Below are 72,089 nucleotides of genomic sequence, written 5' to 3'. Positions count from 1 at the left end.
GCTGTTTCTGCTGGCCATTTTCTGCGAAATAATCCGAAGATAACTAAACTTTTGCAAAACAGTACCTCGAACACGGCCCCGTGCTTAGTGAGCACGGCCCCGTGTTCAGCTATCTGCAGGATTTTTGTCTAGCGACTCCAGGTTTTTAAATTATTTTAATACACTTTTATTGTGTTTTAAGCTTAGATAATTTAAAACAAAGTTATAGAACTAACTTTACACAAGAATCCGTAGCAAAAACTCCTACAAACCTTTCATAGAAGGTTGGAATCATGGGTTTCCAAGCTTCCATGGAGGTAAGGTTTGAAAAATTTTTGGAAGAAGGAAAAATGAACAAAAGTGGAAAAGACAAGATGGTCCTTAGGAACCTTCTTTTAGCACTTACCTAGGATGGTATATGTGAAGATCCCAGGAATCTCTGCTTGGTGAAGTGGTCAAAAATGAGAAGGATTCAGGCTGCATTTAAAGAAAACGACAGCACACTGGACACGGCCCCGTGCCCGCTGGACACGGCCCCGTGTGCAGAGAAAATCCTGACACATTTTGTCCGTATTCTGACAGAATCAGCAGAGAATCTTCTGAGTGAACACGGGGGCGTGTTGACCGGGCACGGCCCCGTGTCGGCAGGCTGTCTTATGGAGTTTTGTTTCTTACTAAGGAGCTAACCTATATCGGGTGGCTCTTGACTTGTTGGAACAACCCCAAAGTGCCTAAGATACCTTAATTGTCCTATACTAAGGCGAGAACGCAAGAGGTTGTCGGTGAGGGTAATTCCTATTTTCATTCTAGGTGGACAAGTCCAACCCTTTCCCGGGCTCTCGTTAAAGAAGGTGTATGCCGAATCGCTCAGGTCTATGTATGCATCGAACGAAGTCGATGGGGAGTCCTTCACGGCACAATCGGCACAGGGACGACTATCGTCCGCGTCTTTTCTAGGTAAGAAGGTATTTTTGGGAGCAACAAGGTTGTCGGAATGCGGTTCCAACATTTCCTCATGGTCATCATCTTGGGAAGGATCTAAAAAATCCTTCCTGAGTTCTTTTGACCAATTGAGAAGTAGTTCTTCTAGTTGAAATAGCTCGTCAAGGAGCATTTCTCCTAGAATATCTGGCTGGGCGCATTCGAGGGAGAAATAGTGCTTATTTTTACTTTCGCCCCTCTTAAGGTTACAAGGAATCGGTGGGTCTATATAGTGGGGCCTATAAGTGAGGAAAAAACATTTTAATTCCTCATGTTCGCCTCCACATATTCGACACCACAAACCATAAGAGTGCCGAAAGTAAAAAGAATTACTATCACTCATGTTCGTGTCAGAAATTACCAACCGCCGGGATCTAACGGTTCTGTTTTCAGCAACTGAATCTTGGGCACGGGGGCGTGTTGAGTAGACACGGCCCGTGTTCAGCCTACTGTCTGACTTAAAACAGGATTGCCAGTTTCAATGATTGAGCACGGGGCGTGTTCAGCGGGCACGGCCCCGTGTTGAGCTCTGCAGAAGCTGAAAATCTAAAAAAAAATCCTAAAAAATTAAAGAAAAATAAAAATATGATTAGGCCGTTGATTCCTAACTTTCCTAAAATCCTTGTGTCCCCGGCAACGGCGCCAAAAACTTGATGCGTGTGTAGTGTAATATTATTTTGATGAGTATTTAAGCCCCTTTTTACACTTTTAGCCAAGTTTTAAATTTATAAAACACGATATTCACTAACACTAAACACACATATGGACAAGTGCACCCATCGTGGACGTAGTATAGTGTTGGTAAGATACCGAGGTCGTCCAAGGACACAAGAGCTTTTATTACCGGTTTATCCTCAACGTCTAACCAAATCAAAAAGTTAGAAAAATGTTTTAAACTAAGAAAAATAAAAACTAACTAAATGCTGAAAAATAAAATAAAATAAAAACAGATAGACAAGATGAATCACTTGGATCCGACACGTGTATTAGTATAACCTTTGATTATTTTCGCACTTTTGCACTTGTTTAAGAGATTATCTTAGTTATTGTAGTAGGCCCCTCTTTTGAAGGCGACGTTACCCTCAACCCAGTAGTTTGAGTCAGCAAGGATACAATCCTAAAGGGTCGGATTATTGAAAGATAATGAATTAAGTTATTAATGCAAATTATGGTAGGCCCCGCTTTTGGCGGTGACGTTACCCTCGGCTAAGTAGTCTGAGTCAGCAGGGATACAGTCCTAAATAGCCGGGTTACAGTATTAATAGTAGTTAACTTATGAGGGGGTCAAAGAGTTTGGATCCCCGCCATCCAATACCTATGGGCATTGAAGGAGATCCTACTAAATTTGACCCAGGTCCCAAGCAGGACCTCTAAACGCTGAACAAGGGCAAGACCCTTACCAAACCGTTCCCTTAACCCCCGACCAGGTAGCCAACATACCTCCATATAGACCGTGGAGATATGAATGGTGAAAATCTTTTATTTTATATAGACAGTAAAATAATGCCAAGACACCACGGACAAACGATAAGGAAAGATCACCTTCAACATAAGTAACTAGTTATTAAAGTCATTAATACAAAACCAAATAAAAAGTGCAAAAGATTAAAAATAAAAAGTATTATACTAAACACTTGTCTTCACCAAGTGATGTAAGAGACTTAGGCAAACATGGCCTTGATTGTCAAGAACTCTTACGATCAATCTTGGATCCCGAGACGACTCACACACTCTACGATGGAAAATGGATGATGGTGGTGGATGATGGTGTTATGGTGGTGGTGGGTGGTGGATGAAGTGTGAGAGAGGTGGTGTGCCAAGGGATGAGAGAGAATGAAGCCAAGCTCCTCTATTTATAGGCTGAACAGAAGGCTGGACACGGCCCCGTGTCCGCTGGACACGGCCCCGTGCCCGTCTGACATTCTCTCACTTCATTAATTGTAATTGCGAATTACAATTAATGCGCCTGCTGTACTTTCACCACGCCCCCATGCTCGCTGGACACGGCCCCGTGGTGGGCAATGGAAGCTTCTACTGGTTTGTCTTTTCTGCTGCTTCCTGGGCACGCCCCCGTGTTCGCTGGACACGGGGCGTGTTCAGACTCTGTTTCTTCTCCTTTGCCTTGGGAGGTGCCGTTGAGGGTCTGGGCAATCCACTTTTGTTCCTTTTTCTTGTATTTATGGTAGAATTAGTTGTCTTTTTGCTTCTTTTGTGATTTTGAGCTCATTTCATCCTGAAAATACAAAAGGAAGACAAAAACACTCTTTTTCCAACATTAGTACTAAAAAAGGGTTAGTTTTATGCCTTAATTGATGTGATTTATATGTTGCATTTTACACACATCATTGACCGTCTAATGATTGTGACCAGTTTGTTTCATCGTAGTGTTAATATGTAGTGTTAATACGTTTGTGATCAATTTGTTTCATTATAGTGTTAATACGTTTGTTCAGTATGTTTTAATCAGTGTGTGTATCTGTTAAATATGAATTACAAAAGGGAGATTGTGGTTGGCTTAGGTGGGCTGATACTCCCATTTGTCCAAGATGTGAAAACGGTAGTTCCAGCTTTGGTAGAAACTATCAAGATGAAAGACGAAATGGTCAAAACAAAGTCAGTGCAAGTCATAAAATGGAATACTGCTTTAGGAATTAGTTGGTTGTTGTTTGTTGTGTTTGTTTTCATCTTTTGAATGTAATTCAATAACCATTTGAAACCTTGAAATGGTCAAAAACTTTTAATGGATCATCTATGTTTATGTTATTACGTTGATTATCTTGATTACTATGTTCATTAATATGTTGATAATCTTGATTAATATGTTGATTATCTTAATAGCATTGTTGTAACTGATGTGAGTAAAATGCAACATATAAAACACATCAATTAAGGCATAAAACTAACCCTTTTTAAGTACTAATGTTGGAAAAAGAGTGTTTTTGTCTTCCTTTTGTATTTTCAGGATGAAATGAGCTCAAAATCACAAAAGAAGCAAAAAGACCACTAATTCTACCATAAATACAAGAAAAGGAACAAAAGTGGACTGCCCGGACCCTCAACGGCACCTCCCAAGGCAAAAAGAAGGAAACAGAGTTTGAACACGCCCCGTGTCCAGCGAACACGGGGGCGTGCCCAGGAAGCAGCAGAAAAGACAAACCAGTAGAAGCTTCCATTGCCCACCATGGGGCCGTGTCCAGCGAGCACGGGGGCGTGGTGAAAGTACAGCAGGCGCATTAATTGTAATTCGCAATTACAATTAATGAAGAGAGAGAGTGTCAGGCGGGCACGGGGCCGTGTCCAGCGGACACGGGGCCGTGTCCAGCCTTCTGTTCAGCCTATAAATAGAGGAGCTTGGCTTCATTCTCTCTCATCCCTTGGCACACCACCTCTCTCACACTTCATCCACCACCCACCACCACCATAACACCATCATCCACCACCATCATCCATTGTCCATCGTAGAGTGTGTGAGTCGTCTCGGGATCCAAGATTGATCGTAAGAGTTCTTGACAATCAAGGCCATGTTTGCCTAAGTCTCTTACATTACTTGGTGAAGACCCACCGATTATAGGCCCCACAATATAGACCCACCGATTCCTTGTAACCTTAAGAGGGGCGAAAGTAAAAATAAGCACTATTTCTCTCTCGAATGCGCCCAGCCAGATATTCTAGGAGAAATGCTCCTTGACGAGCTATTTCAACTAGAAGAACTACTTCTTAATTGGTCAAAAGAACTTAGGAAGGATTTTTTAGATCCATCCCAAGATGATGACCATGAGGAAGTGTTGGAACCGCATTCCGACAACCTCGTTGCTCCCGAAAATACCTTTTTACCTAGACAAGACGCGGACGATAGTCGTCCCTGTGCCGATTGTGCCGTGAAGGACTCCCCATCGACTTCGTTCGGTGCATACATAGACCTGAGCGATTCGGCATACACCTTCTTTAACGAGAGCCCGGGAAAGGGTTGGACTTGTCCACCTAGAATGAAAATAGGAATTACCCTCACCGACAACCTCTTGCGTTCTCGCCTTAGTATAGGACAATTAAGGTATCTTAGGCACTATGGGGTTGTTCCAACAAGTCAAGAGCCACCCGATATAGATTAACTCCTTAGTAAGAAACAAAACTCCATAAAACAGCCTACCAACACGGGGCCGTGCCCGGTCAACACGCCCCCGTGTTCACTCAGAAGATTCTCTGCTGATTCTGTCAGAATACGGACAAAATGTGTCAGGATTTTCTCTGCACACGGGGCCGTATCCAGCGGACACGGGGCCGTGTCCAGCGGACACGGGGCCGTGTCCAGTGTACTGTCGTTTTCTTTAAATGCAGCCTGAATTCTGCTCATTTTTGACCACTTCACCAAGCAGAGATTCCTGGGATCTTCACATATACCATCCTAGGTAAGTGCTAAAAGAAGGTTCCTAAGGACCACCTTGTCTTTTCCACTTTTGTTCATTTCTCCTTCTTCCAAAAATTTTTCAAACCTTACCTCCATGGAAGCTTGGAAACCCATGATTCCAACCTTCTATGAAAGGTTTGTAGGAATTTTTGCCACGGATTCTTGTCTAAAGTTAGTTCTATAACTTTGTTTTAAATTATCTAAGCTTAAAACGCAGTAAAAGTATATTAAAATAATTTAAAAACCTGGAGTCGTTAGGCAAAAACCCTGCAGATAGCTGAACACGGGGCCGTGCTCACTGAGCACGGGGCCGTGTTCGAGGTACTGTTTTGCAAAAGTTTAGTTATCTTCGGATTATTTCGCAGAAAATGGCCAGCAGAAACAGCGGAACATTTTCAAGAAATAACCGAAATGGAAGGAGGTCGTCTACGGCAGAGGATTCCCTAGTAAACTACGTTTACGCTTTGAGGGAAGCCATAGACGAGATGACGGGAGTAGAAGAAGCTTTGGTGGATCGTATTAATCATCTGACGGTAGGTTTGGAGGGTTGCCTACGGGAAGTAAATCTCCTGCACCAGAGATTAAACCTTCTCGCTTCCCCGCCTTTGGTCCCGGTGATAACCCAAAGGGCGTGGAATGTAGTACCCGAGGTTATCATTCCAGCAGAATGGCACGCCATGCACCAAGTACCTCAACCGAGGGTGGTGCAAGGAATCCCGGTGAGCGTTCCTCCTCGAGACACCGAAGAGAATGAGGCTACCTTTTACCTCCCTAGGGAGATAGAAGAATGGCTTTGAATGACAACCAAGGAGCCATCGGCTAAAGAGAGTTAATACATCGGGAAACTATTCCCGAAATTTTCTTAAATAAGTAGAACTCTTATGATAACCTTATGTATCCCCTAGTATTTAGCTAACTTAGTGTAATGTCTCTCTATGATTTGCAATGTTATGATGGTTTTTATGATTGATGGTTGTTCTGAGAATAAAACACACTCATGGTGGTAATGGATGAAAAAGGGAACGAGAAAAATGGAACCATGCATGAAGAACAGAGCAACCCGACAAAAATCTCCATCACAGAAGGCTCAACACGGGCCGTGCCCAACCAACACGGCCCCGTGCTGAGCCCCTGCAGAAAAATCACCCAGTTCAGGTAACTGGACACGGGCCGTGTTCAGCGGACACGCCCCCGTGTCCAGGCTTCTGTTTCAATTCTAAAATTTTTGTTACTGGCACTTGACCACGGGGCCGTGCCCGGTAAACACGGGGCCGTGTCCAGAGTGCCAGTAACATAAATATTTGCTTTTTAACACACTTTTATACATTTTAATCACCCAAAAATATTGTTTTTGGACACATTGAGGACAATGTGTAATTTAAGTGTGGGGGGGATGCTAAAACCTTGAAATTTTGCAAAATCCTAAACACAAGCCTTACACAAAACTCTATTGGAACCGCTAAACACCCCAAATTTTTTCAAAAACTTTTTCATTTTTTTTTATTTACTTGTCTTAGTTTAAGTTGGGAAGAACAAGTCTAAAAAGGTTATATTTTTACAAGTTTACAACCGATAGCGTCGTGATAAAAAAAAGGAACCAACATAAGAAAATTATGAAACGGCATAACAAATCTAGTTTAAAATTCGATTATATATGCTTGGTCACATTAAAAACCCATTCCCACAAAAGTGAGTTTTGAGCCTTTATTGAGCATAAAAATACACATATTTAGATTAAATGCTCATTTTTCGTTTCTTGTGTGAATAGCCGCTCGGTCCTTACAAATCTAGAACTTGCCACGACGATACATTCCCGGTCCTTACCAACTTAAACCCAAGTAAGTAAATGATGGAGGCATTAGGACTAACCATTTTTCTTTCAAAACCATTATTTTTCATTTTTTTTACCTACCCAAAATCCCCCTAGATAGCCCCTTTGAGCCTAAACCTTTCATTTCATTACCCCAAAAACCATTTTTACCCACCAAAAACCTTTTTCATTTTTTTTCCCTTTATTTTAGTAACAAGCTCGGTTTTTCGTCAACTTGCCCTTTCAAGTGACATCAAAAAAAAAAAAAAGAAAAAAAAAAGAAAAAGAAAACTAGATGATGAAGTCAAAAACAAACAAAAGCTACAAAAGCTTGTTTGAAGAAATACTTCAAAAAATAATAAGTCACTAAAAACAAGGTATTCTACGAAAACCGACACTTGTTACGATTTTCGCCCTTTTTACTAACCACTAACCAACCACCCTCCTTTAAACCCAAGCCTTCACCCCAAAAGTCCTCTTGATATTTACAAAGGTAAAAAGTTAAAAAGGAGGAGGATTGATTGCTTGGCAAGCCTATGGAAGACGTAAGTTCCGTGCCGCCCTCGAGTGATTCACTAAAATATACACCTTCGGCCGAGTGTTGAGTGATCTCCCGTGAGGTATGTGAACTTGTATATAAATGGAATTTTAATAAGGCATGTTATACCCAACTAAGTAGTTTATCTTATGAAAAGTTCAAAATAAATCATAACGAATAGGATTGTAAATAACTAAAAATAAAACCTATAAAAACCTTGGATTCCCGACACTCTAGGACAAGCTAAAAAAACTTCTCTTCTACCTATTCCATTTGGGAGTGTAAGCCACATTTAAAGAGTTTTGCTTGAGGACAAGCAAAAATTCAAGTGTGGGGGTATTTGATGTGAGTAAAATGCAACATATAAAACACATCAATTAAGGCATAAAACTAACCATTTTTAAGTACTAATGTTGGAAAAAGAGTGTTTTTGTCTTCCTTTTGTATTTTCAGGATGAAATGAGCTCAAAATCACAAAAGAAGCAAAAAGACCACTAATTCTACCATAAATATAAGAAAAGGAACAAAAGTGGACTGCCCGGACCCTCAACGGCACCTCCCAAGGCAAAAAGAAGGAAACAGAGTCTGAACACGCCCCGTGTCCAGCGAACACGGGGGCGTGCCCAGGAAGCAGCAGAAAAGACAAACCAGTAGAAGCTTCCATTGCCCACCATGGGGCCGTGTCCAGCGAGCACGGGGGCGTGGTGAAAGTACAGCAGGCGCATTAATTGTAATTCGCAATTACAATTAATGAAGAGAGAGAGTGTCAGGCGGGCACGGGGCCGTGTCCAGCGGACACGGGGCCGTGTCCAGCCTTCTGTTCAGCCTATAAATAGAGGAGCTTGGCTTCATTCTCTCTCATCCCTTGGCACACCACCTCTCTCACACTTCATCCACCACCCACCACCACCATAACACCATCATCCACCACCATCATCCATTGTCCATCATAGAGTGTGTGAGTCGTCTCGGGATCCAAGATTGATCGTAAGAGTTCTTGACAATCAAGGCCATGTTTGCCTAAGTCTCTTACATTACTTGGTGAAGACAAGTGTTTAGTATAATACTTTTTATTTTTAATCTTTTGCACTTTTTATTTGGTTTTGTATTAATGACTTTAATAACTAGTTACTTATGTTGAAGGTGATCTTTCCTTATCGTTTGTCCGTGGTGTCTTGGCGTTATTTTACTGTCTATATAAAATAAAAGATTTTCACCATTCATATCTCCACGGTCTATATGGAGGTATGTTGGCTACCTGGTCGGGGGTTAAGGGAACGGTTTGGTAAGGGTCTTGCCCTTGTTCAGCGTTTAGAGGTCCTGCTTGGGACCTGGGTCAAATTTAGTAGGATCTCCTTCAATGCCCATAGGTATTGGATGGCGGGGATCCAAACTCTTTGACCCCCTCATAAGTCAACTACTATTAATACTATAACCCGGCTATTTAGGACTGTATCCCTGCTGACTCAGACTACTTAGCCGAGGGTAACGTCACCGCCAAAAGCGGGGCCTACCATAATTTGCATTAATAACTTAATTCATTATCTTTCAATAATCCGACCCTTTAGGATTGTATCCTTGCTGACTCAAACTACTGGGTTGAGGGTAACGTCGCCTTCAAAAGAGGGGCCTACTACAATAACTAAGATAATCTCTTAAACAAGTGCAAAAGTGCGAAAATAATCAAAGGTTATACTAATACACGTGTCGGAACCAAGTGATTCATCTTGTCTATCTGTTTTTATTTTATTTTTATTTTCAGCATTTAGTTAGTTTTTATTTTTCTTAGTTTAAAACATTTTTCTAACCTTTTTGATTTGATTAGACGTTGAGGATAAACCGGTATTAAAAGCTCTTGTGTCCTTGGACGACCTCGGTATCTTACCAACACTATACTACGTCCACGATGGGTGCACTTGCCCATATGTGTGCTTAGTGTTAGTAAATATCGTGTTTTATAAATTTAAAACTTGGCTAAAAGTGTAAAAAGGGCTTAAATATATATCTAAAAACATATATACACTAACACGCATCAGTAACCATACTAAATCTGATGAGGTTGAAAAAGAACTTGAACATGCGGAAGATAAAAAAAGTGGTTAAAGGTAACTTTTGTAAGGAATACAACATGCCCGAAGAAGAGTTGCAGCTAAGATATGCAAGGGATTACCATAGTTTTGTCGAAGAGTTGGAAAAACCAGTTGAAAAGGATCCGAAGATGGATTATAACAGTGAGGTTTTGAAAGAGGCATATGACTACGAAACCAAGGAAGAAGATAATGAGGGCTACTGGTATCATGATTCGTATGAAGGAGAGCCTGAATCAGATTCCGAATGGTCAAACGATGATTGTCATTGGAAATGAATTGTGTTACTTGTCATGTTTGTATTTTGAATTGTATTATGTAATGGTCGGATTATGACTTGTCTTATTTATCTTATATAATAGTCAGATTATGTAATGTTTGAATTTATTAATGAAAAATCTTTGTGCTCATGAACCATATTCATCATACAAACCAGTTTGACTAAGTCAGACTACACAACAATATGACCCATTAGCCTTGTAGCAATCCAGTTTGACTTTTACCAGTCAAATTGCAAATCAATATGAACCATATGCATTATACTAGGTTTGACTTTTACAAGTCAAACTGCATAACAATATGACCCAATTGCCTATTAGAATCCAGTTTGAACCATATAGAATGCTATAACCAGGTTTGACTTGTAAAAGTCAAACTGCATAACAACCGTCCAAACTAAGAATTTCTTTACCGCAAATCTTAAAACCACTCTTCAAGGCACCAAAACATATGTAAAGCCTTTTGAATTGCCTAGTATCCAAACTAGGGTTACAACACAGCTCCATATCTATTTTGATGGTGCTACATGGATTGACCCTTAACTATTCTTCACAATAACTTCTTAGCAAACAATGTTGATCTCTATACAATTTTTTGGTAACAATAGGTTTGGCTCTAAAAAGTTTCATCACTGAAACATTTACCCAGTGCTTTTTCTTGACAAAATCTTGTAGAGTAGGAATGGGTATTGTAGGGTTGCTTTCAACGATCGGTACAATATCTTTGGCTATTCCACTCATAGTGTAGAGACCAACTTCTCTAGTTTGGAGCTAGTTGCATTCAATGTGGTTGATGGTCTAGATATATGAGTAGCCCAAGGGCAAGTGGTTTGGTTTTCCTTTTGGGTTTTTCCTTTTTCCCCTACTATTTTTAGAACTTTCACATTCTTACCCTTCAGCACCTACTAATCTTGGATGTGTACCCTTGCAAACTACCTTATACCTTAGCTTCTATTAACCGGCCAATATACCATGGATTGTATGGGTCAAAACCTCTTGATTTTCTTGATTTTTCTTTCACCTTTCTAATTCTTCTTGCAACCTGATTTAAGACTGGCACATCATCATCATATCAAAATCAACTAGAATATCTTCATCTAAATAATACTAAAGATGAGGCTTATCATCAAGATCTTCTTTTACATCTTAATCAACCCAATCCTTAAAATGGCTCATGTCCACTTCAAAATCCCTCCTAGTATTGTCATCTACTTCCATATAATCTGGATTATCCTCCTTATCCTCCCCATCATGCTCATCCTTCTCGCTATCCTTTTCTAATCCATGATCACTACTTTCAAGCCCTATAACGTCTTTGTTTCGTCAATATAAGGTGCAGGTGTACTACTTTCAGTCTGAACTAATGGACCAGCTCTAGCATTAACAAAATTTATGGAGTTTAAAAAGATACGAGAACTTCAATGTTCAACATAAATTTCAATTAACTTTACTCCATCTAGTTAGTGCTTAAATATATTATCAAAATCAGTATCAACAACCGAAGACATTAAACCTATATCCAAGCTCAAAGTGGGAACTTTATGATGGAAGTAAAAACACATATCACCATGATAACCTATAGACTTAACCGTTTCTTCCAAAACCTCCATTCCTAAGTCATCTACATCGGCACTATCTATGAATGTTATCTGACCATGCATATATCTCATACAGGGTGGTTCAGTGAATATATCTCTATGAAATATCTTAAATGAAAATAGGTTGGGTTTGCCATCGGTAGCAAAAATTACCAAAATTTTCAACTATTTCATGATTAATACATGGAAAAAATTCATGATCAACATAAAAAATCAAAGGACAATTCAAAGGACTTACTGTATTGAGTATGGATCGATTTCCTCATAATTTGCTCGAAGTTGTGTTCTACGTGGGTCTACTGAATCAAACGCAGAACAACGAATGCATATGGTCACCAAATGAAACGTGAGCGATTTGGGGGAGGGTAGAGAGGGTCTGAGATGGTTGAGTGTTGAGATTACAATTATAACCTTCATGCTACATGGAAAGTAAATGGAAACTCACCACATGGGGTCAAATTGCAATGAAAGGGCAATTCATGTGTGCAACACAAAAAGTCATTCTAAGTGGGAGGCAAATTGAAAAGTGCCCCAACCATGGGGAGGGGGGCAAATTGTAATTAACTCTTTAATATATTGTGTGATATCTTTTATATAACTAGGTAAAGAGTAGTTGAGGTGACTTAATTAAAAGTAATTTTATTTATTTATTAATTTTGAAAAAGGCAGTTTATTCAATAAAACTCAAGCAAACTACTCAAGATTAAGTACAAGTACAGGAATCAAAACATTACACATTCACCACTTCTGTTATAGCATAAAGGGGTTACTAAGCCACCTTAAGTTCCATCTAATCCTTCCATCCCAAATTAAAAGATCCCACCCGAGAGCTTATCAAAAGAAATGAGAGAGCCTTGATTTTCGCGATCAACTTTGATGTTTGATATGGTTTTGATGCTTGGTTTAAAATCCTTAGATTCTTGTATGTAAATTTGTGTTTTTATGCAAATTTAACGTTTCGCATTTCTGTACTTTCCATATTTAGAAATTTTGTATTCCCTTTTTTTACTTTTAGAAACCTTATAGTTTGTATTTCATTTTCACATTTGTAATCCGAGGTTTTGATCATAATGGAAATATATTTTTATACACACTTGTTTATTCATACACATACGATGTTAATCAATCACAACTATGCATTTCATCGAATCAAACTTGGTGTTTTAGAACGTTTGTATTCACTTTCTACTTTTAGAAACCTTGTAGTTCGTATTTCATTTTCACATTTGTAATCCGAGGCTTTGATCATAATGGAAATATAATTTTATCAACACTTGTTTATTCATACACATACGATGTTAATCAATCACAACTATGCATTTCATCGAATCAAACTTGGTGTTTTATATATGAGCCCGAGTCACACTTGGTGTGTGTGTTTATATATATATATATATATATATTACACTCGGGATATTATTCATACATATCAAACATACATCATGCTCGTCACTTGACCATTCATACCCTAAAAATGCCTAAAAACACTTAACACCTTAAATAAATTGCATAATTGAACAAGTGACCAAGCAACAAGGACCAAACACCAAAAAATGGGTTTTCAAGAGGCTTATGGACCATCCACCCTCTTACGGTCCGTAAGGACCTCTGGGCGGGCAGAACTTTGGCCAGCTTGTGAATATGGCCTTTAACTCACATTCCCAACCACCTAAATGCCCAACTAACCCAATTAAAGCCTAAAACCTAATACCACACTATAAATACATGTCCTACACACTTTCCCAACCCTTTACACTCTCTTAATTCAATCTTAAGATCCCACAAAACCTCCAAACTCCCAAGTATTGGCAAATTGTGAACTAGTCCAAAACAGTGAGTTTTGGATCTTGTTCTTCATTTTTCTTCTTGTTTTATTTCTTCAATCTACTTGGATGACCTTCAAGGATGTTACCCAAGGTCCACCAAGGTGTGACAATGTGGTACATCACTTGTATAAGGCTCCAAAGTCATATTCAAATTCTGTTTTATAAAACTTTTACAAACTTATCTTTGTTCATACTTATCTTGTGGAATTCTTGCACCACACTTGGTCCCAACTAAACTCATTTACGGGGCTTGTGTTATGGTGAATTTCCAGAATATAAGAGGTTCAAAACCTCACTTAGTTGCTGCCCTAAAGGTTCCAAACAACCTACAAAGTGACGGAACCATCCAAGCTTTCAACCTTCAATGTTGAAAGGCTTGTGTTTTGGTTAGGTATGAACAATGGAAGCCTTGGCTTTCCAACTATGATTCCACCACCTCACTTAGTTAGTTAATATGTTTTCTTTACCCTAAGTCATCAAGTAAACATTCTTGCAACAAAGAGTCCAAACTACACCAAGTTTCCAAACATTTTCTATGATTGGAATGCACTAGTCTAGTTTTAGTTTCACTTGGTTACTTGATGATTTAGATGATTAGTTACTTGTTCATTCTTTATTTTATTCATGACCAATTCATGGATAGATGTCATGGGTTACGGTTATAATATCTTGGATTAAACTCCTCCTATTTGGACTTCCAACGGGCGAACTTGTGCCTATGAAAAACACCTAATCATGATGTCTAAATTTGGATGTTTTGTCAACATAGTTTTTATGTATTTTCCTACTAAGTAACCATCTTGCATTTGCATTCCGATTCCTTAATCCGTCGAACTCATACGCCTCGTTTATCCTTGTAGGATAACCTGACGGTTCCCATAAACACTCAACACATCAACTCACGTATGTGGGATTTACTACTCAAACCGTGAGTATACTCGATCCCACTTTCCTTTTTACACAATTTGGGTGCAACATGTATACATTATTACAAATCAAATACTCACGATTAAACTTGTTAGTATAAACACTTTATCCGTTAGAATGATACTTGTTATTTTCTTGTTATTACATGCTATAGTTATACTTGTGTTCTATATGCTCATTAACTTTGCAAGCCCATCTTAACAATTATAGCGCTATATGATTAACGCACCACCCGTATTCTTATGGTATTGTTAAGTAAACCATTTTACGACCTGGTCGTTTCAGCGACAAGGATATGCACAATTGCGGTATACTTTGGTTTGACTTATAGTTAAAACATGCTAGTATGTTAATAAACAATGTATGCAATTTACCATGTTGGATATGAGACAACTTTTAGACATGATTATGCTATGTATTCAAACTTGTATACTCGCCAACTTTTGTTGATTTTATTTTAATACATGTTGCAGGAAACTAGTTGATGACGATGGAAGAAGGATATTTAGGGTGGACTAGAAACACACCTAAACTTTAATTTATGTTTTGTATTATGTCGTTATGTTATCTGCAATATGTCGTACTTTCCTTTCCAAAACAAAACAATGTATTCCTCTCTTAGTTATGAATGAAATTCGAATTATTTAATTATTGTCACAAATAGCAGGTTATGATGTCTCGAGCAATCATGTTTTCACCATCGGTTGGAGTGTGACATGATCAACCGACTCATAACCGAATTAACCGAAAAAACCAAACCAAATCAAAAAGCGGTTGGTTAGTTAATGGTTTTTTCTAAAAACCGAAAGTAGCTGGTCGGTTATGGTTATCAATATTTCCATACCCACCATAACTGAACCGAACCGACATGTAGTAAAATTTGCGTCGGATTTAGGACTTATCACCTTTTTTTTTAATATTTGATGTTATTATTAAACTTTTTATGTAGACAGTATAGATTGATGATTGGGATAGTGAGAATGATGAGCATGAAGGAGATTATATTTGCAAAAACAAAACTGACTCAAATGTTTTGAAAAATTCTAATAAAAATGGTGTTTTTAAAACATGTGTTGCAAATGATGATGAGAAAAATGTTTGTAAAATTGTTTTGCTAAAGCTTATTGTGAATGGTAAGTGTGATATATATGATTTTAATCATTTAGGTAATGAAGAGTAATTCAGGTAATGAAGAATATAAGGTAAATGGGAACAACAACAAGGTTTCAAAACCTAAGTTTGTTGTTCGAAAAACATGTGTGTCGCCTAAGAATTTTACTAAAGGTGAATTTTATACAGATAACGATCATCATCACAAGAGGTTTGAACAAAACCATGCTCAGGAGTAAGGTAGTGCAAGAAAACCGAATTAACCGACCCATAACCGAACCGAAAAAAACCGAGCAAATAAAAAACCGGTTGGTCGGTTAATGGTTTTTCTGAAAACCGAAAATAGCGGGTCGGTTATGGTTATCAATGTTTCCATAGCCACCATAATCGAAACGAACCGACATGTAGTAAAATCTTTGTCGGATTTAGGACTTCCCCATTTTAATATTTGATGTTTTTTATTGAACTTTTTTAGTAGTTATGGGTTATTTCATATCCTTTTGGGTGAATATTATAGATTATATGTATTTTTCATATTATGTAATATACTAATATATAGGAAACTTCATTCACCATCCTTATGTTCCACCGATCTTCTAAGTTTGTGATGGTTTCAGTACCTACGAAAATGAAGAATGTGAATCCCAAGATTAAATCATCTGATGGTGATTGGAATGTTGCCAATAACAAATATAAGGTTGTTCAAGAACAAAAATTTGTTTCTAAAACCAAGAAAGCTTAAACAACTAAAGTTGCTCAACTAAAAGTAACTAACACAACCAAAACAAGTTTGGAAAGCAAAACCAAAAGAAGCATCATCTCCCATTTTTGAAAATGACAAGGACATGTGTTTGCAGGACATGTCTTATATTGATGCTTCCGAAATGCCAAGGACCATTATGGCTTGGGTACACATGTCTAACTAATCTCATTATTCGTGCAAGAACAACTAAGAAGGATTATCAACAACATTTGGCATGTTGATAATGGTTGTTCCAAGTAGATGACGGGTGGCATTTCTCTGTTACATAACGTTGAACATTCTAACAGATGATATATTTCCTTTGAAGGAAATAAGGGAGGTAAGATCAGCATGAAAGGTACTTTTATAATTTGGTACATTAATTTTAAAAATAATTGGTTTTAAATTTGAGGATGGTTAAACAAAAATATTTTTCTTAGTTTTAAATTTATACATAAGCGTCTTAGGTAAAAAAAAAATTATTTATGCACATCAGAAAAAAAAAGAACACAAATTTGTAGGCTCTGTTTTGACTTGAAAATAAGATGCTTGTGATAAATTGAATATAATGTATGACTAGTGGGGAACATCACTTGGAATTAGTACAACTTCTATTTGTATGCTTGTGTAATGTCCGGATACACACTGTGTTCTCAAGTCTGAAATCGAATCTGAAAAACTTTTGGTATTTCTTTGTTTTGTGAAAACAAGGACCTAGAGATGCTTAACACATAAGCTTTTGTTTCGTGAAAACAAAGACTTAGTTGTTTGTTGTTCATGGCCAGTGTGCTTTTAGATCAATCAAAACGCCAAAAGAGACCAAATGTGTCTAATAAGATGCCAATGTGCACAACAAAAACGACCCTCTAGTGTTCAAATCCACAAAACCTTTGTCATTTGAGAAATCATTTGATCTCTATATTATACCCAACTCTATATATGATCTATTTTATTCTTTTCTAACCTACTCTCTGACAAGATTTCAGGTTCTTGGGTAAGGAACAAGGAAGTTGCTACGGTGGTCGCCACGTCTTCCAGTGGTATTCAGCAGTGGCGGAACTACAAGAGGTCCGCGGGGTGCGTTGACCCTTCGGCCAACCAAAGCATATCTTAATCAGGTACTCGCTCATTGGAGGCACGTTATTGAAGTTTGACCCTTCAAAATGGCTCTTATAGTGCAATTAAAGTGAACAAGAAAAGACAAATGGTGAAAATAGCAACATCATCATGCTTATTTCTTGCCCGCAACTAAACAAGAAACTTCTGAAAGCTCATAACATCGTGTGTGAGGCCATGATGGTAGATAAGGGGCATGGATGATGGAGATTTAGTAATTGAAATTGCAAAATAAGGGATGTGGATGATTGCGACGTGGACATGGGCACGCATCATGAACGATCTAGTTACGTAAGACCAAAACATGTAAAACTTGGGATTTTCTGAATAGCATCTCAACCACGAGTAAACATTTCCTCCCATATACCCCTACTCTGCAACGTCTTTAAAAAGGATTCATTCTCGGTAAGTTCTAAACCACTATACACACAATATACAAAACAAGCGATTATGCTCAATTGTCATCGTTTCTGTCCAGGAAACTCAATACAAATCCACTAACGATACGTCTAGCAACAGGATTAGGAATAGACCGGCACAACCTACCATCTACGTAAGCCACTATACCTGCAAACACAAACCGCCCAACGCCCCATTTCCAAACAGATACCCTAGTCTCCTGTTTTGTAATGGCTTTTTTAGCACCAACCTTAAACTTATCATCCCATTTGATTTTAGAACTCAAATCACCCGCCTGCTTTCTCAACCACCCGATTGCAAAATTTACAAAGAGGTGCTCACATAAAGTCAAAACCGTTGGAACAATTCTCCATTCCTGCAGCCAAGAGCCAGTAAACCATCAGATCGGATGTAAAAATAATAATAAATAGAGTTTATGTATGTAGACTTGCATTTTGTACTCGAAGGTGGCGTAATGAATAGGATGACGTCTCTCCTGTCAATAGTCCTTTGCTCACAAGGAAGCCCTTAACGTGGTCCATAATTTCATCTATAAGCACACTGTTTGGTGGCATATTCTTCAGTACAACCTGCAAAGATTGTTAAATTAGATAACAGAATTCACCTAAGATATGAATAATAATAATGTAAAACAGGTGGCATTGGTACGAATCTACCTGATCATCAATCACTCTCACTCTGAGATATTCGTGCTTATACATTGTATCCAACATAGCTTGCAAATATCCTTCTATATATAACTGTAAGAAAACAATATCGAGGTAAAAGAATAGCATATAGATACAGAAAACATTGTTGACATATAATTATATAAATTACCTCATCAACACCCGGATTACGATCGAGTTTAATTTTTCTATCGGGCCCACCTTCTGTGAAAGCACTCCCCAGTACAGATGGCTCCATTGCCAATTTCAGTATTCCTTGTTGAAACCCATTAAACTGGATGAAATTGAAAATTCAGATGGTATTATTTTTAACAACTAAAAATATCAAAATGAAAAAGTTTTACCATTCCATTAAACCCATTGGTTTCTGCTCCCTTCAGCACTGCATCTGAAACCTCAGTGACAGCAGCGAAAAGTATATTTGATCCAGCGTTTTTTAGCTGCATGATCAACAACGAGTTCATAACACTTACTTGACAAAGAAAAGAAAATCGGAAAAAGCACTTACGGTTTTCCCTAAATCACCCAAGTAACGCTTGGTCCCTGAGAAGCCTTTACCATCAATGCATTTACTCAGGAGCTTAAACGTACCTGCACATAATACAATGTTTATTTTAAAATTAATTAATTAATTCTTAAAGAGAGGAATATATGTTGAGAAAATCATGACATTAGCCATTTTTCTGAGTATAGCCATGATATACGCGAATCTTTGGTTGTGGATCTGCTTTTACTCACCTAAACCTAAATATTTCTATTCTATAAACAATTAAACACACATGATATGACATTTGTTCATTTAAGTCATTATTGATGGCAAGACTGTCTGAGTGTCTTCGTGATTTCTCATATTCATAATACCTTAAAACAAAATGTCAAAAGTGACCCTCTAACTTTGTAAATATCACTTTGACACCGTCAAGTTTCTAATTTCGCGTTTACCCTAAAATTAATTTCTTACGTTTTTATTTTTATGTACATGTCGGTATCAATTCGAGTTCATCTACATTTTAACATAATTTTAGTTCAGAAACAGATAATCTTGGTGATAATGTGTTGTGTTGATTAAGGAGAAGAGATTATATAGAGAACAAAGTTACACATAACACCCTCAACTACAATTAATATAAATCTGTCTAACAGAAACAAGTAGGGTCAATTATGTAATTTTATTTTTATGTACAATTTGAGTTGGACTACATTTTGACCATAGTTGTTAATAGCAAATAGCGACAAGGGAATAGCGAATAGCAACAAATAGCGACCGCTATTTTATAAATAGCGATACACTAGAAAAAGAATTTTGAAAATTTTTATATGTATATTACATCAAAATACCCTAGTATATATGCTATTTTACATGTATATTTAACAAAAACCTATTATAGCTATATCTAATGGCTATTTACATAAAAAAAAAGAACAAAAAAAAAACTAACTGTTCGCTATTCACGCTATTGGTCGCTATGACCCAGATAGCGACACTCGGTCGCCTCGTTACATAGTGCTCTATAGCGGTCGCTATAGCAGCTATTGACAACTATGGTTTTGACATAAATTTTGTTTGGAAACAAATCGGGTCAAATATAATACGTTTTCATTCGACGGTATAAATTTGAGTTACTATATGTTTCGACATAAATTAAGTTCGAAACGAGTCAGGTCGATTGTAGTCTATCAACTTTATCACCCCGCGCGTACGACGCCAACACACTTGTTTATTTTATGTACGTTTTAAGTTGGTCTATGTTTCGACGTAAATTTTGTTTGGAAACAAGTCGGGTCAAATATAATATATTTTCATTCAACGGTATAAATTCAGATTACTCTACATTTCAACGTAAATATAATTGGAAACCAGTTGGGTTGATTGTAGTCTGTAATTTATCACGTCGTGTATAGCGCTGCTGCAACGCGCGGCGGGTAAAAAAACTAGTATGTTATTTATAGCAAGTGTTTAGAAGTCATAAAAGAGTAAGAAATACCTATGGTCAAACCAGGAAGTTTGACCAAGGCGCTTGAAGGGTCAAAAAAGACATCAAGGGATGAAGAAGCCAAGTCATCAAAAATTGAAGCAAATGCCGGGGGAAGCAGTGGACTTCCTTTTGCGATATAGATTGCTCGCATCACATACCTACGTAAATAATAAAACGAAAATGATAAGATAACAATATAACACATAGTTATTGATAGCGAAAGAGACAAAGTACCTATATGCTGCGTAGCGATAGCAATGAAACAGCGCCCGCTATTTTGTGGTTAGCGATAAGGTAGTTAAAAATTTAAGAAATAAAAAATAGCTATCTATATAATTTTTTTTTGTATATATAACGTTAGTTTTATACCTTTTTATGTATAAATTTATAAGTTTAAATGTTAAAATACACAAACTAATTTTACACTTTTTATGTAAATTTTAAAGATTTTAGGGACTAAATGTAACCTAAAGAAAGATAGAGGGGTTAAATGTTAAAATCCATAAACTTATTTAACCCTAAAAAGGCTCAAACGCAGCCGCTCTTCTTCTTCATAGTTTCCAGCAAGTTTCCAGCTGGAATTCGTCGTCGGAATCCGCTATAATCACGCTACGGAGTCGCTACTTAATAGATTGCAAGACATGGGCGCTTTCGCTACGAAGCGCGCGATAGCGAACACTATCTTCGCTATTGATAACTATGATATAACTTCATAGAGAATAATTTAATAAACTAGCTTGAAGTTTAGATGATGACTAACCATGAATAATGTTGTGCACACTTAATAGAAAGTTCACTTAGAGTAATTAACGCATGAGTAACTAGCACACCATTCAGCTCTACATTCTTGCTTTTAATTTCAGGAACCTAATAAATTATACAACAATTACTAAGTTAAAAAGTAATAAAGGAAGATCATATGAATGTGTAAAATTCTCACGACAGACCTTTATTACACTGTGCAGCAAGGTTCTGAGTGTCTCCTGTGTTGAATTATAGCTCGAATATGAATCTCCTGGGAGGAAGTTTGCTATGATCTTCAAGAAATGTAATCAATACTGTTAATCACATAACTACAAATAGTGTATATATATATAGAGGAAGATTAACGTACATTACGGCTTAACGTACATCACGTACGACAGGTAATTACGCACGTTCATTTTAAAGTTACGCACGTTATAACTCAAAAATCCAAAATCACGCATGTTGAAACACAATAATCACGCATATAGAAAACATTAATCACGCATGTTATAGAACAAATCACGCACGTTGTCGTACGTGAAGTACGTTAAGCCGTAATGTACATACTTTTTCTATATATATACATGGGGGTTTAACTTTATAGTTTAGTTTTTAGCATTTAGCTGGGGGGGGGGGGGGGTGTAAGGTTTTTTTAGGTTTTTGGTGGTGTAGTGGGTTTATTTTGTTGTGTTCACATTGGTTTTCGCAATAAAGGTTGTTTTCGCATGAACCCTACCCTATATATATATAGGGGAAGGTTCATTGGGGAACACTAAAAAAGTGGGGAACACTCTTTAAAATTCAACTTAACATGTAAAAATCACCGTTTTCTAAATTTTTTTCGGCGCTTTTCCTTATAAATACATGTAGAAACATTTTTAATAAAAACTAAAAATATATAAAAAGAATGTTTAAGAAACAGTTAAAAAATACATCTTATAAAATTGATTTAACATGTTAAAAATTAACTTTTTTAAATTTTTTTCAGATTTTTTTCTTATAAAAATGGGTAGAAAGTAGAAACCATTCCAATAAAAAAATCATTTTTGTAAAAAAAAAAAAATAAAGCCATTTTTTAACTGTTTTTTTTATATTTTTAGTTTTTGATTCTTTTTATTAAAAATGCTTCTACAACTATTTATAAGGAAAAGCGCCGAAAAAAAATATAAAAAAAAAATGATTTTTAACATGTTAAGTTAAATTTTTAAGAGTGTTCCCCGGTTTCCCACTTTTTTAGTGTTCCCCAATGAACCTCACACTATATATAGGGTAGGGTTCATGCGAGAACCGCAAGAACCAATGTGAACACAACAAAATAAACCCACTACACCACCAAAAACCTAAAAAAACCTAACCCCTCCCCCCCCCCCCCCAAAAAAAAAAAAAAAAAAAAAAACCCTAAACCCCCCACTTAGAAAGCTAAATGCTAAAAACTAAAGCTAAATCCCAAACTAAATGCTAAAAATGTTTTTTTTAATAATTAAATCGCGACTTTTTACCAAAAAAAAAAGTATAAATAAAATGTTCCATTTTTAACGGAAAATTAAAAAGAATGTGTGTTTTTAAGCTTATTTAAGTAGTTTTGGTTGTGTTCACATTGGTCCTCGCAATAAAGGGTGGTTCCTAACGGATCCTCATCCTAGGGGGAAGAAGATCCACTAAAAAGTGAGTTTTGCGTAAGTAGCCTAAGAAGGATTATGGAGATGACATGTGGCACTCTTTATAAGTAGGATGAAAGGGTATTTTAGTCCTGAAACACAAACTCTCACCCTTTTGTTTTCTTAAAGATACAGACAAAAAATCTAGCAAAAAAATCTAGTACAAAAAGATCTAGCGCAAAAAAATATAACACAAAAAATCCAACACAAAAAAAGTAGTACAAAAAATCCAATACAACATAGAAATACAACACAATTTTTTGGGTTTTTTTAGTTTTCATATTTTATATAGCAAATGTCGTATAAAAAGTTGTGGACATTTAAAAAATGTGTGTGTGTGTGTGGGGGGGGGGGGGGGGGGGAATATGCATGCATGTGCCTTGCATGCGAAGAGATAAAGTCAATTTCCTACATTTTCATCTTAGCCGTTGATTTGAAAAATGAAAGGTTAACATCTCTTCTTATCCTACCTAGGCAAAATTAACCTTATATATATATAAGGAAAGGATAAATCGGAAACCCTCCTTAGTTAAAAAACCCAGAAAGCTTCATCTCCACTATCCATCTCCTAAGATCAATGGTGGATATTAAGAAAGTACAAAAAGTTACTTTTCCCGACAAATGTTACAGTCTTACAAAAAGTGAAAAGTGTTTCACTTTTCTCTCTCCTCTGACACAAAAAAATGTGACAACTGCACTGTTACATAAAAATCTCGTTGTAAAAAAAATGTAACATGTTTTTTACACGCATTACAAAATAAAAGCTTCATAAAATATAAGTTCTAAAGTCCATACACTTCATATAATTTAAAAAACTGCTGTAAAAAAACAAGAAAAAGTGTAGCATGTGATTCACAAAAAATGTGCACAACTGAAAAAATGTAACACATTCTCTTTTCTCTCTCCACTGTTATGAAAAGTGTGTCAATGTCAGAAAATGTTGCAGGTGTTTGTAAAATTGTTGCAGTGAAAAAGTGTAACATGTGACAGCATGATGTCAATCCATTAGGATTTCAAAGTTTTTGTAACTCACATGGGATTTCTCCCTATAATTCATCTATATATATGTGTGTGTGTGTATATATATATATATATATATAGGGTAGGGATATGGTAAAAAGTGTTTAAAATGTGAGAAGGGTAAGAAGTGTTTTAAACCTTTGGATATTTGATTTAATGGTTGAGATCAATAGGGTATAAAAATGTAAATTGTGTTTTAATTAGAAGGACCTTATGTAAAATTGAAGGGCAATAGTGACTTTTCCAACGTTTCAAATATGGTAACCGTTTCAAAACCCCCATCAATCTCCTAAAAATCAGCAAATTTATGGTAACCGTTTCAAAACCCCCATCAATCTCCTAAAAATCAGCGAATTTCTCGTACAGAATAAATTCTTCGATTTCCTTCACAACAACTTTTATAACACTATAAGAACAGTATATTACATGATAAGACACTATAAGAAGATATAACACTATCTGTTTACTGTAGACAATATACATAAATAAAACACTGTTGATGGGGATAAAACACTATGAAAAAGAACAATATATTACATGATAAAACACTATAGGAAGATATAACACTATCTGTTTACTGTAAGACACTATACAGAATAAAACACTATTTATGGGGATAAAACACTATGAAAGGAACAGTATATTATATGATAAAACACTATAGAAAGATATAACACTATATGTTTACTGTAAGACATTATATAGAATAAAACACTATTGATGGGGATAAAACACTATGAAAAGGAGATTAAAGATGGCATGTACATAATATAACACTATTGACTGGGGAATATAACACTAAAACAAGAACTTACCGTAAACAATCAAATGTATAGAACAATTCGAATTCGAATCAAATCCCTGATATATCTCATCGCCAGTTTTTGGCAGTTATCTTTGGAAATCAATTAATTGATAATAATGGAAAATTACTAATACACCCTTTTGAATTAATTAAGATAAAGGACACTTGTCATTCCCAAATTATTTCTTACACTTCTCACAAAAGTCTCACTTTGTACAGGATCCTCTACCTATATATATATATCTATGCGCTAATTATTGGCATGAAACCTTAATTAGGGAGAAACCCCCGTAAAATCCTATAATCCTACATAACAATTTTTTTTAAATTAACACACGTAATATACATGTTTTAAAAATCAAAAAAGCGCCGAGCCATTTAATAAAAAACTAGTTTTTGCATAACAGTGCGTAACGCGTCTGCTACATATGTTACGCGGAACTTGTTTTTAGAAAAAATAATAATAATGGCTCAGGCGCATTTTTTTGTTTTTTCGGTGCAAAACCCTTAAAACATGTTATTACATGTGTTAATTGTTTCAAAAACAAAAAAAAAAAAGTTACATAGGAGCTTCCAGAATTTCCTCCCTAACTATGGTTATCTTGTATTTCTTAGCCGATAGATATACAAATATTATTTATTTGTATTATTATGTATATCTAGTCCTAAAAGTATTATCCCAACAACCCCATATATGTAAGGCATATAGAAATTAGAAATAAACCTTTACTGGATGAATCTCAAAATGATCAAAGTAATACTGTCGACTAGGAGTATTTGGGTCACTGAGTGATTTTCTATAAAACGGGACGATTTTCATGAGGGTTTCCTCATCCAGATTCAAGTCAACTGGCTACAAATACAGAAAACTCCGATCAATTAAAGAAAAAAATATAGTAAGTTTACTAAAGGAAGCTACGTCTCTGTTTTAACTTTTACCTGCAGAACAATGGATGAATATTTTACTTGTCTGATATTTGAACTGGATGGAAGCAGAATGAGTACTATACGGAGCATGCTGTCACACGTATCGGAAAATCCACTTTGATGCCTCCGGAGCATTGCTGCAAATGGAGCTCCGACCCACTTTTGATCCACACTCATAGACTGCAGTTAAATAGTCTTTCAAATTAAATAAAATGACATATTAAATAAATATTATCATACTTTTATGAAAAGATACCTGGACCCTAATTTGATTAACTTTTTGCTGATCAGTAAGCATGGAATCCAGGCTGATATTACCAAGTCGCATAACAACTATTGACGTGTAGACGAGTGCCCGCTCTGATACTTCTTCCTTCAGTGACCGATTTATACGTGTATATAAGAAAAGTTGTAATATAGTTTAGTCAATTGGCTATTATATATACCATAAATATGCTTTTTTATCACATCAAACAACTTTAGCTCCTCAACTGTAATAAAGACATGTTTAGCCCCTCAACTTTAATAAAGACATGTTTAGCCCCTCAACTTTAATAATAAACAACTTTAGCCCCTCAACTTTAATAATAACATGTTTAGCCCCCCAACTTTAATAATGATATGTTTAGGCCCCCAACTTTAACAATGACATGTGTAGCCCCCAACTTTAATAATGACATGTTTAGCCCCTTAACTAAAACATCAAACAACTTTTACTCTCGCGATTTGCTTACTTGTTTCGAAGCCGCTGCGGAGCGTGGGTGGTAACCCACTAGTTTAAACTAAGAGACTAACCTGTTTGGCACGTTCACATAAACTGATGGAAAATCTGGAGACTCGTACTGTAATTTTTGCACCAGGATTAAATACTTTATCCAATTTGCGGCTGTCACTACGTTCACAAATTCTAACAACTCTTGTGAGACCATCTGCGTAAACTTCATAACCCAGATTCACCATTTGTGTCTCGTTTGGTCGACTAAAACCTGTCGGTTTCACCTTCTGTTCTGCCTTCTTATCTTGAGGGAAATTAAACCCTAACACTCTATGTTTCCCGACTTTATAGAATGGTTTCCATGGCCGCACTTTGTCCAAGTTCACTTCACGTAGAAGATGCAAACCTACAAAAGAAATCGATATCAAATTAACTATGAGTTTGTTAATCATTATACATATTAAACAAGTGTTTTAATGGAATTACTAAAAGAAGTACCGCTTATTTGGATGACTAGCTTGTGAGTAAGTGATAAATCATCCCATACGTAATTAACTTGTTTTTCACATCCCAAAGTCTCTAGTTCTGTTGAACCCTGTGATTTATAATAAATAGCAGAAATAGATTAATAATAATAATAATAATAATAAGAGCAAAATGACATTTTTGTCCATTGGCCAGTTAAGCGACTTTCGTCCAAAGGTTTGTTTTTCCGCATCTGGATCCAAAAGGTTTGAAATCTAGCCATTTTCATCTGACTCGTTAACTCCATCCATTTTTCTACGTTAAGTCAAAGGTATTTTCGTTTTTATTGCTAACTTAAAGGGTAATTCGGTCTTTTTACATAAAGTGAAAAGGACCGAATTGCCCTTTAAGTTAGCAAAAAAGACAGAAATACCGTTGACTTAATGGAGAAAAATGGATGAGTTAACAAGCCAGATGAGAATGGTAAGATTTCAAACCTTTTGGATCCAGATGCGGAAAAACAAACCTTTGGATGAAAGTCGCAAAACTGGCCAATTAACCTCAGGGACGAAAATGGCATTTTACTCTAAAAAAACCTTTTGGTGACAGGAAAAGGCTGCACTCCTCACCTTTTGATAGTAAGTAATAGATGCATCACGCAAACAATTCTCAATTCTGTAAGGAAAATTCATGTTAGGTGGCCTGTGGAACCGTAAAACAAGAGATGAATTCTCTTCGGAAACAATAACAACAGCAAAGTCATGTGTGTTTTCTTCGGTTTCAGAAACGTTTATAGATCTTCGGAATTTTATAAAAAATCTCCCCATTGAAGCAACACAAACAGGCCCCGACCATCCTAATCCAGCCTCATTCGGTCTAAACTGAATATACAGCAAAGAATCATCTTGAATATTTCTATGCTTTCTTATGAAGTTCTCAAAGATGCTGGTTTCCCGTTTTTTGTTTGTTTTGTTGCAAAGTCGTAAAGCTTTTCTCTGTTTACTGCTGACTGTTGTCATCCCCTCCATGTCATCCTTCTCATTATGTAGTCACAAAACAAAATGTTAGAGAAACTCTATATATATAGGGTTAGGATCATGTGAGAATCACTAGGGTAATTAAGAACTTTGAGAACAATTCTGGACCACACATTTTTCCCAAGCAAAAATGAAAAAAAAAAAAAAAAAAGTGCAAAAATACGCAATTTGTTTTTGGAAAAAAAAAATCCAGCTTTTTTCAGTCAGGCTTTTTTTGGATATATACTATACATATGTGTATATACGTGTTTAAAATGGAAACACGAGTATTGAGAATATCTAACCTCTAAATTACACTGACGGATAGTGATTACTTCATCTGATTCATTCAGCACCACATATCTTGGACTCAAAGATACTACTTGTGATGGAACAACTTTCCCAATAGAAGGGTCTAAAGAAACACCTAATTTCGTAATATATTTGAGCCCTAACTTTTCTTCCATTTCAAGGTTTATTTCTGTAAGTCCGGATACCGCATCCAAGTCTAATAACGCCTTTTCAGTTGCTTTGTCATCCAACAATCTGAGGGACACTTTGTTCGTTCTAACGTCATAAAAAAAGAAATTACTTTATTTCAAATATTTAACCTAATGGAGATGAAAAAAAAAAAAATTGAATAACACCTACCTAAGGAACCATGATATAGTGGACTTAGGTGGCAGCAAAGCTCCTAACTGTGAATATCCTTGAGAACGAAGTTCCTCGGCTTCATTTCTAAATATAAAAAAGTTATGTTAAATGAAAGAGGATAATGTCACTTTCGTCCCTAAGGTTTGGCCAGTTTTGCGACTTTTGTCCAAAGGTTTGGTTTTCCGCATTGGATCCAAAAGGTTTGAAATCTTGCCATTTTCATCCGGCTCGTTAACTCCATGTCTCCATCCAATTTTCTCCCTTAAGTCACGGGTATTTCCGTCTTTTTTGCTAACTTAAAGGGCAATTCGGTCTTTTTCACTTTATGTAAAAAAACCAAATACCCCTGAAAAAGACCGAAGTGCCCTTTAAGTTAACAAAAAAGACGGAAATACCCCTAACTTAACGGAGAAAAATGGACAGAGTTAACGAGCCGGATGAAAATGGCAAAGATTTCAAACCCCAGATGCGGAAAAGCAAACCTTTGGACGAAAGTCGCAAAACTGGCCAAACCTCAGGGGGTCGAAAATGGCATTCTACTCTAAATGAAATTTATGTTGTGAAGTGTGCATAATAATAAAGATGGCATACCTTGATAGGGGATTATGGTAAGGTGCAAGACAAAATAAATCAAAATCAGTGTTGTTCTTCAGCGTGTATGGTGTAAATATAGCAGCCTGCAGAAATGTAACGAATCAGCTTTCAAAGTCGAGGTTATATAAGTCACATATACAAAGGAACACATATTATATATACCTCCAATATGCCCCTATGCCCACAAGACAACCTTAAAGAACCAAAATATCTTCCGTCACCAAAGTTTAATTCCATGTCTAAATTTCGGTTATCTTTCTTCTGCTTCAGTAATTTTTTAGCCCAATCACCACAATTTACAGGTTTGCAGCTTAATCCAAAAGCTGTCAAAGTAACCGTAAAGAACATTGCTTCAGGATTAGCATACATATTAACACTTGACCCGCAAGGAATGGTTGCATGCTTGCTCATGTTCTCACGGTTTTTTGGTAAAGACCGATCTGTAAAAAGGCCAAATAGGTTAGATATCACTCGGAACCTAAAAAAGAAAAGTTGAGTGAAAAATACTAACGGATATTTGATATTTCCGGTTACCTTTATCACTCAACACCACTTGTATCTCTGATTCTAACAGGTTAGATATCTGAACAGTGGGAAGAATATGGATTTCTTTTTGCTCTAATAGTGAAATGGTTGAAGCCCTTTGTTCTGATTGTAAAATAGGTACGTCTTTTTTAGTGCTATGGATTAAAAAGTGCAAATCATCGATTTCACCTTCTTTTGATTTCAAAAGAGTACGAGCTGTACTGAAGGATGACTTTTCCGATTCAACCGGGAACGCTTTCCGTACATGGTAACTTATTTTATCAAATAATCCAGATAAATGAGCAGCTTTTCCTCCTTTTAGTTCATCAGACCATCCCATTGAGTCGTCCGAAATTTTAGGTCTGAAAGAGAATATGATATCACCTGTCGTTTACAAAGAACACAGGATGGTAAATTCACTTCATTTTCTTAAAAAAAAAAAAAAAAGAGTAAAATGCCATTTTCATTCCCTGAGGTTTGGTCAGTTTTGAGACTTACGTCCAAAGATTTGTTTTTCCGCATCTGGATCCAAACGGTTTGAAATCTTGTCATTTTCATCCGGCTCGCTAACTCCATGTCTCCATCCATTTTTCTCAGTTAAGTCAGGGGTATTTCCATCTTTTTTGTTAACATAAAGGGCAATTTGATCTTTTTCACTTTATGTACAAGCATTTAGCATAATGTACAAGTATTCAAAGGACTGAATTGCCCTTTGAGTTAACAAAAAAGATGAAAATACCCCTGACTTAACAGAGGAAAATGGATGGAGTTAACGAGCCGGATGAAAATGGCAAGATTTCAAACCTTTTGGGTCCAGATGCGCGGAAAAACAAACCTTTGGACGAAATTCACAAGACTGTCCAAACATCAGGGACAAAAATGGCATTTTACTCTAAAAAATAGAAACAGTAAAGAAACTAGCACGCTCATGACATACCAACACTTAAAGATATTAATGCTTTCTTTGATCCACCAGAAGCTTTGATGACATCAAAAGCTGCTATAGAATCATCAATTGTACCTCCGGCCTTAAGCACTACAGAAGCATGTTCGTTTTCTTGTTCAGGCCGTTGAAATCGTAGCTCGATGGGAAAATCGGTTCTGTTGTGTATTCTTAGTAGAGGAGAGACTATTATAGACAAGCCATCCTACCAATAAAAACTTTTAAAATTTATATGAAGGAATGCAGTCTTAAAATTTCACCATGAGTAGGTGTGCACGGTTCGGTTCGGTTTTATGTTAAAATCGAAACCGAAATATTACCTATGGTTATATCTACAAAAAGCATCGGAGGGAATAGTGCTAATTGGGTTTTTTTTTTTTTTGTCTCTCTACAGTTTAATAAGTATATAAATAAAATCAATTGTTTTGTTTTACAAGGTTTTCAATAGTGGTCTGCTGGTTTTGAGGATTGGTTTTTCCTCATCCTGCTCCAGGTTGAATCTGGGAGAAGCATTTTTGGGAAAGGGTTGGTAATTTTTTATATCTTTTGTTCACAGCCGCTTCAAAAGGTTCACGTGAGTACTTGTCATGTTCTTTTTGATCATTTTTGGAAAATAATATAATATACCTCTTATGTTGATGCACAATTAAGGTATTTTTTTGTGAACAATTTCTTTTTTTAAGAGTAAGATATTCTTTGTTTTTACTACAACCGTCGGTCCACACTTTGATTTTTTTTTCTTATTGTTTTTTAATTCTTTTGTTTTAAATATTTTTGTTTGAACTCTCTATTTTGTTATACTATTGGTTTTGTATACGTTTTTTAATAATATTTCTGTTTTACATCCCCGTTTTGTTATCTTTGCGGTTTATTATGTTTATTTTTTAGGTTTGTGTTTTGTTAATGTTATAATTTTCTAGCAGTATTGTGACGAACTGGACATGATACCGATCAAATTCTTTGCGCGTCCCCGCGGCAAGGAGGAGAACAGTGACAATTCATTATTGGTGGAGAGAGGCGGCAAACAAACCGGTGGATGCCATGTGGCATCCACTAGGTTTCCTTATTATTTTTTTGGTTGTGACGTTTTCAAAGTTAGTACACATACAATAGAAAGCGGATACAAGTGTTAAAAGAGCATGTGGTGGATTGGTTTTGGTGTTGGAAGCATGATCCAGCAACAACAATGGACCCGAGTTCGAAACCCGAGAATTGCATTTTTTTCCCCATTTTTTTGAAGATATGACATTTAATATCTATCAACTTTACCCAATTTTTTCCTTAACTTTTTTTAAGTCAGTTTATCCTCCTATGCTCCTGAACTTTAATAGAGCTACTCTACAGTTCCTAAACTTTAATAACTTTTCACTTTGACTAACGTATTTTTATATACGTCTCGATGTAACTCTGATTGAGATCGTATTATGAGTAGTATGTACAGGTAACCGAAACACAAACCTACATGTTATCAAACTGAGAAATTATTTGGTTTAGCGCCCCACAACGCGGGCGGGGCATACAACTAGTTGTTCACATAAACCTAACCTTCTAATCTATTTTTATGTTTCGCCAAAGTTTTTATCAAGACATTTTCTTTAACCTTCTAATGTATTTTTATGTTTCTCCAAAGTTTTTATTAAGACATTTTCTTTTATAATACTATGAAAATCATTTAATATGTATGTTAAATTTTGTTATTTCTTGTAGGCAATTGATAAATTATATCAGAAACATGTTTATGTGTTTTAATTATAAATACTAAATATTCAAATAATTCTTAAATAAATATGTAACAAACGTTAAAAAAATCATTTTTTAGGTTATTCGGTTCGTTTTTTCGGTTTTCACTTTTCAAAAAATGTAAACCCATAACCGAACCGTAAATTTCAGGTCGTTTTTTTTTTCAATTTTTTGTGTAGTTCGCTTTTTTCGGTTTGGTTAAATCGGTTTTTTCGGTATTGGTTCAGTTTTGTTGGTTTCTGCTCACCCATAGAAGTCATAGATTGAGTAGATACCTCAGATTTCCATGTAATTTCTACAATAATTAACGGCCCGGGGAATGTTTCCGAATCTGTTTGTATACATCAGAGGCAAAAGTTAAACTTAGGACCAATCGCTCGTCGGAAAAAGTGACTCATAAAAACGATACCTTTTTTAGAAAGTATACGTGTCCTCCAAGCAAATGTTCCGGCTTTTAAGAGTGAAAACTTAATTGGTGAGGTATAAAAATCCCCTGATGCTGCAAGTTGGATCGAGACAATTGATGCTTCTGGAGGCTGATCTAAAGCCAAGTTCCTTGCAACGACAAAATTACCATTATCGTTTCCAAACACAGTTTATGTCAAAACGTAAACCAACCGAAAGCAAAAATAAGCATGAAAACATATTATATTTGACCAGACTCGTTTCCGAAAAATGTTGAAACGTGAATTTATGTCGTTTACGTTGAAACGTGAATTTATGTCGATACGTACATTAAATTAAGCATGTTGGAAAATACAGTTTAATTTAATTTACTGCTTTTTAACTAGAATTACCAACCTTCGCAATGCGGCGGGGGATTCATTAGTTATATATCATATTAGATGAAAATGTTTCTTACATGAGTGCACGCCTGTGTGTCAAACATAGAAAAGAATAACTAAGTTAATCTTTGACCCGCGCGTTACGAAAGACCTATCAAACGGGGATTAATAGACGTGTTGCGACGGGCCTTTCAAACGGGAAAAAAATAGATGAAAAAACGTTGAACCTCACATGCATGTTGCGGTTAACTCGGAAAATTTAGGACAAAACGTTAAACGGAAAACTTGCGAAAGACGAAAAGTATAGGGACTAAGGTTGAAAGTAAAAAAGTGTAGGGTTAAAAGTAAAAAATCAAAGGGGTTAAATTGCAAAAGATGAAAAGCTTTGGGTTAAAAGTAAAAAAATCAAAAGGGTTAAATTGCAAAAGATGGAAACTTTTGAATTAGAAGTGAAAAATCAAATTAATCAAAAGGTTAAATTACCAAAGATTGAAATTTTAGACTTAAATTAACAAAGTTAGTTAGAAAAGAAAAATCCGTTTTTTTTTTTTTTGAAAAACTACCAAAGCCAAAGATACAACAACCATAAGCACAAATATGTTGCTTATTTATAGCTTTATAATATAATTTATAATTATAATATAATATAATATAATATAGCTTTATAATTTATAATAACTTACATCAAAACGTAGACCAACTGAAAACTTACATAAAAATAAGCATGAAAACGCGTTTTATTTGACCCGAATCGTTTCCAAAAACTTTACGTCGAAACATAAATTCATACCGACACGTACATACAAATAAACACGCGAGAAAGTAGTTTTTTTCTTTTAAGCTGAACAATGAAAATACATGGGGTGAATTGGAAAAGTTAGAATTCAAGGGGTGAATATGACAAATTATAAAGTTTGTAGAAAATATAGGGGTTTAAATGAGTATTTTGAAAGTGTAGGGGTGTAATGGGTTGATGGCCCTTTGCCACCGACCTTTGGTTTTAAGAAGATATATAATAAGATATCCAAATGCTCTTAATAGCTATTTGTGGAGGATCTCATTTAAAATATGAATTTATAGTGAAAGAAGCACACAAAAACGCTGAAGAGTTTTAAACTCCGAGTTATTAATCAATTAAAAAAATACCTTAAAAACATAGTTGTCGACTGTTTTCTGGCTATTGTAGCATACTGCTTATCTGAAAATTGACAAAGAAGCATAAGGTCTGACTGGTTCTCAACCTGCCAATTAGAAAGCACATATGTGAATGCTTATATGAACAAATAAACACACACACATGAGTAAAATATCTAAATCTTTATAGGATATACCTTGCAGCAGTTTGCCAGAATCACAGAGCTTTGAATTGCATAAGGACCAGCCAAATTCAGTTTTCCGATCACAAACAGAAGTATGTCCAGTGAGAGCTCGATCATTGATACACGGAACTGTTAATCCATAATATTAAATTCACTTTTCCATCAACAACAAAATTATAAAGCAAAATGTTATCGTATGCCTACCTCTTTAACTCTAGTATAAAAATGAACAGGCATTCTATGCAAAACAGTTCCTGAAGCATCGCTTTGGAACCTAGATCGCCAGAAAATGCTTACTTCAACTGGATGTAGAAATGTGCTCCTGCATTTGAATGCTAAATTAGAAAATTCTATATAAACATATTTGCAAAAAAAAAAAAAAAAAAAAAAGAGTAAAATGCCATTTTTGTCTCTGAAGTTTGGCCAGTTTTGTGACTTTCGTCCAAAGGTTTGTTTTTCCACATCTGGATCCAAAAGGTTTGAAATCATGTCATTTTCATCGGACTCGTTAACTCCATCCATTTTTCTCCGTTAAGTCAGGGGTATTTTCGTCTTTTTTGTTAACTTAAAGGAAAATTCGGTCTTTTTACATAAAGTGTAAAAGATTGAATTGCCCTTTAAGTTAGCAAAAAAGACGGAAATAACCCTGACTTAACGGAGAAAAATGGACGGAGTTAACGAGCCGGATGAAAATGGCAAGATTTCAAATCTTTTGGATCCAGATGCGGAAAAACAAACATTTGGACGGAAGTCGCAAAACTGGTCAGACCTAAGGGACGAAAATGGCATTTTATTAAAAAAAAAAATATGTCATAAATACTCATACGCATGCCTACCATAAGTTTCTCTGGGCATCAAAAGCGTATAGCTCAGCTATAAGTCTAGCCATCACCCTGGCTTTACTATTCAAAATTTGTACGATAAGTTCAGGAGCAACCATTGACATTTGAAGAAGCGGAAACTTTTCAGTCGTATCAGAAAGTTCATGATATATTGTTAGAGAAAATTTATCCACTACGACATTAATAAACGGTGAAGTAGATTCATCCACTGATGAGTTATTCAGTAATGGCGGGTCCCGGACGAGAGAAAAATCTTGAAAAACTTTCCACTTGAACGGATTTCCAGGACTGCTTACAAACTCTAGAACTCCTTCAACGAAAGATACAGAACAATTGTTCTTCTTGTTTATCAGGTAAAAGAGATTATTTTCAGCATTGTTGTATGACTCCAGGTTACCATCGTCTTCAAAACTTGACGACTTGAAAGGCTGTGATCGCCAAAGTGCTGGCCCACTGTTACCGGAGCACGAAAGCTCAACAAAGTTTGATTTGGTATTACAATTTAATTGCAGGTATTCGCCGGATTCATTCTTGGCGCACAATGAGGTTAATGAGAACCAGAGATATGATGACTTCCATATTCTTTGATAATGATACTTCACCTACAAAAAAGTTAAACTTTATATCATCATTATTAATTATTATTAATTAATAATTAATATTAATATTAATATTAATAATATAAAAGAGAGGGTGTCTTAGGAATAGTACCTAAGACACAACCCCTATTTTTTTATTGTTTTTCTTTGCCAAATTTACAACAATGCCATCCAACCCTTCAACTTTTAGCATTGCCGCTTACAACCCGGCTTTCTACAAACTTTGTAAAATGTTATTTTGACCCCCTCAAGTTTTACATGCGTTTTTTTGTTGGTCTACGTTTTGTTCAGAAACGTGTCGGGTTAAATATAATACGTTTTCACTAGGCGGTATAAATTCGAGTTGCTTTACGTTTCGACTCCGCCGCAACGTGTGGTACAATTAACGTAAAAAAACACTATTTTCTTACGTGCTTATTTTAAGGACGTTTTGTTATAAATCCAGGTTGGTTTACGTTTCGACGTAAATTTTCTCGGTAATGAGTCGGGTCAAATATAATACGCTTCCATGCTTATTTTCATGTGAGTTTTCAGTTGGTCTACGTTTTGATGTAAATTTTGTTCGAAAACGAGTCGGGTCAAATATTTGATGGTATAAAAAATATTACTTAAGAAACAATTATAAATGTGCTTTCAAGCATTAATATTGGGAAGAGAGTGTAAACCCTGAAAAGAGCCATCTCTCCAGCAAGTGAATAATGCATTGCACCAGCCAAATGGTACTTTCTTTCGCCACCTTCTACAACAACATACATATGCTGGTCGACATCTTGGATGGCAACGATACTCCCTACAAGGCATGAAACGCAAAAGCTACTCAAATATAATGCATTTATCTTTTTTAGGTGATAAACTTCTTAACTACAATAGAATAATATAAAAAATAAATAAAGAATAAATACCATCTTGGACAATCTCCTCGAAACTTCTCGCAGGTTCCTCATCATTATACAATTGCCTTTGCTGCACGTTGGCAATTGTTTCTTTGCTGGAGAACTCAGAAAGTTCAACAACTGAAAGCATCATCTGAAACAATAGAAGCATTTTCTAAAACTGTCGTTGAAGCAGAATACATACAGCATGTTCTTTTGTTATAGGTAGAGCTTGCAATTTCAGCCCATAAATTTATGAACTGGTCGATACAGGCTATGTTTTATCTCCAAGTGTCAAATGGGTATAATTAATAAAATTAGCTTAAAATAAAAAAGGATCAAATGTGTATAAATTAAAAAAATCAAATGTGTATAAGTCATAGAATTAGCTTAAAAGAAAAACAAGTCAAATGGCCCGAAGTGTTTTTAGCATGCTTAATCCTCCCAACTATATTTATTTATTTAAAACATGAAGTTTTATAGAAATAGTATAACTCTGTAATCATATTTCGCTTTAATTCTCTTATCAACCATAATAAGAGTAAAATGCCATTTTCGTCTCTGAGGTTTGGCCCTTTTTGCGACTTTTGTCCAAAGGTTTGTTTTTTCGCATCTGGATCCAAAAGGTTTGAAATCTTGCCATTTTCATCCGACTCGTTGACTCCGTCCATTTTTTAACGTTAAGTCAGGGGTATTTTCGTCTTTTTAGACATTTGTTGTGATGATTAAGGGTTTGAATGGGGAGAAAGTCATCAAATGTGGATCTTTATTTCTTATAGTTTATTTTTATTTTAATAAAAATGTCTAAAAGACAGAAATGCCCCTCATTTAACGGAGAAAAATGAATGGAGTTAACGAGTCAGATGAAAATGGCAAGATTTCAAACCTTTTGGATCTAGATGCGAAAAAACAAACCTTTGGACGAAAGTCGCAAAAGTGGCCAGTCCTAGGGATGAAAATGACATTTTACTCAAATAATAAACTTTTGGACAAAAAGTGTTTCAGGTCAACCCAACCCGACCTGACCTATTTCACTCGTACACACAGTACACGTTCAACCAATCACCCAACCCACTCAAGCCGACAACTTTACCACTTCTAGCTATAACACATGTATTTTGTAACCTGAAGCTCGGAGTTACAGGTTTCTACAACTATATTTTATACACATAATTCTCACCTGAATCTCAGGCAAGGATACTGTAACGTCAAAACCCGAAATAGAACCACTGCCAACCCAAGGTTCATTTGATTTCAACGTATCAGATGTGTCCCGTGGTACAGGCTCTTCAGCAGATAGGAAACAACTTAGTTTCTTTAAAATATAGTTTTCAGAACCTTGATGGGAATCCGAACTGGAGGTTCTCGCATCAGTTGTTACAGATTGAATCTCATCTTGTCGAACCAAATAAAGAGATGGATCACTAGATGTGCTAGAAGACGTATGAGGAATCTGAACTTCACCGCTTTGATGTTTGTTAGATTGTTTTAGAACTCGAGAAAGAATCGACAGTTGGGAAACACCAAAAGACATTTTTTTCCGCGTGTTGATAACTTTAAGGTTTAAGTTCATGTCAGCACCAAACAGAAGTTCTTGAAGTCTTCCTGCATAAAGTCCAAGTCCAATATGGGTGTGAATTTCTGACACGACCTGTAAACATGACATGAACCTAACACGAAATTCGCGGGTTTGGGTTTAGGGTAAACGGGTTCGGATCAGTTTCAGGTTGGACCCCTGAACCCGTTTAGCTAAACGGGTCAGGTTCGGGTCCACCCGGTCAGATTGGCGGGTTGACCCGTTTAACTCATTTATATTATATAATATTTTTTTACAATATGTTTTATGCCATAAATTAAATTGGGTGTGTATTTATGTGTCATATATATATTATTTAAAAAAGAGAAATTGACATAAGATTTTATAATTATAATGTAATTGTATTATATACATTTTGTGTTTTCTTGGTAAATTTTATTTTTAATATACTAATTTGTGGAAAAAAAAAAGTTGAAAATAAAAAAAAATCGGGTTGAATGTGCCGTGTTTGGGTCAATCCACGAATAGTCGGGTCATGTTCGGGTTCATATGTATGACACGATTTTCGGGTTCAGGTCGGGTTGAACCCGCCAACCAGCGGACACGACCCGTTTAGCACCCCTAGATGTCAAGCATATTTCTAAAAAATATGATAAACAGGAAAGAGAGCTATACCTGATTCATCGTTAGCAAATAAGGCAAGATAAAATTGAGAGAGATCCATGGTAAAATCGTCTGGAATGCCCCATGTAGTAATATTTACGATATTTTCAGCTGACGGGTTCTCCTTCAATGATGGTCTGCCACGTAAAAGATGTCTGATGCGACGTATATACGCGTTTCCAAATTGAGAGAGCATCAAAGTTGAGGTGGTTTCAAGGAAGATAATGCCACCCTTTCAAATACATGTCAGCAAGATCAAGATGCATCAACTCTTTCAGTTATTTTCAAAAGAGTAAAATGCCATTTTCGTCCTTGACCAGTTTTGCGACTTTCATCCAAAGGTTTGTTTTTCTGCATCGGGATCCAAAAGGTTTGAAATCTTGCCATTTTCATCCGGCTCGTTAACTTCATCCATTTGGATCCTGATGCGGAAAAACAAACCTTTGGACGAAATTTGCAAAACTGGCCAAACCTCAGCAACGAAAATGCCATTTTACTCTTTTCATAATTACTAAACATTGAATTCAAATATGACAGAATGCATGAAATGGTGAAAATGGTACCTGACAATGGCAAGACACTGTTGTCTGACAGCCTTGCACAACAGAAAGCGACATCTCAAGCTTACTTGACTGATGTTTTCCAACTATTACATCCTTTAACGAACACCCAATTAGATAAAACTCACTGGAAGATATTCTCGCATCTAAAACAGTACTTTTCGAAACAGGATCTTCCATCGTGTGTGAAACATTACTTCCAGAAGATAATTCATTGGGAAGATGTGTCAAAGATAAATCAAATGTGCAATGAGAAACTGATAATTCACATATATTGTGAGACCTATGCATGACATCATTTGCATATCGGAAAACAACAGCTTGTAAACCGGAAAACTCAGCAAGCCCTTCCATTTTCCCTTTTTTCTTTTCATATGATAAATTCATATGTATTTTCTGACAGGATATCTGAATTCCATTATCAGGCAAGAAGTGCACAGACAGATTTTGGTTCGTAAACGATTCGGAGATTGTCACTTCATTCTCCATGGCATTGACTTTCCTTGACTTTTGAATGACTAAATCCATTGGCTGGATTTCAGAAGAGATTTTGAGTATATAGAGTTTGCTCTGAACAACCAAAGATTTTCCGGTACTTGTACTCACCAGCATCTCATTTTCGGATCTAATATGCGAAGTCTCTTGAATATTTGAAAGATGAGAAGTTATCGAACTTGATGAGTCAACTGTTTTAAACGCACGTGATAGAGAAAGCATCAAACCATTAACCGCCTGTCACACAAGAAATGTCAAAAAGGTCAACACAATTCCCCAATAGAGATATATAAGTGAATAACATAAAAATTCAAAACATCAGGGAAGAGTAAGATCACCTCAACTAAGACAAACAACTCATCAACATATATTAGACCCGAGAGCCCTAAAGCATTTCCATGCAGAAGTGCCGAAAACATACTTATACTCTCACCAAGTGACCAAGTATCCTTCCTGTTATACAATAGTTAGCAAAGAAAATAAAAGATAAGGCACAACGACACTTGGCAACAGTAACATGTATCAGAAGACAGATATACACACTGTACAAGCTATCACTTTGCTACGTTCGGAAATAGTACTATAATGTATTGTTTGCAAATAACAAAGTGCTTGTTCGCATAGTGAGTGACAGAACAGTTTATACATGCCAAGGGTTTTAAATTAATATGCATGCTGCTAAAAAGAAATGGATACACTTAGCTAATTACATAAATCTTAAATTGAAAGGTCGGTGCCGACCACCTTTCTGACTTGATAAAAATCACCCCTTTTCTAAATTGACAAAATTCACCCCTCAAATTTCTAACCTGGCAAATACCAACGTTTTAACTCGACAAAAATGATCCTCCTACTTTCTAACTTGACAACAAAGGCCCCCATACTTTCTAACTTCTCTTAAAGTTTTAACCCTCAAACTTTTGACATGTAACCCATTCTACCCCCAAACTCTGCTATAATGTCAAAGGTAACCCTCTAACTTTTAAATGTCACTTTGACCCCTGTCAAGTTTTTAAAGTTTTGAGCTTACCGTAAAACTAATTTCCTACTTTATTATTTTTATGAATGTGCCGGTATAAATTTGAGTTTGTCTACGCTTTAACGTAACTAGTCATTTATAAAAAAAAAATATATTTACGTTTTGACGTATATTTTGTTTGCAAACAAATCTGGTCAAATGTAATATGTTTTGATTCGACCGTATAATTTGAGTTATCATACGTTTTGATGTAAATTTAGTTCGGAAACGAGTCTGGTTGATTGTAATCTATAAGTTATCATTTCACGTATGGCGCTGCCGCAATGCGCGGCGGGTGAAAAAACTAGTTAATTATTAAAGATGCTGATCTTAGTTTTAAAAGGATAAATGTATTATTGAAAATTTATGCTGATGAGGAGTATCAAATGGAGCTATGTTGCAAAATCATATAAAAATTATGAACTAGGAGGATTAGACAACTAAAAGCCCAAAACCCTAGGTCCATCAAAATAGAGAGCATCATATTAGTTTGGAAATGGTCATAACAGCAAACGTCAGTCAAGAACTTTGAAACAACAATCAGGGAGCAACTCAACAAATTAAACTAGACTAAAAAAAATACAGAAAACTCCGCTCTTATCCCACACGAAAGTAACAAAAATTACCGCCAAAATAATAAAACAAAGAGTGAGCTGAAACATACCTTACTGTTGAAAGTTGAATCGTTATTGGCTTTAGTGATATAATCTGCGATTGTTGAAGTTCAGGTAAGTCATCAAGGTAAGCATTTATACCATGAACTTTCAAGGAGGCATCAAGCACTCGTTGCCCTCGACACTTGTAAATTTCATTCGTATGCACGCGCTCTGTTGTTTCATCATTTAAAAATGTAAAATCAGATCCTAGATTTGGTGACATCATGAGCTCAATGTTTTTACAATCAAACAAAAGATTTAAATCATCTACTGCTTCATGCAAATTTGTAATCCCGCCGTGCGATCTGTCCTTACTCAGTGATACTCGGATTTGAGGACCAGAGATATACACGCCAACTTGAATTAGCCTTTCTGGTAATACTTTAGTGACTAATTTTTCCATTTCAGCAATACACGAATGATAATCCCAAACCCTTATTGGTGGGACCCCACAAGATGTTAAACTAGAAGTGTGTCCTTTCAGTCCTTTCTCCCTCTGACTAAAAACATTTTGCATCTGCTGAAAAAGCAGCGTTAGCGAAAGCGTTGCTGAATATTCTAAAAATAAGTCTAATTGCCCCACTGCCAAACAACATTTAAAAATGGGGCCCTGATCTTCCAACAAACGCTTGATGGCACAGAGAATGAACGGGTTTTCCATGTTTTTATCCGTAGCGATCTCGAATTCCGCACGCGATATTTTCCAATCCGACCACATTTGCTTTATAAGGCTTCCTAGAAGCGGGAGAGAGACCATTTCAGTACCTTTTTGGTTAAAAACACGAACAGGGTTACTCCATAATATAGTTTTCGAATTTAGAATTTCAGGCTTCTTGCGTCCTTTTATAGCAGATGACGATATAGCCTTGAAGCTCCCACAAGAGAAGATCAAATGATTCTCACAGATATTGTCGTTGTATATAATGATAAACGCATCAAATACTAAACAGAAAGATAGTAGGTCCAAGTGTGAAACTTTCCTGTCAGAAGCAGTGTTATCGGGAGAAACAGTGATTAAAATTTTCCCGAAATTTAATCTGTAACAAAGATTTGCGCAGGAATCTTCTGGAAGAACTCCGGTCCTTTCCGTATTACAATCACTGGCAAAAGAATTTCTCAGCAATATCCAGTGTAGTATCGAGTTAAACACGCAACAGATAGTAGTCCATATAAGACAAAATAACCGCCAAGCATTTTGAAAATACCGTAACTGTTTACGGTCTGGGAGCTCGTTTTCACTCGGGACTACATTTTTTGCATTTCTGCATTGAACTACTCGGCGTGCTAGTGCGATACCGGGAGCAGGTAATTCTTTCTCGATTTCAGTAATTACTTCCCATTGGCGCGTGAAAGATTCTGAAAACGATGAGTTCGTAGCCATATTTAACGTGGACCGTTTTATCATGATGTTGATAGGATATCCAACCAGCGAAAATAAATTCTCCCATGCGTGTACATAACGCAACCATAAGCAAACAACAGTAACTAATTTCCACATAGACCACCTTTGTGTTGAGATCAATGACCTGATTTTGGTAGCGGTTTCTTTCCAGAGTTGTTTACCGTTTCTGTTTCTTACGGGTGGTGATTTTCTTGATAATTCTTGAATAATAACTACTATAGTTGAGATATCTGCTGGAGAAAATGAAAACCCTAATTCCTCAATGGAACAATGGAGTTCGGTCAACTGAAAGTCATTCATCTTCAAGGAAGTGATGATGTCGGTTGCGAAACACAGTTGGGTGATACGATCATGGGTTTTCAATGTTGTGTTTAGACCTCGGATTTCAAGATCGAAAGAACTGTCGTTGGAGTATACAAAAAGTGAATTGATGTACCCTCTAGGAAAACTTTGAGGGTTGACTTGTCGAGGGTCTACGTTAAGCTCCGCTATCTCCCACAAGCATTCAAAGGAGTCATCTGAGATGGATGGGTGAATTTGTAATTTGATATCAGACAGCTGTAACGAGCAGTAATTCAGGATAAGCTTAGAGAGAGAAGACGTCTGGCTTCCTGACAAAGAAATATCGGCAAGCTTTCCCATTATATCATGCAAAGCACTGCCCTGTGATCCATCAGAAACTCATTAGACAATATTTCATCAACATTTGACAAATTGATCAGCAACTTCCTTCATTGATAATTTGGTATGCACAAATACTAACGGTAGCATTACCAATACTAAACTAAGCATGCATTGAACTGAAGAAATTAATATATCCTTATCCATCATATTACCTGTTAACATCTACTTTCTTCTGATAAATTACTAGTGCTTGTATCAAATACACCGTGAGCAATCACTAACCTATCACAAATTTACTGTTAATCTATAGTCAATCTCTTATGATATGTACAATGTACTCAGTAGTTTTCGAAGGTGCAAGGTGCACTCATAGCCCAGAAGCTGAGCTTTGGGCGGCCCTAGGCACTTAAAAAGCGAGGGCCTGAGATAAGCAAGGCGCATAGCATAAACATACAATCTTTAGGGATTTTAGGCTTGTTTAGCGCTAGGTTAGGCTGGTTCCAGGTTTTTTTTTAATGTTTCAGACCAGTTTGGCCAGAATCTGTAGATTTTTAATAATATTTACAGAACTTGGCCGAAATCTAGCCAGAACCTTGCCGGAACGTCACCAGAGCGCCCGGATGGCCGCAAGACACGTTCCTTGCGACTCACCTCGCTTGAGAGCCTAGACGCGCACCGGAAGGCCTTTTGACTACATAGATGTACTGTATGCATATGTACACAAGGCAAGCTCACTTATCAACACATCATATAATTACTCTAGATTTGCGTTTATTACTCAATTCGGTATATAATCATGTCTAAATCAGGTTATCTCCAAACAAATCACAAGTTACTAATCATCAATCTAGACAATAATACCAAAATCAACCAGAAACAATAACATTTTAGAACCTAAAATGCAATACCTCAGGATCAATTTCGCGTAAAACTTTCTTCTTCTCCTCCATCAACGCCTCCGAAAGTTCCAAATCCCTCCCCTCCACCACCCTACACATCAATGATCAAACACCATTCCAAAGATCAACAGAAACTTCAAACAGCACAACTAAAACACACACACGCGCAAATAACCGCATATAAGTATATAACAACAACCTAGGGCTCACGGTGACGTATAAACCCTTAACCTCCCAATTGAATGCAGAAGCAGACCAATTGACTATCCTTAGCTTCAATTGATCGATCCTGAAATCAGTAAAACAGAAGCTGCTGGCATCTTCTAGAGTCTCGTTGAGTGCTGCAACGTTGAAACGGAGGTTTTTGGCGATTACGTGTGAGCGAAGAAACCCTAGGTTGAGTTCCAACTCCGGTTCTTGTAGCAGCCATGGTTGCAGTGCAGATGCTAACTTGTGTTTAATGAAGGAAGTTATAAACATGGTGGTTGATTTAGAGATAGAAGGTTTTGTATGTATAGATTGACGCCATTGTTGAGAAGCTTTGGTGAGTGTTTGATCAGTGTTTATTGGATTTGTTAATAGTTATCGTCTTCGCGGGCTTGATGCTGACGTTTGTTGTAAAGGTAAGGGTAAGGGTATGGGTATTCGCGGGCTTGATGCTGACGTTTGTCGTAAGGGTAAGGGTATGGGTAAGGGTAGGGTAGGGTAGCGTAGCCTAAAGTAGAGTAGAGTATGGGTGCAAACGAACCGAGCTACTCGCAGGTTATTCGAGTTTGGCTTGAAAAATAGCTCGAACAAGACGAGCTTAAACGAGCCCGAGTCTAAAAACAAGCTCATTTAGTAAACGAGCCCGAGCCCGAGCTTCGCGCATCTAGCTCGAGCCGGCTCACAAGCCTAAACGAGCTTTCTGTTTATATATTTTTATTAATATATTAAACATATATTTATATAATAATAATTACCATTTATATAAATATAAAATATAACTAAATTATATGTATAATAATAATTATAATTAATATAAATTAATTAATAAATACTAAACGAGTCGAGCCCGAGTTTGAAAAATTATCTTCGAGCCGAGCTTTTCTATTATGATTTGTTAATTAACCAAGGCAAATAAATAGTGTTTTTGTTTGACGTTTGTCTCTTTTAATTTAATTAATATTATAAAATGAACACTGGTAGACAACTGTGTGGCCCATGTTCATTGGGTCGCATGTTTTTAAAACACGCGTCCTATTTCTGTCATCGATATATCACGCGTCTCCTAAGCATCCCACTTCCTGATTATACAAAATCACATTTTTTCACCTCCTATTCTTGAAATCCGGTCACAAAAATGGAGAGAAGCGGAGGAGAGATAGAGAAGACCGGAGAAGATATGGGAGAGAGTGACGGCGGGGTTTATGGATTCCAGCAATGGCAGTGATTCAAACGGCGTTAGGGTTCAGATGGTTAAAAACGCCGTTGTTGGAGCGGTGGCGGCTCTAGGGTTCCGGCTATTGAACCCGGCGGCAACTGCAACCGATAGGCGGCGTACGATGGTTCGTAAATTTAAATCGCAAATCTCAACTCTTTAATAGCAATCATACATCTTTATTATTGAAATTCTATCCATAGATCGAAAAGTTGAATGTTTTCTTCCATTTTTGTTGCTGAAATGGTGAATAATTGTGTTTTGATGTTGTACTTGTTGCAGTATCATTAATTTCAGGCCATTAGGTTTACGGACCGAGGTTTGATGAGAATTCGAAGATCTACGGGATGAAGTTCGTGCTAAAAGCAAGTTCTGGTCAGTCTTTGTTTTAATTAACTCTTTTATGTTCTAATGATACGTGGAGGTGTTGGTTATGGATGTTAATTGGTTGATTTTTGGTGGTCAAAATTTGGTATTATTTGAGGAAACTGAAGAAGGTGAAGAAGAGTAATGGTCGGATGATTGCTATTAATGAGGTGAAAATTTTATCTTATTTGATGTTTTGATGTGGCACTGTTGGTTTAACTTTGTTACAGTTTATATGTTTCATTAGTTTTTACTTTGATCTTTTTCTTTGTTATGTGATTGTTAACATGCTTTTTGTTTACATATTTGCAATGGTTTGGTGTTAATTTGATTGATGTATTGTTATTGATTTTTAATGTTTTTGGAATTTGAAGCTTATACCCATAATATCACAGTTAGGGTTTAAGGTCTTTGGTGCAAATAACTTGATATAATGGTATAACATAGTCAATAGTCCTATATATAATTTTTTACTTTCTGGTGTTGTTATGCTTCATGTTGAATACACTTGGAAGTAAGTTGTAGTTTGACTGTTTTTCAATCTGCATGTTGTTATAGTAGCTACTTATTTGGTATTTAGATAGAATTCACTTTTTATGAATTGTTTGAAAGAAGTTCACAGTTGGGGTTGATTATGCTTTCATCATATTTGAAGTTAGGTTAGCTGTTTTTAACATGGGTGCACAACACTGTTATTGCTTTTTGAAATGTTGATATGTTGTTGGAGTTTGTATATTTTTTTAAATGTTATATGTAGATTATTGTTTCGGATTGATATTTGGGTTTTGAAACAAATTATGTGAGTATGTAGATCAACTTATTTAGATTGTTTAATCACTTACCTAGGAGTCAAGTAACCAGCAAGATTCTTGACTAAAGGGATGACTTAATTACGCAATCGTTTTTCTTTTAACTCATTTTGAATTTTAAAACAACTGCACTCATCTTTCAAAATGATAGGAATGGGGTTGAGTTTCAGAATGATCCTAATGGTAAAACAGTTTGTTGTGTTTTATTGTGGTAATATATCAAAAAAAAAAAAAAAAAAAAAAAAAAAACCATAGTGGTGCCTGCATATAAATTAAACAATCTATTGTTCTTACAGGCTTTTAAGGGTGGATCACGTGATGGTATGGTAACTCTAGAGAAACAAGTGTGTGGCCTAGAGAGAATTGTTGATGACATGGCATGTAGTTTGTTAGTTTCAGTGGATACTTTAAGATGTTATAATAACGGCTTTCACGAATCTTCTAAAAGGACATTTGGCAAATACAACGGCTATTCAAACTATCATACACACAGTCCAAACACACAAATGGGCTTGAGATGAGCTGTGAATAATAGGTTAATCAGTCTAGGCCTGTTAGATTTGGAGGTGGTCCATCCACAAGAAGTGTTTGGAAAGCATCAAAAGATGAAGCCACTTTGGAAGCACTTGGCGGGTTAAACCTGGCATGCCAGTACATGTGCAAAAATTATGGGTTTTGCACCTATTATTCACAGCTCGTCTCAAACCCTGCACGTATCCATTATAGGTTTTGCACGTATCCTGCACGTAGCAATCATCCGACCATTACGTGCAGGGTTCCTCCGGACCATCTCCAGCAATAACGGTGCGAAACGATTCCCAAATTGAAGGGGTCAATGATCCGGAGCTCACCAAACCATACCATCCGGTATCCATGACGGCTAAGTCCAAATTCAGTGCTCGCATCATGCATGCTAAGCTTCCTCCAAAGCTCAAAATGCCAACTACGGTAAAGAAATATGATGGCACTACGGACCCGGATGATCACATGTTCGATTTCGATGGAGCCGCATGAGTAGAGCAGTGGCCGATGCCAGCCTGGTGTTTTATGTTTGCACAAACATTAACCGGAGTTGCGCGTGTATTGTTTGATGCGCTGAATGAAGGAGAAATCAACGATTTCGAAGAGTTTCGGAGGTTATTCCTCCCGAACTTGAGTCAGCAAAGACACTACTCCAAGGAAATAACTGAAGTACACAACATCCGAAGGAAAGATGGCGAATCTCTAGACAGTTTCATTGATCGTTTCAATCGGGAAAGTATGCAGATCAGTGGGGTTGTAGACCAACCGAGGATATCCGGCTTCTGTCATGGTGTCCGGAATAATCAGTTGGTGGAAAAGCTGCACGAAAACCTCCCAAAAAAATGGAAGTGCTCATGGAGCGAGCCCGAGCGTTTGCTCGCGAAAAAACGCCTGTAATCCGGCACCGGAACGGATCAGAAAATGTCCTCTTGGAAGAATAATGGTGGGTCCGTATTTGATAAAGCTCCATCCGGAAATAGGGGACGGTCTCACCCTTACAGCAGAAATGATTGGTCCCAGCGTGGATGAAGTTCTAGGTCTAGGTTCTATAACCTATCGGATCTTTCAAAAACTCCTAGTGAGATCCTCAGCGCCGAAGGAGCAAACTTTCCCACACCTCCGAAGCTTCGTAATCCAGGAGATAAAAACTCGAAGAAATACTGCGACTATCATCATGCACGAGGCCACAATACGGACGACTGTTGGTCATTAAAGCAGGAAATTGAGAAAGCAGTCCGATCCGGCAAGCTCTCGCATCTGGTAAAAGAAGTGAAGGAAGGGAAATCTTCTGGCAACTCGGTGGATAATCCGAATAACCAGTCGGTAATTTGCATGATAAGGAAAATGAATAGTCAAGGCATCAAACGGACCAGTCATCATATGGCCGCATGGATGCACCAGCCAATTGCCTTTCCTCCAATGGCTCCAGGAGAAGTCAAAGACGGACCGATCATTGTGTCTGCGGTTATAGCAGGACACAAGGTCCAAAGAATTTATGTTGACAGCGGAAGTGCTTCCGAAATCATGTACCAGCAGTGTTTCCAACAGCTGGCTCCACAAACCAAGGCAAAATTAATACAAGTATCCATGCCGCTAGTAAGTTTCTCCGGAGAAGTGGTTCAGCCGATCGGGCAAATCACCTTACCAACCACGTTGGGTACTGAAAGTCTGGCTAGAACTGTCAACTTAACATACCTAGTGGTTGGAGCCAGGTCCGTTCATAACGTCATATTAGGGAGACCAGGGATGCGTGCTTTTGGCATTATCAGCTCCACCATTCATGGATCATTAAAATTTCCCACCGAAGCAGGGGAGCAACTTTGCATTCTGAGTCCACCTTGTGTGTGACGGGTAGTCCGTAGGACAACCCTTAAGTGGTATAAACGATATTAAAATCCCACATTTAATCAGGTAATTGTCTAGAATTAGATAACTACGGTGTTTGTGTTCCAGGTACATTTGGGGCTTAAAAGTGTAGAAATGAAGCTTCGAATAGGCGCGACCGGATTGGAGATTGAAAGACGAAGAACAAATGAAAAAAATCAATTATTGGTATGGAAGAATTAAGAAGATAACATGATAGAGGAAGAAATTACGAAAACGTAGGCGAAAACGGTGAAGAAAACGGAGTTGAAACGAAAAAGTTATGAAGAAAACAAAATTGCATGCTGAAGGCTACCGTAGCTTACGGTAGCTACCATAAATTACAGTAGCCCCCAGCATTTTTCTTCCACCGTAAGGGAGTAGAGACCCACCGTAAGCCATTCCAAGCCACCGTAAGCTACGGTGGGCATCGTAGCTTACGGTGGAGGCCAGCAAGAAATGTGTAACTGCCCTATTTTATGATGTTTTATTGTGTCTTTTCAAATCCAATCAATCCCAGTCGGTTACCAGCAGTCTAGAGGTGAATTTTTGGTGTTCTTGAGAGCTTGAAACAATTTCTAAACATCTTGTTAGTGTTTTTAATTCCTATGAACATTGATATGTATGTGATGATGATTGTCCAAGTCATGAGTGGCTAAACTTATGGTGATCATCCTAGGTTGAAGGTTTGTCTAAGACATTTGTGTTTTGATTCTTATTTCTAGAATAATAGACTTGCAACTTTTGTTTGTTTATTGTGGTGTGTTGTTTGCTTGTTTGTAAACTGTTAATTCTTATGTTAATCTAATTTGAAACTATACGTTCTTGGTGCCGTCGGCAATCGAGATATCATGGGTAGAATTAGGATTGAGTATTGATTAATTGGTCATCGGATAACAACCTCGTTATGACCCGTGGCCGCCTGCCTGGTGGGGGGAATCTGAGTACTTAGTTCCCTTTTATCACAACAAGTAATCACACATGAACTATGTCTATGTAGTTCTTTCTAGTGGAATGATAGCATAAATGTCAAAGCAAACCGGAAACTAAAGATGGTCATTTGTCTCTAAATTGTTTACAAACCAAATTCTCATTTTGCGATTAGATTAGTAATCTTAGTTTTAAAAATCAAAAAATCAATCCAAACTCTTGAAATTATTTTTATTGCAATTAGTTTAATCTTAGTTAACCTAGATACACTTCTAAATAACACATATTCCACAAACTCCCTGTGTTCGATACCCACTTACCGCTAGCTATTAGTAGTAATTGGATTAAATTTGCGTGTGACCACGACATCACGTCAAATTTTGGCGCCGTTGCCGGGGAGTAATGCGCAACGTGTGTTAATTTAGTAGTTTTGTTTGTTATTTCCGGGTTTACGCTGTTTGTGTTTAGTGTGCGGGTACTACAGGTGTATGCATACTAGGGGCTCTCACAAGTCATCACCGCTATCGTTTGATCCGGAAATTGAAAGAACTTTGCGTCAAAACAGAGTTTTGTTACGAGAAAACAAAATCGTTGGTTCACCCACTTCGCCCATTACACCAAGAAACATCATGGAAGAAACACAAGTACCACCCACTACGGGTCAAACAACATCAACTTTCATTCCTACATCAACACAACCTTCACCAAATACCACCATGCCTAATTCCACTACCAATCCTACTCCACCACATGACGTTACACCAACCAACACCATACCACCTATTACTACCCAAGTTGAACCTACTCTTACTTATAACCCCTCTACCACAATTCCACCACTTTCACATTTTTCCCAACTACGGGTCAATCATCTTCTACCCACCCACTACCACAAAGCTCAACCGTCATTCATGATACTTCTACATACCGACCACAACCGAATCAATCGGGCTTCCACTATTCATCTCTTCCATTCGTGCAATCTTCGGGTATAGGAGGAGATGGTTTTGATGATGGGTATGAAGAAGATTTTAGGGGATACGAAGAAGAAGGTTTTTACTATGGGGGTGATGGAGGTAATTTGGGACCTCAAGGAGGAGCGGGTCAACAAAGTCAACCATTGCAAGAAATTCAAGATATGGGTAGGCCACCAACGGGGATACAACAAGTTCGGCTACATGGGCCACAAATCCAAAGACCAACACCTCTACAACAAGTTCGGCCGCAATATCAACATCACCAATTCCAAAGGTCGGTGCAACAACCTTCAATGCAATAACATCAATTTCAACCACCATTTGCACCTCAAGGGCCTATGCAAGGGCAAATAATGGGTCAACCAAGAGTACCATTGGGTGCTCCGCGTAGACATCATTGAGAGGCAGTACGGGGTATTGAAGCTCGCTTTAGACCGGTTATCACTAATAATCCTTCTCCGATAGTGATTCCTCATCACCCGGATGGGAGGACTTTTGAGGTTAGAACAACCGCACTCCAAAGTTTGCCAAAGTTCAAGGGGTTAGCAACGGAAGAACCTTACTTACATTTGGAAACATACGACTCCATTTGCAACACTATTGGAGGTCAAGGTTTTTCGTCGGACGATGTCAAGTTAGTTCTATTTCAATTCTATTTGGAAGACAAAGCAAAGATATGGTTTCATACTTTGCCTTCCACGTCGATTTATACATGGGCCGACATGCAATAAATTTTCTTGGAAGAGTTCTACACTTCTCAAAAGACAAATGATGCAAGGAGAAATTTAAGGAGCTTTCAACAACAACCGGGGGAGATGTTTCATGAAGCTTTTGAAAGGTTCAACATGATGTTGAAAAATTGCCCTCACCACGGTATACAACTTTGGGAGTTGTTAAACGCGTTTCACGAAGGGTTGAGTTCGGAGGATGCTAGTGACTTAATGTCAATCACTAACGGTACTTTCGATACAAATTTTGAGCATGATGATTGGCAATTTTTGGAGCAAATAGCTGTTACAACAAAAAGAAAGGCTCAATCTTCGAGATGGGCAAGGCATGTGATAGCAAGGCCACAAGTGCATGGGGTAGAGAATGTAGGTGTGCAAGCCACGAATCAAGTGTACAATGTGTGCACTAATTGCAATGAGATAGGCCACGCGACGGAAGTGTGACATCTGTGTCACTTCAACCATCAAACAGATACCAAACCAATGAAATAATGTATTTCATACTTGGGATTTGTATAAATGTGTGTATCATTTGCACATATCAATTCTTGTTCGATTTCGGGCTCTAAATCGCTTTCTGGAAGGTTATACGCGCACTAATGCGTAAATATAACCAGTTTAATGAAACAAACACTCCAGAACAGTGACATAGGCTTAACATACCTTAAATAACCTTTACATAACTTAGAAATAAGTTTTGGAAGGTTTGGTGTGCCGAAATCAAGTTTATTCGCTTACAAGGACTAAATTCGATAAACTGCGAAAGTATGTCAATTTGAACTGTAACGAACATTCCGGAACATGAACATAAGTTAAACACACCCTAAATATCCTTTACATAGCTTAGAAATAGGCTTTAAGGGGTTCGGTGTGCTAAAATAAACTTTATGCTCATTCAGGGACTAAAAGCGTCAAAAAGTGCATAAGTTTGCATTTTCGCGCATAATTTACGTTCTGAATACATCCGGACATCCAAAAATTTATGTAATCATTAAAATATTATGTTTTAGTAATTGGCTTGATAAAAATCCATTCGTCGCGTAATTTGGATCGTTTTTGCGTCCGTTACGACTTCCGTCGTAATTAACCGAACAACGCAACCGTACGGCCAAACGAACCGACATCCGAGATATTTTTGAGCATGTTTCAAGTTCCCTATACTTTAACTTCATTTTAGATCCTTGAAATGGGGTTAACGAGGCTTAAACGTGCCAATAATGCATCAAAATGCAAGATTCTCAAGTGCAGGGGCTAAACTGTCAACTTTTGAAAGTTGCTGATCTGCAGATAGCATACGGACCGTAAGCCATACTCCATACGGTCCATAAGCCAGTGTCAGACATGAGAAAATGCATTCTAGCTTGATCCAGCTGTTCCTCACCTGTGCACATGGTTTTGGACAATCTATGGGCTGGTTTAGAGGCTCCAATGGGTTTTCAAAACAACGGGCTCGAGGTGTACGGATGAGATTGAATCTCGGATAACGAGGGACGATCTTAACGGTTCTGCTACATCTGTAAATACCCCCCCATGCCTTGCTCAAAACCCACAATTTTATCTGATTTATGCTCTCTAAGTGGAAGTATATGCTTCCTACCTGAGAGAAAATCGGATCAAATCTTGCGGGGACCTTCTGTAAGTATTCTTTCGTTCTTTCCATTCGTTTTTAGCGTTAAAGTCAAATTGCGTTTGACTTTCTGCATTGACCAGTTTATGGTCAACGCGAAGTTCGTTTGAACTTCATAACGTGAGCGTAATCATGATGATTATAGTCCCTAGTGGCTATACCTACTGATTACCACGTTATCTAGGCTCAGTGACGAGTCGTAGTTTCGGCCAAAATGTGTTTTCTCGCGTATTTTGTAACCAAACTACTCTAGGGTATTAAAACCGTTTGTTTTAATACCAAACCTGTTTTCTAACTTAACTAAACATGTCCTAGCATGTTTAGCTCGTCACTTTTAGATTTGTGCTTGTCTAGGGTCGTAAAGATAAGCGATCTAAACAATCGCTTATGCTTTCGAACCCAACCCATTTGGTCGATCATTAGGATCCGACCAAACACATTAGGTGACCATAGTTGTATAGGGAATAACCTTCCGAGGTTATACCTTATGGTCACGTCGTTCAAGTAGTTATATGATAGGTAGTTTATATGCCCTAGGAAAATTACCAAAATACCCTTTTTACGCATAAATTCATTTTAAGCATATGTAACCTAAATTTTGACATTTAAACTGATTAGGCAACTATATTAGACATGTTGAGGCATATTCTACTTGTCATAGGACTAGTTAGGCGGTCCGAACGTGTTTTACGCGAACGACGCGTTAAAGTAGCATAAGCTACCTAAACGGGCCGTAATGGGTCGTAAGCACTTAGGTTAGGTTTCATTTTAGTATATGGGCTTTGTTAAACCATATCATATGAGTTCCAACACTCATTTGGTTTCCGAAACCTCATACTATCCAATCTCCTGATTTAGGTCCGGTTATTTATGTAGTTATCTATATAGGGTGCCGTTTGATGCCGTGATCCCTCTAGCTTTGCTTGGTTGTTGTTCAAGACTCCTAAGCACCCTCAAGTGAGTACATAGTTCCCCTCTTTTAATGTTTTCAAACATTTTGGGGTGAAACACATGTGCCTACTTGTTACTTTCGTGCTTTTCATGTTTTCATATCATATACTTGCTAAGTTCATTAGTACACTATTAGTACATGATTTCATTATGTTTTACGCTATGTATGTCCATTGTGTGCATACTTAGTACATTGTTTTACATTCATTTCATTTGCTATGTATGTTTACTTGGCATGCTAGCACATTGTTTTACATTGCATCTCTGTTGCATATGTTCTAGTAACATATGGACACATTGTTTATATCTCTACCTTGTATGTTCACCTATGCATACTAGGTACATTATTTTCATAAAACATGTTTACATTTGGTATGACATTTGGTTTGTAAAAACGGGACTTATATACATTCATTAACATTAGCTACGCCGCTCGGTAGTAAGTAATGGTACCATAGGACTTGACAAATCTCGTTCCTGACATCCTAGGCTTGTTTGGGTGGAAGGAATGACTGAATCCGAAAACATTTCTTTTTATAACCTTGACTCTAGGGTTATCCGTCTGTCTCAAGGCTTGAATGTATGCGTTTAACTTATCGTATAAGTGTTTGTATCAGTAAAACATGCATTTACTTTGCCAAACACAACTTTTTGATATATTCAAAATACTTTGTTTTGTACATTTTTACTTTTGGTTTAGGTAATCATATATTGCTTACCATACATAACATTTGTCACATACTACTTGATTACATTTGACTTTTAACATATGACATTGGTTTATACAAGAACATTTGACATTCGGTTTAAACATGAACATTTTACATTGGTGGTTTGTTTGGGTAAGTGATTTAAGTAACGAGGCATGTGTAGTATGATACAAGCATGGTGGATACACCGCTGGTACTTCCTATATATAAGTGCTTGTATTATATTACATGTCGTAGCGTTATTTAATTCATTCAATTTGGACTTATACATTTTACACAAATAACATATTTTTCACAAGACATTGTTTAAAAAACAGTTTGTTTTATACGAACTCATTTTACTTGGTTATTCATTTAACCTTACATTATTCTTTTAAATATACATATCTATCATCGCTTTTCAAATGATTTATAAAACAAAACATTTTACAAGGATCATGACTGACGTTTTGTTAAACAACTTTTTCTAAACTTATAAGTCATGAATCCTAAATCAATAAAACCTATGTACTCGCCGGCATTTTTATGCTGACGTACCTATTTTCACATGTGTTTCAGGAGATGATGCATAGGATTGATCAAGATACACATAGGCGGACTTGGCCTTAGTGACAATAAAAGATGCAAGACTAGTTAATTATGTTATACTTCTTGGTTTGTTTAGACATTGTAACTCAGTTAATCAATAAAACAAAATTTCAAATTTCCATGTGTTATGAAACAATGATTCTGTTACAACACTCCCCGATGTTTCCACCACGTTTTGTTCTTTTACGTGGTCGGGGTGTGACAGGAAGTATGTTTGGTAGGAGTGGTTGAGGAGCAAGTGGAAGAGGTGAATGCTATTCAAGGGGGTGAACATGAATTCGAACACATACCACACCGGGTTACCAAACCACCCGAATTTTAGATATAGGAACCCGTCAAATCAATTTAACCCGAACTTTCAAGGAAACCAAGGAAATTATGCTCCTCACCAACAATTTAATAATCAAGGTTTCCAAAGGCAATTCCAACAACCAGGTAATGAACAAAGTGGGTTTTTGGGTCAAGGTTCCTCGGGTGGAAATGAGGTCATGGAGATGTTGAAAGCGATGCAAATGGAGATGCAACGAAGAAATCAGCTGGATGAGGTTCGTATGCAAAAACATGAAATCCGTGACAAAGCTATTCAATCGTTGACCACTCAAATGGGTCAACTTGCGAGTGAAGTAGCAATACTGAAGAAAGCAAAAGGCCAGCTACCGAGTGACACGGTGACAAATCCCAAGAACATAAAAAGCGTTAATATCAATGTGGTAAGCACCGTTCCTAGTACCGAATTTAATGAAAAATTTCTAACCTCTTCGTGTCAAATAAATACAGGTATAGGGAAGGACACCGATGGTGAGAATGATAAAGAACATGGAGCACCAATCGTGCTTATCCGTGTGGGAAAATTAAAAACCCCTCACGCATTGTTGGACTACGGGGCGAGCATGAGTGTATTACATGGTGATCTATATGACATGTATGATTTTGGTCCGCTCGAAGATATAGACACCATGGTGAGTTTGGCGGATAAGAGTTGGAGGCGTCCGCGAGGAGTGGTTAGGAATGTCATGATTCGGTTGGGAGAATTCAACTATCCGGTGGATTTTCTGGTCTTAGATTATGCCTCTACCAAATTGGCATCACAACAAAGGGTAATTTTAGGTCGACCGTTTCTTTATATAGTAAATGCTCAAATCAACTGTAGAGACAGGGGTTATTACTATGACCGAAAAGAACCGTAAGTTGTACTTTGATGTTCATACTAGGGAGATTAGTTATGAATCTATTGAAGAGAAGGGTAGAGAGTCTAGTGACCATACGAAAAGTGTGCATCAAAGAATAAAAACAAACAAACCATCGGGGTATGAAAAGAAGTATGAGGGTTCGAGCAGGTATGTAGTTGACTATCCACCGAATGGACATTTGATGGATACATTTCAACCAATGACAAGCTACAGTGGGGGAGGTGATAGGAACCGATTCTTTGAGCCACCATAAATGGGGGCGGCATGGTCTGGCTGAAGACTCGAAACTTAGCGCTGCTCGGGAGGCAACCCGGGGTTTTATTGTCCCACCCTGGCTTTGCGGAAGCGTGGGTTTATTTGGTGTGACTTCTTAATACCATAGCATAACCACAACAATGCTATATGAAAATAAAACCATGATGTTCATCCACTAATTCAAGTTTAAAAAGTAAAATACGACAACATTGTTTTTAAAAAGTTGACACAACAAACCAATTACAACCATGACAAAAAGAAAACATGTTCAACGACATAACGAAAGACATGAAATAAAAACATAGTTTAAGACTTGTGACCCGTCCAGGCAAAGATCACACTTCCTAAACTCGGATGACATCATTATTCTTACGCAGCTTGACATGAGCATACCGTGCCAGATCCACTAATTTCCTGAAATACATGCAGTTTGAAAAATCAACAAAAGTTGAGCGAGTTCATGTAAAAGTGAGTATGTTTATAAATCGTTAAAGTACCTCCCAATGTATAAATGTTCCTGGTATGTAGCAATTAAGGAAAAGAGATCACCACTGGGTTGCAAAGCCACTGGTATGTGTGAAGTGATGCAGGAAAACTCAAACCTAGCAAATTTGTACCGGGCCTCGGCTGTAAGACACAATCACCTCTATGGGTCACCCTGACCTCATGGGTGTGGTCTCGCTACACCCAAATAGATCTATCACTCTTGTGTCCCTCGGTCCTAACAACGAGGATTAATGGCTTTAAGTGTTGTACCCACCACTCACATGATCTGAACGTCCCAACCCTACTTAAGCTAACCATACCATGTATAAAAATGTTCTTAAATAATTGTAACATGTATTTCACCCCCGAAGTTATAAAACTGAAAACAGTTAAGAGAAAAGGGGGACATGAACTCACTGAAGTGCGTATCCAGAAACGTCAGTCTCCAACTCAATCTGCTGCGTGACGACCTACACGTACTAATTCCTATTAGACGGACGGCCGTGCCTTGGCTTAGGGTTTAACGTTTTTGGAGAAATAGTTAGGTAACTATTCCGTATTCACACTTCTTATTTATTTTATAAGTATATTCCTTCCCAAGGATGGGGGTAATAATACATGTGTGCTTTATAATTCTGAAAATATATTTTTAAGTCTCACTTGAAAAATATATTTTAATCACTTTGTCTAAAATGTTTTAAATTCCAAAATATATATATTTTTCCCAAAAATTATTATATTTTATTTCATAAATTTTCCAAAATAATATTTCACCAAAAATGTACAAATAGGAGTATTTTTCTGAAAAATACATATGTTACATTTTAACGTGTCGCGTTGTAATAACAATACTTGTATAACTTAATTAATTATTTTGTGAGAGCGTTGGTATTATTTTGGAGTAGTAATTCCATAGTGTTTTCAAGTTATATTATTTTTACCCTAAACATAATATATCTAGTTCACAAAATAATCACATAATCACACAAGCGTTTTATTATAAAATATATATTCTAAATATATATTTAACAAGTTTTATTTGCGAAAATCCACCTCCGGTACTTGGTATTTTGTAATAAAAATCATGGCGAAGTTTACTTTGAAAATCCAAGTTAAAAATATATTTGTAACCATTTGTTATAAAAATATTTCTAAGTGTTATATTTTTAGAAAAATTTTGCCAGAGTTTCCTCTGTAAATGGAGGTGTCCATGCTTTTAGCATATCATTTTCTTTTGAGAAACCATTCAAACAATCAATAACCAACAAGATACAATCTTTAATCTTGACAAATTAAGCCTAAATCATAAACTCATGAACTTGAAAGTTTTGTAAAAATATGTAGTAAGTCACTAACACATTTAGTAGGTTTTGTTATCTTTAAAAATAAGTTTAGTTTCTTGAAAACTTTATTTTTAAAGAATTTGAAGTTTCACAACTTCTAGTCATGATTTACAAAAATATTTCTTTGTTAAATTTTCTTGTTACACAAGTGTTCACACACTTGTTTATTTACCAAGAATGCTTTTAGTTCATAAAATATCCGGGTTTTAACAAAACTAGTATCTTTCACTTGGTTCTTCCGAAAAACCACTTGTAGATCTTTAGATCTACAAGTTTATAACCTTATTTTTCAAGAAAAAATATGTTTATTCAAGTTTCAAGTTCATGGGTGGATGGTTTCATCATCCTTCATATTTCTAGCATTTACATCTTACTAGTTCATGTTCTTGAACATGATCTAGTATGTCTAGATGATAATCCATCCTATTTCTACTAACAAACAACATCAAATAATCATAACTACACAAGATCTACATGATTTACCAATATATCTTCTCTTTATCCACCCTTTATTACATTATGTTCAAGACTTTAGATTATGTTCATTAGAGTTTCTTAACTTTTTACCATCCTATCATCTATTAACCACTAAATACAAGAACAAGATGATGTTTTAGAACACTTACTACTAGCACAAGGCTAGGGGAGAAACAAGGCGTAAAAGTGGTGGATAAAAGAAAACAAGAGCGGTCCTTGAACTTTCGAGTGCACCAAGCTTTTTTGTAGGACTCCTTGCACCTTTGTGTGTATGTAAAATGATTGAACAAGACTTGATGGTGGTGGTGGTATGGTGAGGTGGTGGCGGCCGTGACTAAGAGAAGAGGGAAGAGGAGAAGTTTGTTGTTTGATGTTTGGAAGTGAGAAGTTGGAAGTCTTGTGGGTCAATTTATAAACCAAGATCATACATTATCCAATATGTAAAATGTTCTCTTATTGTCCAACATAACAAATATAATATTCAAAAGAAAGCAAGGGGTGTCCCACCCCTTGTAACCGTCGAAGTGGGGGGGGTATAGGGTTGGGATGCAATGGAACTAGTTACTTATTAGTTATGTTTCAAGTGTTTAATTAGTGTATTAAGGTGTGTGTTATAATATAAGGTGTGTTAGGGTGTTCGGGGATCCTAACTAGCTCAGAAAAGTAAAAACAATGTATTTGGCAAAATTTTTATGTCCCGGGTAAAGTCCGGTTGTTCGGTTGGATGTTGATCCGTTAAAGTGTTAAGTAAAGCTTTAAAGTGTCGTTTGTATTGTTTTTAGTGCCACATTAAATTCCCAACACTTTGGAAAATGTCTAGAATTATTTTGCCAAGTTTTTGCACTTTACTAGCATTGTTAAATGCTGAATTTTGATTTTTAGTGCAGAATTCTGCACTTTAAGTATGTTTTAGGCACTTCCGGGCACTATAACTATCACCTAGTGACGCAGTTTTATGGTACTCACCTCCCTACACTCCCTACTAGTGTAGTGATCTATTCCTGGCTCATACCGGCCTCAAAACAATGTCTGTCTAGTGCTGGCAATGTCAGCATGTTCACTGGGTTGTCCGCTTACTGTGCTAACTGTGCTTTTGTGCATCAAGTTTGTCACTATTGTTTGTGTGTAATAAATGGAGTGACAGTAATAAAGTATGATGCATGAGTATTGATGTGTGTTGGTGTATATATAATTTATATGTATAATTAAGCCCTTTTTACACCTTTAGCCAAGTTTTAAATTTATAAAAACACGATATTTACTAACACTAAACACACATATGGGCAAGTGCACCCATCGTGGACGTAGTATAGTGTTGGTAAGATACCGAGGTCGTCCAAGGACACAAGAGCTTTTAATACCGGTTTATCCTCAACGTCTAATCAAATCAAAAAGTGAGAAAAATGTTTTTAAACTAAGAAAATAAAAACTAACTAAATGCTGAAAAATAAAAATAAAATAAAACAGATAGACAAGATGAATCACTTGGATCCGACTCGTGTATTAGTATAACCTTTGATTATTTTCGCACTTTTGCACTTGTTTAAGAGATTATCTTAGTTATTGTAGTAGACCCCTCTTTTGAAGGCGACGTTACCCTCAACCCAGTAGTTTGAGTCAGCAAGGATACAATCCTAAAGGGTCGGATTATTGGAAGATAATGAATTAAGTTATTAATGCAAATTATGGTAGGCCCCGCTTTTGGCGGTGACGTTACCCTCGGCTAAGTAGTCTGAGTCAGCAGGGATACAGTCCTAAATAGCCGGGTTATAGTATTAATAGTAGTTAACTTATGAGGGGGTCAAAGAGTTTGGATCCCCGCCATCCAATACCTATGGGCATTGAAGGAGATCCTACTAAATTTGACCCAGGTCCCAAGCAGGACCTCTAAACGCTGAACAAGGGCAAGACCCTTACCAAACCGTTCCCTTAACCCCCGACCAGGTAGCCAACATACCTCAATATAGACCGTGGAGATATGAATGGTGAAAATCTTTTATTTTATATAGACAGTAAAATAATGCCAAGACACCACGGACAAACGATAAGGAAAGATCACCTTCAACATAAGTAACTAGTTATTAAAGTCATTAATACAAAACCAAATAAAAAGTGCAAAAGATTAAAAATAAAAAGTATTATACTAAACACTTGTCTTCACCAAGTGATGTAAGAGACTTAGGCAAACATGGCCTTGATTGTCAAGAACTCTTACGATCAATCTTGGATCCCGAGACGACTCACACACTCTACGATGGACAATGGATGATGGTGGTGGATGATGGTGTTATGGTGGTGGTGGGTGGTGGATGAAGTGTGAGAGAGGTGGTGTGCCAAGTGATGAGATGGAATGAAACCAAGCACCTCTATTTATAGGCTGAACAGAAGGCTGGGCACGGCCCCGTGTCCGCTGGACACGCCCCCGTGCCCGTCTGACAGTCTCTCTCCTCATTAATTGTAATTCGCAATTACAATTAATGCGCCTGCTGTACTTTCACCACGCCCCCGTGCTCACTGGACACGGCCCCGTGGTGGGCAATGGAAGCTTCTACAAGTTTGTCTTTTATGCTGCTTCTTGGGCACGGCCTCGTGCTGGCTGAGCACGGGGCGTGTTCAGGCTTCTGTTTTCTCTTCTTTGCTTTGGAGGATGCCGTTGAGGGTCCGGGCAGTCTTCTTTTATTCCTTTCCTTGTATTTATGCTAGAATTAGTTGTCTTTTTGCTTCTTTTGTGAATTTGAGCTCATTTCATCCTGAAAATACAAAAGGAAGACAAAAACACTCTTTTTCCAACATTAGTACTTAAAAAGGGTTAGTTTTATGCCTTAATTGATGTGATTTATATGTTGCATTTTACACACATCAGTATGTATGTATCAGAAAACAGAAAACAGTTTATTCATAATTGTAATCAAGCACAATAATTAAGCACTAATTAAATATTAATTAATGTGTACGGATACCTGGATTTGCGAGGGTTGTCACATTCTCCCCCCGTTAAGAAAATTTCGTCCCGAAATTTTAAGTTCTGCTTCTGGTTGCAGGGGTCTTAGGAAATAAATGGGGGTACTTTTCTTTCATACGATCCTCATGTTCCCAGGTATATTCTGGACCATGTCTTGCATTCCAACGAACTTTGACAAGCTTGATACTACTCCTGCGTGTTTTGTTTATCTTCCAATCAGTAACCTCAACTGGTTCTTCAACAAAGTGGAGCGTGTCGTCAATATGAATTTCGTGAGCAGGAATGATAACAGTTTCTTGATCGCTTCAATCTTGGTGGGATCCACATGGATTCCATCTCCATTAACCATATGTCCAAGGAATTGGACTTCGCGCAACCAGAACTCGCACTTCGAGAACTTGGCATACATCTTTTCCTTTTTAAGTAACTCCAAGATAGCTCTTAAGTGCTGTTCGTGCTCATCCTTCGTCTTTGAATAGATCAAGATATCGTCTATGAACACAATCACAAACTTGTCGAGGTACGGCTTACAAACTCTGTTCATTAAATCCATAAAAACAGCTGGCGCGTTTGTTAACCCAAACGGCATCACCAGAAACTCGTAATGTCCATATCGAGTTCTAAAAGCGGTCTTGGGAATACTTTCCTCTTGAATTCTCAGCTGATGATAACCTGATCGCAGATCGATCTTTGAGTAGAAACTTGAACCTTGAAGCTGATCGAATAGGTCATCAATTCTTGGCAGATGATATCTATTCTTGATTGTCAACTTGTTCAACTCCCGGTAGTCAATACACATGCAAAAACTACCATCCTTTTTCTTAACAAACAAGACTGGAGCTCCCCAAGGTGAGAAGCTTGGTCTGATGAATCCTTTGTCTAACAACTCTTGAAGTTGCGTCGACAACACCTGCATTTCCGAAGGCGCAAGTCGGTAGGGTGCCTTAGCCACAGGTGCGGCGCCTGGAACTAAGTCTATGTGGAATTCAACTTGCCTTTGATGTGGCAATCCTGGCAAGTCTTCTGGAAAGACTTCAGGATATTCCTTTACCATTGGGATGTCTTCGATCTTCGGCTCAGCAGCTTCTTTATCCATGATGTGTGCCAAGAAGGCAACACATCCCTTCTGTAAACACTTTCGAGCTTTCTGACAGCTGATGATTCTCAGAGGCGTATCGCGCTTCTCTCCGTGAACCACGATCGTTTCTCCGTCTTCTATTGGGATGCGAATGGTCTTTTCGTGACAAACAATCTCGGCTTTGTTGCTTGACAACCAATCCATCCCTAATGTTGGTGCATTCATCTGTTGTCTACGTCTTATATCAAGTCTCGGTTTACTAACTTGAAGCTGAAAGTTTGAAGCTGAAAGTTTGAAGCTGAAAGTTTGAAACTGCTGAAAGTTTGAAACTGCTGAAAGTTTGAAACAGCTGAAAGTTTGAAATGTCCTGTCCATTTGAAAGTTCCTGTCCGTTTGAAAGTTCCTATCCGTTTGAAAGTTCCTGTCCGTTTGAAAGTTCCTGTCCGTTTGAAAGTGTTTCAAACGGAAGGGTCAATTAGTATAAATAGGTTTCAAACTTTCACATTTGTAACTTTCCGGCTAGAGCAACGAAGTGCTGCCGAAGTGTTGTCAGGTTGTAAAACGCTATTAAATCAATCATACAATAGTTTAAAGAGTAAATCTAGCTGAATTGAGCTCTACACGTCTGTTTCCGCCGTTCGTTTAGAGATAAACTCTTCTGATTGACTCGTTCGGGTCTGAAACCGATCCTACACCTACTACCACGTCGAAGCTTCCCAACTTGACTGGTAGTAGATCCAAAGTGAACTCGCGTTCTCCCAGCTCAATTACACAACCTCTCACAGCTTCATTCGCCTCAACTAGCTTTCCATTAGCCAGTTCAATTGAGTACGGAATATCTAACTTACTAGCAGTTAACCCAAGCATATTCTTAAATTCTAACGATACAAAGCTATAGTCGGCACGAGTATCAAACAGAACAGATGCAAAGCGTTGATTTATTGGGAACGTACCAGTGACGACGTTGGGATCCTGGCGCGCTTCCCTTGCTCCAATGTTAAACACTCTTCCACGGGCTTGGTTCAGCTTTGAGCATTCCTTCTTAAAGTGCCCAACATCCCCACAGTTGAAGCATCCTGGTCCTCGACCATTACCATTCCCATTCCCAGCTTGAGGGTTGTTTTGGTTGCGATTCCCACTCCCAGCTTGATTCGCAACGTTTCCACGGTTTCCATTTCCTCCATTATTCCCTTGTGGCCGGTTTCCATTACCACCGCGGTTGTTGTTACCAAAACTCCTTTGGCCACCCTGGCCTGAACCAACCCAGCAAGTATCCTTCAAGTGGCCAATTTTCCCACAAGTTTCACATTTTATATTTCTGCACTGACCAGCATGATGATACTGGCATAATCCACACTTGGGCAGAGTGCCCATGTAACCCTTTCCTTTGTTCTCAATACCGGTTGCAGCTCTGGTCGGTGTGCTCGACTCACCCTTCTTGTTCACATTGCTTGTACCCTGCTTGAAGTTCGAAAATTTCCTTTTGTTATCACCAGACGACTCCACATGAGTCTCTTTCTTCTTCTGCTCAGAATTCGAGAACTTGTTCAATCGAATGGCTTCCTCAGTAAGAGCCACGCTGAAATCAATGGCTTCTGTGATTGTCGCAAGCTTGGACGTAGTAACCATGCTCATGATCTGAGGTGCCAATCCCCAGATAAAGCGCTCAATACGTTTAAACTCCGGTGTAACCATGTATGGCACTACATGGGACAAATCGTGGAATCTTTGAACATACTCCGCAATCTTGGGACCTTCCATTTTCAGATGCCAGAACTCAGTCTCTAGCTTCTGAATTTCAACATGTGAGCAGTACTTCCTTCTCATGAGCTCCTTCAGCTCATTCCATGCCATCGCATAAGCAGCAGCTTCACCCAGAGTTTGCACTTGCAAATTCCACCAAGATAGGGCTCCATCCAGAAATAGCCCTGAGATGTAGGTTACTTGTTGCTCGGGAGCACACTTGCTCATTCTAAGAATAGACTCAGTCTTATCTGCCCATCTAACAAACGCAACAGCACCTCCTGTGCCGTCGAAATTCACGGGCTTGCAATCGAGAAATTGCTTGTAAGTGCACCCTGCACATACGTTTGAATTTATAAATGGTATTAGCGAACGTGCTAAAAATATCCAAATGTATCATAATATATCTCAAACGACTTAACATTACCATTAGGTGGATTGTTATTGCCGTGGTTTTGAGAGATATTTCCACTTGTTTCTGCATGAGAAGCAGCATATTGCGCGATAGCGGCGACAATGATTCCTTGAAGTTCTGCCTCATTAGTGGGCATGCGCGGATCACGTCTTGGTGGCATCTTCTAAAAGATGTTTCACGTTGGTCAGGTCATAATAAGTAAATAGTATACGTACGTAACAACATCATCAAGCACATAACATCTCATGTTACAAATTAATCAAGCACATAACATCTCATGTTATAAAATTTAAAACAATAAATCCAACATCACATATAATGAAAATACTGCGATTGCGTTATCATAAATTAAGACCACAATAATGTTTACAAGTTTTGTAACTGTATCGTACATTGAAAGTGACTAAGGGCCACATCGCCCTTGTCTGAACTCTCAAATCAACTACAACAACCATCAAAAACTAAACATCAAAAGTCATGATATCAAAATGCGGTCTTCAAAAGCTGTATAGTCTGCACAATCGCGGTCCTCTCACCAAAAGTCTACCTGCGTCGAATCAAAATGCCTATGCTGATGGCGGAGGAGGAGGAGGAAAACGAGAGTAATACAGGCGACGCATATGTAACCAATCCTCCTCTAAAGCACGACAGACGCGCAGCAAATATGCTATCTGCTGCTCAGAAGTCAAGAAACGGACGTCTGAATCAGGTGAAAGTGGTCAAGGAGTGTGCGGTGCTGCAAATGGGGTCTGATAATGGCAAGGTGGTCGTGGAGCTCTCTCCAACTCCTGTACACGACGTGTCAATGCCTCCTGTTGTACCATCAAAGACGTAAGTATGTCCTCCGTAGAGTACCCAACATGGTATGGGTGATACGGATCAGACAGTGGCATGATAGGGGACGTTGTCCATAGAAATGGCTCGCTCGACGGGGTGAAGGACGGTGCAGTAGGTGGTGCAACAGTGGGAAACTAAGACGCGAATGGAAAAGGGGATGACAACATGGGTGGAAAAGGAACAAGTGGCTGCCTAGATGAACCCTCTCCAGGTCGCGGTGGCGGTATGTCCTGAAGGAACGTAATAGGGAGATCTGTGCGATGAGCATCTGTGGTGTGTGGGGTAACAGTGGGATATCAGTGGGTGCAGAAATGGGTGCTGCTAGGGGAGTGACAGGTCGCACAAATGGTGGGTAATCGTCATCATCATCAATCCACCCATTGTGGGTGTCGGCATATTGTGGATCTATATGAGCAGCAAAAGGTGCACGGTCAAACAGTACCGGCATAGGATCAGGTAACGGAGCGTCAACAACAGGATCATCCACCAATGGTGGAGCAACAACAGGATGATCAGCAATGGGTACATCATCAACAAGAGGTGCAATGGCGGGTGCATCGTCATGAACAGGGTCATGCTCTAGTGCAGGATCAGGAGCAGCTACAGGCTCTGGGGCCACGACATGCTCCGGGTCAACAAAATCCAAATCGAAATCAGCTGGATCATCAAACAAAGGATCGATAGGAGCTACGGGCGCTTCTAGAGGCTGGTCCAGGTGGATGAACTCGATCTCCTGGTCAGGATCAAAACCAGGGGGAAAGACAGGATCAAAATCATCATCAACCTCGTGATCAAACTCAAAGTCGTGTGCGGGACTGGGTGCAGCTGACAACGCCATGTCTGGGTCGGCGTCTGAAGAGTGATGCTGCACTCCCTGAGTGTGTAAGGACGCAGATGCCACAGACTCAAAGGAATCTGGGACCGGTGAATCAGCAGGAAGATCCTCTGCAGGGGCCTCAGCAATAGGTAGAATGACATCAGCAACAATAGGGGCCCCGCCCTCATGGTCAGCCTCAGGTGGGTCCTCCTCAAACAGATCGATGTCGTCGTCAGAAACAACATCGAGTGGCATGTCTACGACTGTAAAAGCAGCAAGTGGTATAGGAGCAGGGATCACCGCAAGTGGTAAACCCCCGGCGGGAAGGCCATCAGCAGGCTCAGCTCGGACGTCTGGCAGCGCAAACGGCTGGAAATCGTCGTCATCGGTACTGGTGGTGTCGGAAGTGTAGACCTCTCGCTTTGACGGGATCAAGTCATCTGATACGATCGCCATAGGATCCAAAGTGTCTGAAACTCCCGTGTCTAAGGATGATGGCATGATGTCTGTAACACAACCACACATATGCACAAATAATCAACATATAATCAAATAAACATGTTAGTCACCAATAAGAAAACAAGTAATTCTCCTAGTCTTCTAGACTATCCTCCCAGCCTCTCAGACTGAACCTCCTAGCCTCTCAGACTAACTCCCTGGCCTCTAAGACCAACCTCCCAGTCTCTCAGACTAAACCTCCCCAATCTCTAAGATTGGCCCCTCAGTCTCCATGACTGAACCTTCCCAGCCTTTAAGGTTGAACCTCCCCAGCCTTTAGGGCTGAACTCCCTCAGTCTTTAAGACTGAACCATGAATTGTGAAAAAGTGCTCGTACTTTTTGTTTGTAAAAATGTTTTGTATCCTGGATCTGGACGTTTAGTGTATGCAATGTAAAAATGTTTTCGTGAGAGCCCTAGTGATCATAGTCTAGACTTGAGAAAGAATCCTAGTTCGCTATGATCAATGCTCTGATACCAAGCTGTCACACCCTGGCTTTGCGAAGCGTGGGTTTATTTGGTGTGACTTCTTAATACCATAGCATAACCACAACAATGCTATATGAAAATAAAACCATGATGTGCATCCATTAATTCAAGTTTAAAAAGTAAAATACGACAACATTGTTTTTAAAAAGTTGACACAACAAACCAATTACAACCATGGCAAAAAGAAAACATGTTCAACGACATAACGAAAGACAAGAAATAAAAACATAGTATAAGACTTGTGACCCGTCCAGGCAAAGATCACACTTCCTAAACTCGGATGACATCATTATTCTTACGCAGCTTGACATGAGCATACCGTGCCAGATCCACTAATTTCCTGAAATACATGCAGTTTGAAAAATCAACAAAAGTTGAGCGAGTTCATGTAAAAGTGAGTATGTTTATAAATCGTTAAAGTACGTCCCAATGTATAAATGTTCCTGGTATGTAGCAATTAAGGAAAAGAGATCACCACTGGGTTGCAAAGCCACTGGTATGTGTGAAGTGAGGCAGGAAAACTCAAACCTAACAAATTTGTACCAAGCCTCGGCTGTAAGACACAGTCACCTCTATGGGTCACCCTGACCTCACGGGTGTGGGCTCGCTACACCCAAATAGATCTATCACTCTTGTGTCCCTCGGTCCTAACAACGAGGATTAATGGCTTTAAGTGTTGTACCCACCACTCACATGATCTGAACGTCCCAACCCTCCTTAAGCTAACCATACCATGTATAAAAATGTTCTTAAATAATTGTAACATGTATTTCACCCCCGAAGTTATAAAACTGAAAACAGTTAAGAGAAAATGGGGACATGAACTCACTAAAGTGTGTATCCAGAAACGTCAGTCTCTAACTCAATCTGCTGCGTGCCGACCTACACGTACTAATTCCTATTAGACGGACGGCCGTGCCTTGGCTTAGGGTTTAACGTTTTTGGAGAAATAGTTAGGTAACTATTCTGTATTCACACTTCTTATTTATTTTATAAGTATATTCCTTCCCAAGGATGGGGGTAATAATACATGTGTGCTTTATAATTCTAAAAATATATTTTTAAGTCTCACTTGAAAAATATATTTTAATCACTTTGTCTAAAATGTTTTAAGTTCCAAAATATATATATTTTTCCCAAAAATTATTATATTTTATTTCATAAATTTTCCAAAATAATATTTCACCAAAAATGTACAAATAGGAGTATTTTTCTGAAAAATACATATGTTACGTTTTAACGTGTCGCGTTGTAATAACAATACTTGTATAACTTAAGTAATTATTTTGTGAGAGCGTTGGTATTATTTTGGAGTAGTAATTCCATAGTGTTTTCAAGTTATATTATTTTTACCCTAAAAATAATATATCTAGTTCACAAAATAATCACATAATTACACAAGTGTTTTATTATAAAATATATATTCTAAATATATATTTAACAAGTTTTATTTGCGAAAATCCACCCCCGGTACTTGGTATTTTGTAATATAAATCATGGCGAAGTTTATTTTGAAAATCCAAGTTAAAAATATACTTGTAACCATTTGTTATAAAAATATTTCTAAGTGTTATATTTGTAGAAAAATTTCGCCAGAGTTTCCTCTGTAAATGGAGGTGTCCATGCTTTTAGCATATCATTTTCTTTTGAGAAATCATTCAAACAATCAATAACCAACAACATACAATCTTTAATCTTGACAAATTAAGCCTAAATCATAAACTCATGAACTTAAAAGTTTTGTAAAAATATGTAGTAAGTCACTAACACATTTAGTAGGTTTTGTTATCTTTAAAAATAAGTTTGGTTTCTCGAAAACTTTATTTTTAAAGAATTTGAAGTTTCACAACTTCTAGTCATGATTTACAAAAATATTTCTTTGTTAAATTTTCTTGTTACACAAGTGTTGACACACTTATTTATTTACCAAGAATGCTTTTAGTTCATAAAATATCCGGGTTTTAACAAAACTAGTATCTTTCACTTGGTTCTTCCGAAAAACCACTTGTAGATCTTTAGATCTACAAGTTTATAACCTTATTTTTCAAGAAAAATTATGTTTATTCAAGTTTCAAGTTCATGGGTGGATGGTTTCATCATCCTTCATATTTCTAGCATTTACATCTTACTAGTTCATGTTCTTGAACATGATCTAGTATGTCTAGATAATGATCCATCCTACTTCTACTAACAAACAACATCAAATAATCATAACTACACAAGATCTACATGATTTACCTAATATCTTCTCTTTATCTACCCTTTATTACATTATGTTCAAGACTTTAGATTATGTTCATTAGAGTTTCTTAACTTTTTATCATCCTATCATCTATTAACCACTAAATACAAGAACAAGATGATGTTTTAGAACACTTACTACTAGCACAAGGCTAGGGGAGAAACAAGGCGTAAAAGTGGTGGATAGAAGAAAACAAGAGCGGTCCTTGAACTTCCGAGTGCACCAATCTTGTTTGTAGGACTCCTTGCACCTTTGTGTGTATGTAAAATGATTGAACAAGACTTGATGGTGGTGGTGGTATGATGAGGTGGTGGCGGCCGTGACTAAGAGAAGAGGGAAGAGGAGAAGTTTATTGTTTGATGTTTGGAAGTGAGAAGTTGGAAGTCTTGTGGGTCAATTTATAAACCAAGATCATACATTATCCAATATGTAAAATGTTCTCTTATTGTCCAACATAACAAATATAATATTCAAAAGAAAGCAAGGGGTGTCCCACCCCTTGAAACCGTCGAAGTGGGGGGGGGTATAGGGTTGGGATGCAATGGAACTAGTTACTTATTAGTTATGTTTCAAGTGTTTAATTAGTGTATTAAGGTATGTGTTATAATATAAGGTGTGTTAGGGTGTTCGGGGACCCTAACTAGCTCAGAAAAGTAAAAACAATGTATTTGGCAAAATTTTTATGTCCCGGGTAAAGTCCGGTTGTTCGGTTGGATGTTGATCCGTTAAAGTGTTAAGTAAAGCTTTAAAGTGTCGTTTATATTGTTTTTAGTGCCACATTAAATTCCCAACACTTTGGAAAATGTCTAGAATTATTTTGCCAAGTTTTTGCACTTTACTAGCATTGTTAAATGCTGAATTTTGGTTTTTAGTGCAGAATTCTGCACTTTAAGTATGTTTTAGGCACTTCCGGGCACTATAACTATCACCTAGTGACGCAGTTTTATGGTCCTCACCTCCCTACACTCCCTACTAGTGTAATGATCTATTCCTGGCTCATACCGGCCTCAAAACAATGTCTGTCTAGTGCTGGCAATGTCAGCATGTTCACTGGGTTATCCGCTTACTGGGCTAACTGTGCTTTTGTGTATCAAGTTTGTCACTATTGTTTGTGTGTAATAAATGGAGTGACAGTAATAAAGTATGATGCATGAGTATGTATGTATCAGAAAACAGAAAGCAGTTTATTCATAATTGTAATCAAGCACTAATTAAATATTAATTAA

The 72,089-nt window shown here is 37.4% G+C and overlaps 3 protein-coding genes across 4 annotated transcripts; 2 read left to right on the top strand and 1 right to left on the bottom strand.

The window, feature by feature from the left end:
* Positions 1 to 17,732: 17,732 nt before the first annotated feature.
* On the bottom strand, positions 17,733 to 45,189 carry LOC110895604. 2 transcript variants are annotated; one of them, XM_022142922.2, is made up of 36 exons: positions 44,741 to 45,184; positions 44,551 to 44,632; positions 41,625 to 43,681; positions 40,281 to 40,395; positions 39,451 to 40,179; positions 38,900 to 39,119; positions 37,868 to 38,292; positions 36,718 to 36,841; positions 36,481 to 36,605; positions 35,211 to 35,818; positions 34,579 to 34,696; positions 34,387 to 34,503; positions 34,202 to 34,296; positions 32,680 to 32,825; positions 32,546 to 32,601; positions 30,525 to 30,735; positions 29,597 to 29,971; positions 29,225 to 29,502; positions 29,060 to 29,145; positions 28,466 to 28,552; positions 28,120 to 28,381; positions 27,428 to 27,832; positions 26,832 to 26,928; positions 26,414 to 26,739; positions 25,875 to 25,991; positions 25,631 to 25,798; positions 25,416 to 25,544; positions 21,409 to 21,498; positions 21,222 to 21,328; positions 20,471 to 20,619; positions 18,994 to 19,076; positions 18,830 to 18,925; positions 18,637 to 18,759; positions 18,474 to 18,557; positions 18,249 to 18,386; positions 17,733 to 18,172 (listed from the first exon to the last, which is right to left on the bottom strand). In XM_022142922.2, the coding sequence occupies exons 1-36, from the start codon at positions 45,019 to 45,021 to the stop codon at positions 17,852 to 17,854; spliced, it is 9,030 nt and encodes a 3,009-aa protein (XP_021998614.1). In that variant the 5' UTR covers positions 45,022 to 45,184; the 3' UTR covers positions 17,733 to 17,851. The 2 variants fall into 2 exon arrangements, 1 of the variants encoding a protein (XP_021998614.1); XR_004875054.1 differs by lacking the exon at positions 21,222 to 21,328 and having other exon boundaries at positions 44,741 to 45,189.
* A 2,976-nt stretch (positions 45,190 to 48,165) lies between these two features.
* Positions 48,166 to 49,506, top strand: LOC110893299. The gene is made up of 2 exons (XM_022140412.1): positions 48,166 to 48,551; positions 48,738 to 49,506. Exons 1-2 carry the CDS (start codon positions 48,166 to 48,168, stop codon positions 49,504 to 49,506), a joined length of 1,155 nt encoding a protein of 384 aa, XP_021996104.1.
* Positions 49,507 to 56,304: 6,798 nt separating this feature from the next.
* LOC110893300 lies at positions 56,305 to 57,219 on the top strand. Its single transcript, XM_022140413.1, has one exon. The coding sequence runs from the start codon at positions 56,305 to 56,307 to the stop codon at positions 57,217 to 57,219; it is 915 nt and encodes a 304-aa protein (XP_021996105.1).
* The last annotated feature ends 14,870 nt before the right edge of the window (positions 57,220 to 72,089 follow it).

This window comes from Helianthus annuus, chromosome 12 (assembly GCF_002127325.2).
Source record: "Helianthus annuus cultivar XRQ/B chromosome 12, HanXRQr2.0-SUNRISE, whole genome shotgun sequence".
NCBI lineage: Eukaryota > Viridiplantae > Streptophyta > Magnoliopsida > Asterales > Asteraceae > Helianthus > Helianthus annuus.
The sequence above is the reverse complement of the archived record's forward strand: the minus strand, read 5'-3'. Positions and strand labels throughout refer to the sequence as shown.

Bases quoted from the DNA above. Each gene is read 5' to 3' on its own strand.
- LOC110893299 (XM_022140412.1), top strand. From the start codon at position 48,166: ATGCCAGCCTGGTGTTTTATGTTTGCACAAACATTAACCGGAGTTGCG. The intron at 48,552-48,737 runs GTAATCCGGCAC...AAAAACTCCTAG, and splicing joins TTGCTCGCGAAAAAACGCCT to TGAGATCCTCAGCGCCGAAG.
- LOC110895604 (XM_022142922.2), bottom strand. From the start codon at position 45,021: ATGTTTATAACTTCCTTCATTAAACACAAGTTAGCATCTGCACTGCAA. The intron at 36,606-36,717 runs GTATTTATTCTT...CATGCCTTGTAG, and splicing joins CGAGGAGATTGTCCAAGATG to GGAGTATCGTTGCCATCCAA. The intron at 28,553-29,059 runs GTATGCCATCTT...TTTTATATTTAG, and splicing joins TACCATAATCCCCTATCAAG to AAATGAAGCCGAGGAACTTC.
- LOC110893300 (XM_022140413.1), top strand. From the start codon at position 56,305: ATGAATTCGAACACATACCACACCGGGTTACCAAACCACCCGAATTTT.